The sequence below is a fragment of the Cibotium barometz genome, chromosome 13, assembly GCF_041138505.1.
Source record: "Cibotium barometz isolate CiBa-2024 chromosome 13, ASM4113850v1, whole genome shotgun sequence".
Taxonomy (NCBI): Eukaryota; Viridiplantae; Streptophyta; class Polypodiopsida; order Cyatheales; family Cibotiaceae; genus Cibotium; species Cibotium barometz.
In genome coordinates, this window is record NC_141058.1 from 27,953,062 (window position 1) to 28,017,121 (window position 64,060).

Sequence of the window (64,060 nt, forward strand, 5' to 3'; positions counted from 1 at the left end):
CGGCTGACATGAAATACATTATGTACTTTAAGATGAGGAGGCAGAAGAAGCTCGTAGTCTAAGTCACCTACTTTCTTTCTAATCAGATATGGCCCACAATATCTGGGGGATAACTTCTTGTACTTCCCAAGAGATAGAGAACTTCTTTTGGGGCATACTCGAATGAAGACCATATCTGCTTCTTTGAATTCTCTGTCTGTCCTCTTCTTATCTGCATACTGCTTCTGTCTATCCTGGGCAACTTTTATATCTTTACGAATTACCTGCATCTGCTACTCCATGTCATCAAGCATCTGTCTAGACATCTCGACCCTAATCAATGGGTCGGACCAAGTTAATGGAGTTAAGCAATCTTGTCCATACAAAGCTTTGAAAGGGCTCATCCCAATACTTCTGTGATAAGAAGCATTGTAGGTGAACTCGACTAGGTGCAGATAGCTTAGCCACTTCTTGGATTCCCTGCCACACACACAGCATGACCGAAGTATATCTTCGATTACTCGGTTTACCCTTTCTGTTTGACCATCGGTCTCAGGGTGGTAGGCTGTGCTGAGATCCAAGAAAGTTCCTACTGCTTCAAAAAATGCAGTCCAAAATCTTGACGTGAATTTGGGGTCTCGATCGCTTACTATTCTTCTGGGTAGGCCATGCAATCTGAAGATTTCCTTGTGAGAAACACTCTGGCCACATCCACTGCAGTGTAGGTTTCTTTTACTGGAATCAGATGGGCAACTTTGGTTAACCTATCAACTACCACGAAGATGGAGTTGTAACCTGATTGCACTGAAGGTAATCCAGTAATAAAATCCATACTGATACATTCCCACTTCATCTGGGGGATGTCTAAAGGATGTAACTTCCCAGGCATTTTTACTCTCTCGGCCTTGACTTTCTGACAGGTCAGACATTGACGTACATGATTAAGCACATCCTTTTTTAGACCAGGCCAAAAGAAGCTTTTCTTCACAGACAAAAAGGTTTTGATGAAACCTGGATGTCCTGCAAATAAGGCTGTCATGGGCTTCATTCAGAATTTGTCCCTTGGTTCCTTCATCATTGGAAATGCATAACCTGCGATTATAATACATAATTCCATCATCCAGGCTGTACCCTTGAACTTGGTTCAACTCCTGTGGAGTTTTTCTTTCCTACATAAGTAGGGTAGCAATAGGGCAAAAGAATCTATCCTGCATGACCTTCTCTCTTGCTTCAATAATCAAAGGATTTGACACTACAGTAATTGCAAGCAAGGAGGCTTTTTTGCTGAGGACATCTGCTACCACATTTTCTTTGCCTGGGCGGTACTTGATTTCAAAATCAAATTCCTACAGGGTATGCATCCAGCTTCTTTGGCGCATGTTGAGATCCTTCTGAGTGAAGATCCACTTTAAGCTCTGATGAATCTTTGACCCAGTAGGTAATGTCTCCACAACTTCAGGCCATATACTACTAAAAGTAGTTCTAAGTCATGGTGGACAGCATAATTCCTCTCATGCGTTCTGAGTTTTCAGGATTCATAGGCCACTGCATGACCTTCCTGCATGAGTGCACCTCCTAGGGCAAAACCACTGGCATCAATTACTACTTCAAAGGGTAGAGAGAAATCTGGCAGCTTCAAAACGGGATTTGTTTTACCAAGGTGGTCTTTAGCTTATCAAAAGCACTCTGGCACCTGGCAGACCATTAAAACGGAATATTCTTCTTGAGAAGATTAGTCAGGGGGGAAGCTATGAGAGCATACTTTGGTATAAAAATTCTATACCAACCAGTCAATCCCAAGAATCCTCTGACTTCTTTCACTGTCTTTGGCTCAGGCCAATCTATGACTGCTTGGACTTTTGCGGAGTCTGGAGAAATTCCATCTTTTGATACCAGAAAGCCCAAGTATTCAACATGGTCGGCAGAGAAAGTGCATTTGCTCTTTTTTGCAAAGAGTTGGTGCATCCTTAGAATCTCAAGAACTTTTCTGACATGAGCTTCATGGTCAGCTGCATTCTTTGAGTAAATCAGAATATCATTAAAGAAAACAAGAACAAAATCATCCAAGTATTCTCTGAGAATGTCCTGCATTAAGCGATTGAATGTAGCTGGGGCATTTGTCAATCTAAACGGCATGACAGTGAATTCATAATGCCTATACCGAGTATTGATGGCTGTCTTCGGGATACCTTGCTCATTAATCTTGATCTGATAATACCCTAATTTGAGATCTATCTTTGTGAAGATCTGGGCTCCACTTAGTTTGTCTAGAAGCTCATCAATTCTGGGGATATGATACTTATTCTTAACTGTCAGAGCTGATTTAGACCTCTGTAGTCCACACAGAGTCTTAGCGTTCCATCTTTCTTTTTCTGAAAGAGAACTAGCGCACCCCAAGGTGAAACATTGGGTCTTACAAACCCTTATTCTAACAGCTATCTAAGCTGTTCCTTGAGTTTGATGGCTTCAGGAAGAACTGGTATTTTGTACATGCGCAGGGCTACTGGCTAAGCTCCAGGGGTCAATTCTATCACATGATCTACTTCTCGAATTGGAGGCATCTCTGTTAGCTCTGATGGGAAGAATAAATCATCATAATCACTTAACCATTTAGGTTCATTTAACTTTGAGTCTATCGGATTCATTTTGACAAGATAAATGTGCTGCTTCTTTCTAAGTCCTTTTAGTAACTTAGAAGCCTTTACTAACTGCAAAATTGGGGATCCTGAAATTTTGGTCCCTTGAACTTTGTTTCCGTGAAGGTCACGAAAGGAAATGGTTCCATTATGACAGTGAATATCAACTTGATTTTTGTGGAGCCAATCCATTCCAAGGATCCCTTCAAAAACTCCCAAAGGTATAACTCTAATTAAACTGATAGTCAATTAAATTCCCATCTAGATTGAACTGAACATGATCTGGCCCTTGGTTTTCAATTCAAGGTGAGTGAAAAGAATCTTCCCACTTGCCAAATCAACTTGCATAGGTTTCCCTGATTTCTGATCTAAGACTAGCTTACGCAAGCATCCAAGAGAAATGAAAGAATGAGTACTACCTGAATCAATCAAAAGCTTAAAAGGCTTACCCTGATACTCAGCTGGAGTATTGATGACGGAGAATTGACGATTTGGCCCTTGGTTTTCAATTGCAGCATAAATCTGTCCTCTTTCCTCTTCCACTACTTCTGCAATTGTGACTGCTCTGGCTGCTGCAGTCTGAGGCGAAACTCTTTCTCTTTGGTTGCCCCAGTTCTAGGAAGGAGTTCTGAGGCTACTCTGGACAGAGGCAGATGGCTGAGCTGGAGTTCTCCTGGGATTTCCCTGATTCTGGCGCGGGGGACCCTGATTGGACTAATAAGAAGGAGTCTGTCTCAGAACTCTGGGACCCTAGCTTCCTTGGCCCACAGAAGGAGAGGGGCAATCCTTGAGCTAGTGCCCAAGTCCTTGACATCCGCCGAAGCATCTGTTCTCGCTTCGAAGGTCTTCTCTTTGCATTCTGGAGAGAGCCGGAGTTCCGGAGAATGTACTTCGGGGAAAAGGTCTTCCTTCATTTCTAAAGCTTCCCGTCTCCACATTCTGGTTAGGACCTTGGTGTCTCTTTGGAGGCAGAAAGTTGGAAGAACTTCCCGGTGTCTGAAATCTCTTGAAGGATGAGGGAGCTGGCTTTGGCGGGACTTTTACGACGAAGGCTTTGGCAAAGTCCTTCGCCATTCTGACAGCTTCAGCCATGGACACTGGCTTGGCATTTTTGACCAGTGTGTGCAAGGGTTCGTTCATCCCCCAAATGAACCTGGCCATGAGTTGTTCTTCATCTAGAGGCGGTGAATATTTGAGTAGAAGAGCAAAGGCCTGGTGATATTCCTCGATGGTTTTGCTCCCCTGCTTTAGCTCTAAGAATTCTTTCATTTTGATTTCCAAAAATCCAGGGGGACAAAATCTCTTTCTCAAATAGGTTTTTAGGTCGTTCCAGGACTGAGTATTTCTATCCAGACGGTTAGTGTCACAGTGGTTCCTCCATGCTACCCAGGTTGTTTCCACTATTTTCAGCCTGGCAAGAGCCATTTTGCTCCGCTCGTTGTAGCCTGTGAGACGTCAAAATATTCTTCCATGGCTTCCACCCATTTCTCCACAGCCTCGCCCAGGTTCTCCCCTTCTCCTTTGAAGGGTCCTGGCTGAGTCCTATGAAGAGCCTTACGAACATCAAGGTCAAGCTCATCATCTTCAGAGAGAGGGTCTAGCTGACGGCCACGGTTTCCTCGTCTCATGATTCTGCCAAAAATTTATATATTATTAAATTTTTATTTTGATATCATCCACGAGATCCTAAGACTTAAGAGGTTCAGAAAATAATTTCTTAAACAAGACAATGATCTTATTGGAGATCTATGACATATGTCCGATAACAGATTTTTCTTTATCAGATCGTTCATAAACAATCACTTATACAATAGGGAATTTTTCTCCAGAAAACATTTCTTTATTTATATAAAAGTTGCAATATGTACATAGAGTATCTCGGCTCTAGAATTCAAAATCTCTTAGGGAGATGCATAAGACGACGGTACTGGGCCATAGCCATGCCTTGATACAAACGTTCACTTACTGACAAGGGAGCTATTATCTTCTCCTTAGGAATAAAACAACTAAGGAGTCTGTAGACTTGGTATGAAAGTTTGAAATTTCGAGGCGTCGAATGATATAGAATGACACCACGCACCATTTTCAGCTTTAACACAATGAGAGGTTCTGCCGGTCACAAGAGGCGTGGACATACTGCCCTGCAAACCACTTATGTTGTTGTCTCTCCGCTGGGTCAAGAAAATATAAATCCTCAAAATGGCGTGCGAGTCTTGCTCGCCTTGTTCGAGTTGAAGCGGAAGAGATGAGATACGCGGACTGGGTGAGGTCGGGAATATCGGATAAATATGGAACTTCCATCTATAAATTCCAATTCAATTTATAAGTTTTCAAATTTTTTGAAGTTTATTCAACATAATATTAACAAGCGAAAACATTATTTCCCAGACTTACTTTAAAAATTTTAAGCAATTTCTGTTGTTACGTAAATTTTACAACAGCACTCTGATACCAACTGTGAGGTCCCACTGCCCCCTCTGCACACCGCGGATTCCCGAATGGTAGCAGCGGAAGTACCTTCCTCTTGCACAGGGCAGGGTTTCTCACTCGGGGCCTCGCCCCCTCGAATGTCCGGGCGGCACAAGACTAAGCTGGTGGTCCTTCCAAAAACCGAAACCGAGAAAATTTCCCATGCCCGAAAAGCGGGGACGATTCCACCATTTTTATTTTCTTAACGAATTTTTCTAACGAGGTCAAGATACTGAACTAACCTTCATCTGAATAAACCAGATAGAAGGGAAACTATTACAGACTTAACTTGAAGGAATCAACACTTTTTTCCTGATTGAATCAGGCACAGCCATCTTTAGAGAAGTCTTCAGGATTCTAATTAACTACTCGAGTTCTAAGCGTATTCCTATTAATCAATTTTATTGTTAAAACTCTACTGATTCCAGCCTAACCCCATCCGGTTAGTCACCGCCCAACCACTGGAATAGTAGAACCATGTCAGGTAAAATCTTGAAAGGTGTTTTGGGCTTGTGTACATATGGGATGCATGGCATGTGAAAAATATTACGGGAACCCCGAGAATGTGATGATGGCTGGTCAATCTGGGGCTGATTCTGGATGCAGAGATGGCGCTCCATTTTTAGCAAGCATGTGATGATGATCGGCAGTGCATGGCACCGACTGTAATAGCCATGTTTTGAAAAATTATGGTGCAGCTAATGAAGAGCGGGTAGTAGCTCTAAAGGGTGTGCTGACGATGGCAAAAGAGCAGCTCTTACATTCGTTTTGGAAAGTTGTGGGCGCCGCAATTAAAGGTGAAGCATGAGGGATTACGAAGACTCTCTTGGCATCGTGGGCGTAATGCAGTAAGGCCACCATTTGTAATGCTGTCGTGGCCATCCTCTAGGCTTTTCGAGACACCAACGTGTATGGAAGTGTTGACTTTCAGGTTTTAGGCCGCCTACTATTCGGATGGTAGCTTCACAACGTGAGAAGGAGACCGTCGATGTGTAGGAGGGAGGGTTGCTTTGGTTGCGGAGAGCAGAGGAGTGTGGTGCTGGCTAGAAAAAGGAGCCGCTTCAACTCTACAGGCGTGGACAGCACAAAAGCAGAGGGGCCCTCTTAGCACGCCAACGGTAGCGAAGAGAGAGAGAGAGGCTGGCGGCGCTGTGTAGAGGGGAGCCGCCCGCGACCAGAAGTTCGCTGTGAAGGTGGCCGTCTCTGTGTACAGGCGATGATAGAGAGGGTCTCTGTTTTTGGTAGACAAGGGGAGGTGGTAGCGAAGGAGACCGCCCGCTGGAGACAGTGCAGGAGGAGGCGTTGCCTTGCTTTTGGCCTTGGTCGCCTGCGGTGATTGGTAGCGATGGAGTTAGAGAGAGTATAAGTATAGTGAGCAGTTTTACTGTGTTGGCGTGGCTGCTGGCGACACAGAGAGAACACGTCCAAGGTGGCTGGTAGCGAAAAAAGGAAGGGGTGAGCAAAAAAGTTGTTGCCTTGCTTTTGTTTTCATCGTCGGTGGTGGCGGGATCGCCACAAAGAGAAGAGAGGGTCGCTGTTTTTGTTGCTGGCGGGGGCTGGTAGCACGCAGGCAGAGAAGGAGTTGGTGGGGTAACCGGTGATGGTTGCTGGGAGGCTGGCAGTAAAGGAGAGACAGCAGTTGGTGGGGTAACCGGTGATGGTTGCTGGGAGGCTGGCGACGGCTGGCAGTAAAGGAGAGACGGCAGTTTTGCCAAGAGAAAGAGAGACCGGGAGAGAGGCTTGGTTGTCAGATGCAAGGTTATAGTTCCAAAGGTAGTGAGGCTATGGTTGAATTCCCTTGGCAGTAAATCCAAGCTAGAGTGTTTGTTGTTGGTGTAGTTGTTGAGTTTGTTTGAAGTGTGGTGAAGATGGGATAGGATTTTCCTAAAAATTTTATGGTGTGGATGGTGCTGTGTATGTTTACACGGTGGAAGTGTATGTGTTGCGGGGTAATTATTTTGTCCATGGTGCCCCTGTTTTGTGCTATTGTTCTAGTGTGGGTGGTGTGGTGAATTGTGTGAGAAGTGTTCCAGCCAGTGTGGTGCCGTTGGTGCTAGTATTTCCAAGGCTGTTGGATGGACAGCTATAGAGGCAGGTGATTCCGTGTCCAGAATTTTTGACAGCTTTCTGGTGCCCCCACTGAGGAGAGCTCAGATTTTCTTGAAAGAATGGAGGTTGCGTGCATAAGAAATCACATGAACAAGCCAGCACAGGTATTGCTGAATATATGTTTAAAAGGAGATGCAAGGGCATGGTTTAAAACTTTTGAAGAGTCGTTGAGAGATGTTGAGCCACACATTCCAATGACCGAGGATGGATTGAAGACTGCAATTTTGAACAGGTTCAAGAAGGTTGAGGATCCAGACAGAATGTGGCATGAAGTGCAGGGGTTGACATAGGGCAAATTGGAGCCAATTGATGATTATGTGAAGAAATTCTCTTTGCTGTGTGGGAGACCTTGTGCAGGGCGTTGGGGGAGGATCAAGTGCCTCCGAACATGATAAAGAAGGATCGTTTTGTTGCAGGATTGAAAGGAGGCATTCGCTGGAAGGTTGAACTAAAGAAGCCTAAATCTTATGAGGATGCGGTGCAGATTGCCAAATCAAAGGATTGGAAGTTGCAACGCATGAACCAGCTGGGGATGGTGAGGCCTGAAATTAGAAGGGTAAAAGCGGTACCGATGAGAACCATGCTGGAAAGAGTGCAACCGACAGAAGCTCAAGTAAATAATGCCACACCACAGGGGACAAAGGTGACACCCACAGCTGTTACAGCTTCTGATGGTGAAGGGCTTCAACAGGACATGAGGCAAATAGTGGATTGTATGAAGAATCTGAGTCTGAAAATGATAGGGAAGACATGTGGTGGTGGACGTGGCCGAGGCAGAGGTTATAATCAGGAAGGAGCTGAAGGTCAGACAGGCTATGGAAGTGGCCGTGGTTTTGGCAAGGGTAGACGGTTTATTCCTACATGTTGGAATTGTGGTGAATTGGGGCATATAAGTCCTGACTGTGACAAGCCGCCGCGAATGGGGGGTGATATGTATCCCTTACCCTCTTTGATTCCCAATAGGGAAAATGATTATGGAATTGAAATTAAAGGTGAAGCATGGACTAGTGGATTGACAAATGAGGAGAAAGGTAAAACTAAGGTGGCGAATGTGGTCACCCTTGAGAAGACAAAGGAGACGGAAGCTGATGTAATGCCTTTGGGGAAACGGACGGCACAGGAAAGGGAAGGCAGGGATGCTACAGGGCCTAGCAAGAAGAAAGGTAAAGTGAAGGAAGGAGGGGATGTAAAGGTCAAGCGAAAGCAAAAGACTCGTAGGAAGTTTCAAGTGACTGATTTTCCACTAGGGGTTGGGCAGGAAAGCTACAATTTGCACGAGGACATGGCTGGAAGGAAAGCTAATATTACTTTTGGGCAATTGATAGAATTAGCTCCCAAATTGAAACGTCAGTGGAAAAGACTTGTGAACCCAAGAGAGAAGGAGCCTGCCAGAGGGATAGTGACTATTTTATCTGTTGAGGAATTGCCTGATATATGTCCTGTGGGTGGTGGATGTATGGTACAAAGGGAAGAATCTGGGAGAGGTATATATAGATGGTGGTGCACAAATTTGTGTAATCACACTAGCAGCTGTGGAGAGGCTTGGTCTTGATATTACTAAAGCGTCTCGTTTTCGTATTCGGTTGGCCAATCACCAGAAGGTCAAATGCTTAGGTGTGATCAAGAAGTTAGAACTCCAGGCTTTTGATGTAAAGGTGCTTGTGGACTGTCATGTCATGCCGGCAAGAATGGGTGCATTCCCCATCATTTTGGGAAGACCATGGTTGAGAGCGATGAAAGCTGTTCAAGATTGGAGAAAAGGGGTCATTACTCTATATGACAGACGAGGGGATAAAAAGCAGTTTAATATGGATAATCAGAAGCCTGTTGATGATGAAAGGGAAAGTGAAGCTGATTCCAGTGTTGATGACACGACTAGTAGCACCACTACTAGTGAGGGAATAGAGGACACTTCATCCAGTGAGGAGGATGCAGACATGGCTGCCCTGGTTATTGATGAGGAAGTGCTTAGTGATGAGGTTGCCCAACAAGAAGAGGCCATACAGGAAGAATGCGAGGAAGTAACGAGGATTGATTTTATGACAGAGGATGCTCTTGAAGAGTATATGTTTTTTGAAGCAGATTGCCTTCAAGATCCTGATGTACTTCCTTTGGATGCTATGGTTGAGGTACAAGTGAATCATGAGCAAAGGTATGCATGTGATGTGAAAGAGTATGCTTTTGAGTCTTTGGACGATGAACCTTGAAGAGTATATGTTTTTTGAAGCAGATTGCCTTCAAGATCCTGATGTACTTGCTTTGGATGCTATGGTTGAGGTACAAGTGAATCATGAGCAAAGGTATGCATGTGATGTGAAAGAGTATGCTTTTGAGTCTTTGGACGATGAACCTTTATGGGATGAACCTTTGTGGGATGAGTGGGATATAGAAAGTCTGCAGGATGATGAACCTGAGTCGGAGTTGGATGATCCGATGTGCATTAATGTTAAGAAAGCCACAAGCAAAATTGATGCTATGAAGGAGGAGCAACACCAGAAGACTATGAATGATGTTGATGCTATGGATGAGACTATGGATGCTGTGATAGATGAATTTCTTATTGGCCTTGATAAAGATGAGCATACAGGAACTGAAGTGGATGCTTTGGCAATGGTGCCTGTTGAAGGGGAGTTTGTTTTACCTGTAGTGGTTGGCTTTGATGGTGATGTTTCTTATGTTAATGGACAAGAGAGTGCTTTGGGGCAACAAGTTATAGAGTCTTGTTCTTTAGGATGTGCACAGCAGGTCTTTTTTGATGAAGCTTTCATCAGTTATTACCCTCAGCAGGAATTGCTTCACTGGTTCTCCAATATTAGTGTTGACCATATCAGTGATTTTGGAATTGAGATGAGGCAGGATGCTATGTATATCAAGAGCTTCGTTTCCAAAAGTTCTTATGTTATGTTGTGGGATGTGGGATGGCAAGTTACGTCTTTGGAAGATGATAGTGTTTCTTTGAACACTTGGAATAGAGATGTTTTGGTTACCTTGTATGATGCTCAAAGGATTAACGGAGGGAAGCGTGGTCGTATGCTTTTTGCTGCTGATCATAAAATGATTCAATAGGCTAGGGGTTGGGCAAAGTATGTCAGGTAAAATCTTGAAAGGTGTTTTGGGCTTGTGTACATATGGGATGCATGGCATGTGAAAAAGCTTTGCCCTGAATGCCCTGGCAAGTGTACAGAGTGGGTGGTTTTATGTTTTTTTTACGAGCTCTTGGTGATTTGTCCACGTGAAAATATTACGGGAACCCCGAATGTGATGATGACTGGTCAATCTGGGGCTGATTCTGGATGCAGAGATGGCTCGTCAATCTGGGGCTGATTCTGGATGCAGAGATGGCGCTCCATTTTTAGCAAGCATGTGATGATGATCGGCAGTGCATGGCACCGACTGCAATAGCCATGTTTTGGAAAATTATGGTGCAGCTAATGAAGAGCGGGTGGCAGCTCTAAAGGGTGTGTTGACGATGGCAAAAGGGCAGCTCTTGTATTCGTTTTGGAAAGTCGTGGGCGCCGCAATTAAAGGTGAAGCATGAGGGATTGCGAAGACTCTCTTGGCATCATGGGCGTAATGCATTAAGGCCACCATTTTCAATGCTATCGTGGCCATCCTCCCGGCCTTTGCTCTCCACTATCACCAGCCCGTCACCCTTGACCAAGGCGGCTACCCTTCTCTTGTCTGCCCGTCAGCCCAGTCGACCAGCAGCCCTTCTGTCGTCGCCAGCTTGTCACCTTTATTAACACCAGCAGGTGAGAGCAAGGGGTTCGTCTGGGTTTCGTGGGAGCTGGGTTTCGTGGGAGCTGGTGCCACGAAACCCAGACGAACCCCTTGCTCTCACCTGCAGAGCAGCGCCTTCATCCCTTCATCCGAGAAGCGCCCAGCTCCTAAGGCGGCCACCCTCTCTGGTCTCTCTCTTTAGCTGTGCTCCACGCTCCTCTATCACCAGCCCATAATCAGCCCGCTTCAGTGCTCGCCAGCTTTTACTTGTTCTTTGGCGCCTTCTGCGCTACCCACCTCAAAGCCTTCCCTTCGGCTCTCTCTGTCAACATCTGCGCTGCTCTTCACACACTGTAACGCCAGCTCTCTAGCCTTAGCGCCAGCCTCACACGAACCCACTTCCTCTGCAAAACAGGGGGCTCCAACCACCGCCAACACCACTCCACACCTGGGATTACGACCTCGTTCACGCCGCCAGCCCATCACTTGCTGCAGCTTCTCTTCAGGGTGACCTCCCCTCTTTGTGTATCTCCGGCTACGCCCGAGAGCCCCCCCCCAAAAACAACAAGGCGATCTCTTACCTTTGTCTGCAGAGCTGCGCCGACTCGCACTCGCCAGCTTTGCCTTCGCCAACCTTCTTTCACGTGTATCGCCAACACTGGCGGCTACATAAACAGCCATGTGGCTTTGCTTATATTGGCCATGTTGTAGTGTATTTTATTATTCTTATTTTCCTAAAGCCTCAACGATGGCTACATCACTCTTCATTTCACACTATGCTCAAGGCTACACCGGCCCTTTCAGTCTTTGATTGCTCATGCCTCCATACCTCTTCAAGATGCAGCTTACGAGTGCCCAATTATACTCTTGGACGCGCACACATTAGTGGTTTATGTCATCTCCAGCGGACTACGCTCTGGACAAGCTTGTGCTTCCAGGATTTCATCATTTTCCCTACATATACACTTCCATCAAGGCCCAAAGCCTGATTGCCGCATCCACGATGCCCACATTGAGTCAATGGGTGCCCCCATGACTTTACCACAACACGAACAACACTCATGTACACATGTACAAGTTGAGTTTGAGGTTCTCCAAAAACTTCACACAACGCCAACGGTAGCAAAGAGAGAGAGAGAGGCTGGCGCTGTAGAGGGGAGCCGTCGCGACCAGAAGTTCGTTGTGAAGGTGGCCGCCTCTATGTACAGGCGATGATAGAGAGGGTCTCTGTTTTTGGCAGACAAGGGGAGCTGGTAGCGAAGGAGACCGCCGCTGGAGACAGTGCAGGAGGAGGCATTGCCTTGCTTTTGGCCTTGGTCGCCTGCGCGGTGATTGGTAGCGATGGAATTAGAGAGAGTATAGCTATAGTAAGCAGGTTTGCCGTGCTGGCGTGGCTGCTGGCGACACAGAGAGAACACGTCCAAGGTGGCTGGTAGCGGAAAAAGGAAGGTGCAGAGCCGGTGAGCAAAAAAGTTGTTGCCTTGCTTTTGTTTTCGCCGGTGGTGGCAGGATAGCCACAAAGAGAAGAGGGGGTCGCTGTTTTTGTTGCTGTGGCGGGGAATGGTAGCATGCAGGCAGAGAAGGAGTTGGTGGGGTAATGGGTGATGGTTGCTGGGAGGCTGGCGACGGCTGGTGACTCCGCGACGGCTGGCAGTGAAGTTATGAAGGAGAGACAGCAGTTTCGCCAAGAGAAAGAGAGACCGAGAGAGAGGCTTGGTTGTCAGACGCAAGGTTGTAGTTCCAGAGGCAGTGAGGCTGTGGTTGAATTCCCTTGGTAGCAACAAATCCAAGCTAGAGTGTTTGTTGTTGGTGTAGTTATTGAGTTTGTTTGAAGTGTGGTGAAGATGGGACAGGATTTTCCTAAAAGTTTTATGGTGTGGATGGTGCTGTGTATGTTTACACGATGGAAGTGTATGTGTTGCGGGGTAATTATTTTGTCCATGGTGCCCCTGTTTTGTGCTATTGTTCTAGTGTGGGTGGTGTGATGAATTGTGTGAGAAGTGTTCCAGCCAGTGTGCTGGTGGTGCGGTGGTGCCCCCGTTGTGGTGCTAGTATTTCCAAGGCTGTTGGATGGACAGCTATAGAGGCAGGTGATTCCGTGTCTGAAATTTTCGACAGCTTTCTGGTGCCCCCACTGAGGAGAGCTCAGATTTTCTAGAAAGAATGGAGGTTGCGTGCATAAGCAATCACATGAACGAGCCAGCATAGGTATTGCGGTTCTTGAATATATGTTTAAAAGGAGATGCAAGGGCATGGTTTAAAACTTTTGAAGAGTCGTTGTTGAGAGATGCTGAGCCACGCATTCCAATGATCGAGGATGGATTGAAGACTGCACTTTTGAACAGGTTCAAGAAGGTTGAGGATCCAGATAGAATTTGGCATGAAGTGCAGGGGTTGACATAGGGCGAATTGGAGCCAATTGATGAGTATGTGAAGAAATTCTCTTTGCTGTGGGAGACCTTGTGCAGGGCTTTGGGGAGGATCAGGGGGTCAGGTGCCTTCGGACATGATGAAGAATGATCGTTTTGTTTTGTAGGATTGAAAGGAGGCATTCGCTGGAAGGTTGAACTAAAGAAGCCCAAATCTTATGAGGATGCGGTGGAGATTGCCAAATCAAAGGATTGGAAGTTGCAACGCATGAACTAGCTGGGAGTGGCAATGAGGCCTGAAATTAGAAGGGTAGAAGCGGTACCGATAAGAACCGTGCTGGAAAGAGTGCAACCGACAGAAGCTCAAGTAAATAATGCCACACCACAGGGGACAAAGGTGACACCCACAGCTGTTACAGCTTCTGATGAAGGGCTTCAACAGGACATGAGGCAAATAGTGGATTGTATGAAGAATGTGAGTCTGAAAATGATAGGGAAGACATGTGGTGGTGGACGTGGCCGAGGCAGAGGTTATAATCAGGAAGGAGCTGAAGGTCAGACAGGCTATGGAAGTGGCCGTGGTTTTGGCAGGGGTAGATGGTTTATTCCTACATGTTGGAATTGTGGTGAATTGGGGCATATAAGTCCTGACTGTGACAAGCCGCCCACGAATGGGGGGTGATATGTATCCCTTACCCTCTCAGATTCCCAATAGGGCAAATGATTATGGAATTGAAATTAAAGGTGAAGCAGGGACTAGTGGATTGACAAATTAGGAGAAAGGTAAAACTAAGGTGGCGAATGTGGTCACCCTTGAGAAGACAAAGGAGACGGAAGCTGATGTAATGCCTTTGGGGAAACGGACGCCACAGGAAAGGGAAGGCAGGGATGCTACAGGGCCTAGCAAGAAGAAAGGTAAAGTGAAGGAAGGAGGGGATGTAAAGGTCAAGCGAAAGCAAAAGTCTCGTAGGAAGTTTCAAGTGACTGATTTTCCACTAGGGGTTGGGCAGGAAAGCTACAATTTGCAGGAGGACATGGCTGGAAGGAAAGCTAATATTACTTTTGGGCCATTGATAGAATTAGCTCCCAAATTGAAACATCAGCGGAAAAGACTTGTGAACCCAAGAGAGAAGGAGCCTGCCAGCAGCAGCAGAGCAGAGGGATAGTGACTGTTTTATCTATTGAGCAATTGCCTGATATATGTCCTGTGGTGGATGTATGGTACAAAGGGAAGAATCTGGGAGAGGTATATATAGATGGTGGTGCACAAATTTGTGTAATCACACTAGCAGCTGTGGAGAGGCTTGGTCTTGATATTACTGAAGCGTCTCGTTTCCGTATTCGGTTGGCCAATCACCAGAAGGTCAAATGCTTAGGTGTGATCAAGAAGTTAGAACTGCAGGCTTTTGATGTAAAGGTGCTTGTGGACTGTCATGTCATGCCGGCAGGAATGGGTGCATTCCCCATCATTTTGGGAAGACCATGGTTGAGAGCGGTGAAAGCTGTTCAAGATTGGAGAAAAGGGGTCATTACTCTGTATGACAGACGAGGGGATAAAAAGCAGTTTAATATGGATAATCAGAAGCCTGTTGATGATGAAAGGGAAAGTGAAGCTGATTCGAGTGTTGATGACACGACTAGTAGCACCACTACTAGTGAGGGAACAGAGGACACTTCATCCAGTGAGGAGGATGCAGACATGGCTGCCCTGGTTATTGATGAGGAAGTGCTTAGTGATGAGGTTGCCCAACAAGAAGAGGCCATACAGGAAGAATGCGAGGAAGTAGCGAGGATTGATTTTATGACAGAGGATGCTCTTGAAGAGTATATGTTTTTTGAAGTAGATTGCCTTCAAGATCCTGATGTACTTCCTTTGGATGCTATGGTTGAGGTACAAGTGAATCATGAGCAAAGGTATGCATGTGATGTGAAAGAGTATGCTTTTGAGTCTTTGAACGATGAACCTTTGTGGGATGAACCTTTGTGGGATGAGTGGGATATAGAAAGTCTACAGGATGATGAACCTGAGTCGGGGAGTTGGATGATCCGACGTGCATTAATGTTAAGAAAGCCACAAGCAGAATTGATGCTATGAAGGAGGAGCAACACCAGAAGACTATGAATGATGTTGATGCTATGGATGAGACTATGGATGCTGTGATAGATGAATTTCTTATTGGCCTTGATAAAGATGAGCATACAGGAACTGAAGTGGATGCTTTGGCAATGGTGCCTGTTGAAGGGGAGTTTGTTTTACCTGTAGTGGTTGGCTTTGATGGTGATGTTTCTTATGTTAATGGACAAGAGAGTGCTTTGGGGCAACAGGTTATAGAGTCTTGTTCTTTGGGATGTGCACAGCAGGTCTTTTTTGATGAAGCTTTCATCAGTTATTACCCTCAGCAGGAATTGCTTCACTGGTTCTCCAATATTAGTGTTGACCATATCAGTGATTTTGGAATTGAGATGAGGCAGGATGCTATGTATGTCAAGAGCTTCGTTTCCAAAAGTTCTTATGTTATGCTATGGGATGTGGGATGGCAAGTTACGTCTTTGGAAGATGACAGTGTTTCTTTGAACACTTGGAATAGAGATGTTTTGGTTACCTTGTATGATGCTCAAAGGATTGACGGAGGGAAGCGTGGTCGTATGCTTTTTGCTGCTGATCATAAATGATTCAGCAGGCTAGGGGTTGGGCAAAGTACGTCAGGTAAAATCTTGAAAGGTGTTTTGGGCTTGTGTACATATGGGATGCATGGCATGTGAAAAAGCTTTGCCCTGAATGCCTTGGCAGGTGTACAAAGTGGGTGGTTTTATGTTTTTTTTACGAGCTCTTGGTGATGCGTCCACGTGAAAATATCACGGGAACCCCGAATGTGATGATGGCTGGTCAATCTGGGGCTGATTCTGGATGCAGAGATGGCGCTCCATTTTTAGCAAGCATGTGATGATGATCGACAGTGCATGGCACCGACTGCAATAACCATGTTTTGGAAAATTATGGTGCAGCTAGAGGCGGGTGGCAGCTCTAAAGGGTGTGCTGACGATGGCAAAAGGGCAGCTCTTGCGTTCGTTTTGGAAAGTCGTGGTGGGCACCGCAATTAAAGGTGAAGCATGAGGGATTGCGAAGACTCTCTTGGCATCGTGGGCGTAATGCATTAAGGCCACCATTTGTAATGCTGTCGTGGCCATCCTCTAGGCTTTTCGAGACACCAACGTGTATGGAAGTGTTGACTTTCAGGTTTTAGGCCGCCTACTATTCGGATGGCGCTTCGCAACGTGAGAAGGAGACCCCGCTGACAGCACAAAAGCAGAGGGGCCCTCTTAGCATGCCAACGGTAGCGAGAGAGAGAGAGAGAGAGAGAGAGAGAGAGAGAGAGAGAGAGAGAGAGAGAGAGAGAGAGAGAGAGAGAGAGAGAGAGAGAGAGAGAGAGAGAGAGAGAGAGAGAGGCTGGCGCTGTGTAGAGGGGAGCCGCCGCGACCAAAAGTTCGCTGTGAAGGTGGCCGCCTCTGTGTTTGTACAGGCAATGATAGAGAGGGTCTCTATTTTTGGCAGACAAGGGGAGGTGGTAGCGAAGGAGACCGCCGCTGGAGACAGTGCAGGAGGAGGCGTTGCCTTGATTTTGGCCTTGGCCGCCTGCGGTAGCGAAGAGAGAGAGAGAGGCTAGCGCTGTGTAGAGGGGAGCCGCCGCGACCAGAAGTTCGCCGCCTCTGTGTTTGTACAGGCAATGATAGAGAGGGTCTCTATTTTTGGCAGACAAGGGGAGGTGGTAGCGAAGGAGACCGCCGCTGGAGACAGTGCAGGAGGAGGCGTTGCCTTGCTTTTGGCCTTGGCCACCTGCGGTGGCTGGTAGCGATGGAGTTAGAGAGAGTATAGCTATAGTGAGCAGGTTTGCCATGTTGGCGTGGCTGTTGGGGACAAAGAGAACACGTCCAAGGTGGCTGGTAGCGGAAAAAGGAAGGTGCATAGCCGACAAGCAAAAAAGTTGTTGCCTTGCTTTTGTTTTCGTCGTCGGTGGTGGCAGGATCGCCACAAAGAGAAGAGGGGGTCGCTATTTTTGTTGCTGTGGGGCGGGGGCTGGTAGCACGCAGGCAGAGAAGGAGTTCGTGGGATAACAGGTGATGGTTGCTGGGAGGCTGGCGACGGCTGGTGACTCCGCGATGGCTGGCAGTGAAGTCGTGAAGGAGAGACAGCAGTTTCGCCAAGAGAAAGAGAGACCGAGAGAGAGGCTTGGTTGTTAGACGCAAGGTTGTAGTTCCAGAGGCAGTGAGGCTGTGGTTAAATTCCCTTGGCAGTAAATCCAGGCTAGAGTGTTTGTTGTTGGTGTAGTTGTTGAGTTTGTTTGAAGTGTGGTGAAGATGGGACAGGATTTTCCTAAAAGTTTTATGGTGTGGATGGTGCTGTGTATGTTTACACGGTGGAAGTGTATATGTTGCGGGGTAATTATTTTGTCCATGGTGCCCCTGTTTTGTGCTATTGTTCTGGTGTGGGTGGTGTGGTGAATTGTGTGAGAAGTGTTCCAGCGAGTGTGTTGGTGGTGCCCCCGTTGGTGCTAGTATTTCCAAGGCTGCTGGATGATGGACAGCTATAGAGGCAGGTGATTCCGTGTTCGGAATTTTCGACACCAGACAAGTACTCACCTACCCATGATTGAATGCCTTTCTTAACTTTTGCTTTAGAATACAGATACGCACACACTCTTCTTTAAACTTTAACTTATAAAACAATCCATTGACAAACAATTACTAGTTACACATGTTATAACTCAAAATTCCCATTGAGTCTTTGTTTCTTACAAAACAGTATCACTCTGGACTCTCCGTTGAAACCAGCGGGTCAACAATGAGATCCAGTAATAGATTATAATAAACATTGGTCCATCATACAATATCTTCCTCGACATACGCATGGGTGTCCTTGGCACCACGAGCCCATGCATCACCTCTGGTGAGAACCCTCCCCAGGATCCTCCTTAGGTGTCCAGGCACTTCACTTAGGGACCACTTCGTCGGCCCTCATCCATCGTACTGGAAGCGCACCATTTTAACCATACCGAGGCTGGTCAAGACCTGGGCAGGCTTTGCCGCGTGAGCTGTCCTTTGAACACTCCCCGGCCAGCTGTTGCAACCGAACTTTCCTTAGAAAACACATATACCAAATGCTCCCTCCCCCCAGCATTCTGGCGTAAGACAGTCTTTTAAGAAAATATGGTTTCTATTCAAGTTTTCAGTTTTGATTTTCTTTTGCATACAATGAGTATATCTTAATTCCGTAGATCACAGTCTGGATTCCCAAGCAGAATTCCTCAAATTCTCAATTATTAATCCTCGGATCAAAATCAAAGGTCTCAACTTAGTTTCAGATTCGATGGGTGATTTGAGTGTAGATTATGGAACTGGTCACATCGTCATTTCTTGAAACTGATGAAGGAGTTATGTCTTGGTTATAGTCAGGTTTTGAGTCTGGAAAGGTTCTTCTTGAACTATCTTTATCAAAGGGAAATATTTCAATTACTACTTTACTGAATTTAAAACTAATCACGAATTCCTATGAGGAATCATTTATCTAAAATTTCGATTTCGATAGTTTCACTGAATTTTCTCATTGTCATCTTAGAGAATATTAAACGGTAGGATTTTCTTTCACAGAGTATTTACTTAATCATTTATCAATTTTCAGGGGAATTAGACATAGGATTAAAGAGAACTCTTATTTTGATATAAAAATAAAATTCTTTTATGCATAAAAATCGATATTAGTGAAAGTAACACTTTTACAATTAAAAAAATTCTTTTATGCATTATTTTATGCATAAAAATCAATAATGATGAAAGTAACACTTTTATAATAAAAAATATTCTTTCATGCATAAAAATCAATAATGATAAAAGTAACACTTTTATATTTAAAAAATTTTCTTTTATGCATCCCTTTATGCATAAAAATCAATAATGATGAAAGTAACACTTTTATAATTAAAAAAATATTATTTCATGCATAAAAATCAATTATGATGAAAGTAACACTTTTATAATTGAAAAAAATTATTCTTTTATGCATAAAAAGAAGGGCTGATTTTAAGAATGAGAGAAAAGAAAAATATAAGATTTCTAACTTACATAAGTTATGGGAGCTTTCCTTTGGCTTGATGGTTTGAGGGTTCTACTCTTGTTTGTAACAAGAGTGGCCACCAATCTTTAGAAGAGGGAAAGGTCAAAAACTAGTGAATTATTAAGAAATTCACAGTTCTTGGCTCTTGGGAGGAGTAGAGTAACAGTGCATAAACACTATTATTTTTCAACAAAGGGGGAGGCTTCTATTTATAGGAAAAAGTGAGCTCCTAACCAAGCAAACTAATTCTAAAATTTTCCAAATCAGTTTGGTCAAATTTTGACCATTTTTAGGTCAGTTTAGCTTACTTTTTGGAACTAGACTTGAATTAGGAGAGAGGAGAGATGAAATATCTCAATTTTTGAAGATTTAGAACTCCATTACACATGTGAAGTAGGCGCCTCATTCACGAGGGGGGAATCCCCATTGTGAGGTGTCAAAAATCCATTTTTTAAAGCTTTTCCTTTGGTCCTTAGTCCCACTCTTCATCTTATGTGAGTATTTACTCATTTTTGGGGGGGATTTTCTTTATGTCTTATATTTATCTTCTCCACACATTTGGATGAATTTGATTGGCCCCTCAAAACCTTAATTTGAAATTTTTTGAAAATCTGGACGCCTAGGACAAGGCCTCTAGATTATACTTAATTTCTAATGCACCTTCTGAAAATCTTTTTGAGCTTCAGTTTCGGGGAACTTATTTTAATAAGAAGAGATATTTTTCCATCCAAAAATATTCAAAATCTAAATATTCTCTCTCTAGAATATTTTCTCTCTCTAGGTCAAAATAGGTAGAAACAAGATCTTTTATATTTTTGAAGAGGGATTTGATTACAGGGGAAGATGCTGGACATCTTGAGAGGATGGGAAGGAATCTTACAAGGTTAGTCAAGGGGGATGCTACTGAGCATAAAGATTCGATACCACCCGGTTAATCCTAAGAATCCTCTGACTTCTTTCACTGTTTTGGGCTCTGGCTAATCTACGACTGCTTGGATTTTAGCGGGGTCAGGAGAAATCTCATCCTTAGATACTATAAATCCCAAGTATTCGACATGGTCAGCAGAGAAAGTACACTTGCTCTTTTTTACAAAGAGTTGGTGCTTCCTTAGGATCTCCACGCACATGATCTTCATGATCAGCTGCATTCTTAGAGGATACTAGGATGTCATCAAAGAAGACAATAACAAATTCATCCAAGTATTCTCTGAGAATATCCTGCATGAGGCGATTAAATGTTACTGGGGCATTTTTTAATCCGAACGGCATCCCCATAGCGAGTATTGACGGCTATCTTGGGGATATCTTGATCCTTAATTTTGATATGGTAATATCCAGATTGAGATCTATCTTTGTGAACATTTGGGTTCCACTTAAACGATCCAAAACTTCATCAATCCTAGGGATAGGATACTTATTTTTTATTGTCAATTGATTTAATCCTCTGTAATTTATACAAAGTCTTAACATTCCATCTTTCTTTTTCTAAAAGAGAACGCGCGCACCCCAAGGTGAAACACTGGGTCTTACGAATCCTTGCTCTAACAATTGTCTTAACTTCTCCTTATGTTCTATGGCTTTTGGGACTTGCATCTTGTATGCACGCTAGGCACGCTAGGCTATTGGCTAGGCTCCGGGGGTTAGCTCTACCTCATGATCTATTTCACGAGTTGGAGGCATCTCAATTAGCTCTTCTGGGAATACATCAGCACTCACTTAACCACTCTTGTTCCTTAGCTTTGGATTTTCTATCTACTGGATTCATTTTAACGACATAGACAGCTTGCTTCTTTCTGAGTCCCTTTACAAACAGTCCCTTCAGCAACTTAGAAGCTTTGACTAATTGCAGAACTGGGGATCCAGCAAATTCCAGTTACTTGAACAACTTGATTCCCATGAAGGTCGAGGAAAGAGATGGTTCCATTGTGACAGTGAATGTCAGTCTAATTCTTATGGAGCCAATCCATTCCAAGGATTCCGTCATAGATTCCCAAAGGTAAGACTCTGAACTAGCAGTCTATTACATTCCCATCTAGATTAAACTGAATACGGTCTGTCTCATGGTGTGTGAAAAGAATCTTCCCACTGGCCAATTCTACTTGCATAGGTTCATAGGTAAACCTCTACACAGGATTCTTCACTCTCCCAGATCTTTGCAGCTTTGCATTCATGGCTTCCATAGCCTTCTTTACACCAGGTGTTCTCATATAGCTGGTATCCCAAGATCCTCATCAAGGCTCATCTCTGGGCCACTAGACTCTCCATCAACATGAGAATGCCCTGCAGAAATGTCAGGCATACTAAGGGGCTCAACCACTTTCTCTTTGCCTTTATGTGAAGTACTAATCACATTTGCAGGACTGGTATTATGACGCAGCCTACCACTTCATGGTCTATCAATTGAACCACTAGATGAGGACTCTCCTGGTCCACTCAAAGACTATGATTGCTAACTTGCATTCTGTGCAACCACATTTCCACTCACATCAGCCCCAACAGCTTCTTTTTCGGCAGCATACCAACTGATCATCTCATAAAAAACAACATCCCTGCTTACCCTCAACTCACGTGTAGCAGGGTTATAATAGCAGGGTTATAACACTTGTATCCCTTTTACTCAAGGGAATACCTAATAAACACACATTTTTTAGCTTTTGGATCCAGCTTAGTTCTCAGCTCATCTGGCACATGCACATATGCAATGCATCCAAAGACTTTCAGATGAGACAAATTAGGTTTTCTACCAGTAAACCTCTCCTCTGGAGTTACATGGCTGCAGTTGGAGTCCTTTTCCTAATGTAAACTACTGTAAAAACAGCCTCAGCCCAATAGCTATGCGGCATATTCTTCTCTCCCAATCAATGCTCGCGCAATCTCAGCAATGTGCCTGTTTTTCCGCTCAGCAACTCCATTTTGTTGCAGAGTGTATCTGCATGTAAACTGTCTCTGAATATTCTTCTTCAAAAATTCAGAGAACTCATTGGAGAAGTACTCTCCCTCTCCATCTGCTGACCTTATCCCACTTTACATGTCATCATCCATGTGGCACTCCCTTTTCCACTCTTTTGGTCAACTCTCACACACCATGCAATATTACATGTGGCATTCTTATCTTGCCACAATATCTTGCACCTTTAGGGTGCTTTCCCACATACACACAACACCGTGATTACATCTCTCAACACCCCCTCTTAATCGAGGTGTTCCACAACTCACCCATCATCCATCACCCATATCAATGTAGCATTGCACAAAGGCAATCGCCTACCTCTCAACACTCCCCCTCAATGATACATTGGAGTGTCCATCAACCAAACATGTGTGCACGTGTCTACCATCTTAGACACATAGTCCATTTTGAGCCGCACTCGCTTACAGTGGAACCACTGAGTCTGATTTGAACATGGAAGTTTGGGTGGGAACCAACCCATGCGCATGCACCTCACATGTACATCGCTCATGCACCTCACATGTACATCGCTCATGCACACATCACGACAACCATTTTGAGCTTCTTGGTGAGCTCGGGCAGGGAAACCCTTATACCAATGGGTGATTACAAAATTTTTCATTTTGAGCACGCATGCTCGGATACGGTTACCCATCATTTTGAGCACACATGCTCGGATACGGTTACCCATCATTGATTGTGGTGAGTGAAAAATAAAAAATTATACAAATCATTTTGGTCGCAACTGGGCAAGGGACCCACATGTGAATGCATCCTCACAATATCATTCCATTTTGACGGCATGTGATCAACCTCCTAACAATATGTGTGTGAATCAACCCTTGGTTCTAAGGATTAAAGAGCCTTAGATTTTTAAAAGAAATTTAAAGTTTTTTTTTTCTCTCTGAAATGCCCTGCACGCTGCACGCATTGAATGCAGTGCAGCTAACGCTCTCCAATTTTGTCTGTCTTCTACATCATTGGCGCTCTTGTTCCATTCTTCAGCAGCTTTTGCTAAGCACCAGACATTGCATTTACAAGTTTGGTAGTTTGGGACCCGCGTCACCTGCAAGTCTTCTTCATCTTCACTACTCTCTTTTGCTGAGTAGTGAGCACCGCCTAGCCGAACCTCTAATTCTTGCAGGTTTAATGGTGATATCTTTGTTGTTTTAGCTGCTCTTGTGACTTCTTTTACACTGAATACATAGCTTCTCTTTTTGCGGCAATGTTCTTACCTTGGCTTATTGACCTATAAATGTTGCCACCTCTCATCTACTATACCTTGCTTGGCTTATTGACCTATAAATGTTGCCACCTCTCATCTACTATACCTTGCTTGGCTGACCTTAGCACCGCTGCTTCACCATTTCTTCCCAAGATTTAATGGCATCTTCATCATGAGAAGCTCTTCCTGCTTTGTGTACTTTCCCATGACGAGCTTCTCTATCTTCTCCACTCTGCACCAACTACTAGCCTTCATAAAGATCTTTCAGCTTCTCCATGCTACAATCATGTCTTTAATTTGCCTAAACAAACCTCCCATTTGAGGTTTACACATAACCATCATTACGGCTATAGTAAGCTTCTCATTGAGCTCAAAAAATTGCATGCTTCTCCCTTGCATGCACCACTCAAGGATGCTTCTCCATTTTGGTTTCTCTCAAGACACCAAGGTGCAAACCAATGTGAAAACTCCAAAAGCTTCCACCAAACATTGCCCATCTTCCATGAGCATCACTCTTTCCAATGTGCTCAACCATGGACTTCTTCCAAGCCCATAACCGCTTGTCCCTTCTTAGACAAGCATTGCACCTCTTACACTCTTTTGCCCAAATGCAAAGAACCATGGGATTCACCATCCCATCACATAGCAACCCTTCCAACTTGAGCAAATCCATGCTCAACCAAAATTGAAATGAGGCAAAACAAATCACAAAATACCTTCACAAATCTCCTTGGCAGCTTCTTGATGACAGAAATCTCCATCTCCAACTCCATTTGCATCTTCCCTTGATGCAAATCTTCTCTTTGTTGCAAAACTCCATTTGCAACTCTCTTGGGAAACTTCTTTGATGTTTGATGAAGACTCCATAGTCTTCATAATGCTGAAATCTTGATTTTCAGCTTCATAGGCAACTTTGAACTCCTCTCTCAAATGCAAATAGAGAACAATAATAGAGTGTGCATATTTTTTTTAAAATGAACCATAATAACATGCTTAATCAAACAAACACACAAACAAGCTAATATACATAATAATCACCATGATTAAGAGCCCAAGTTGGCTCTGATACCATGTTAAGAATGCTAAACTTAGGATTAATCATGGTGGTGTACACAAGATTCAGCATAAGATTAAGGTGGGTTATACCACACTAAGAACTCCATGAGAGAGAGAGATTGCACACTCAACAATAGCTCTATTGCATATCACAACTGAACCATACAATGATATAGGCTTTCTAGCCTTATCCCACTTTACATGTCATCATCCATGTGGCACTCCCTTTTCCACTCTTTTGGTCAACTCTCACACACCATGCAATATTACATGTGGCATTCTTATCTTGCCACAATATCTTGCACCTTTAGGGTGCTTTCCCACATACACACAACACCGCGATTACATCTCTCAACACCTATTATATAGGAGGGCCCTCAAGTGACTCTTGACTCTCCATTTCCCATGTGTGACCCTTGGGGATGCCTGTCCCTAACCTTAACCCTTAAGGTTAGTCCTAACCCATGCTCCACTAGAGCTTGTTCCCATGCTCCCATGCTCACAAGACTAATGTGGGTTAGCCTCCTAGTATATGCACACATAATGTGCATATAACAGAAACTGGCTTAGCATTCTTCACTAGGGTATCCAAAGGTTCGTTCATTCCGTGAATGAACCTGGCCATCAGCTGTTCTTCATCCAGTGGGGGTGGCGAGTATTTGAGGAGAAGAGCGAATGCCTGGTGTGATATTCCTGCATGGTTCAGCTTCCCTGGGTTATCTCCAAAAACTCGTTCATCTTTGTTTCTAAGAAGCTTGGAGGACAGAATCTCTTTTTGAGGTATGCTTTGAGATCATCCCATGTTTGGGTGTTCCGATCCAAGCGGTTTGTCTCGCAGTGGTTCCTCCATGCTACTCTAGCTGTTTCTACAATCTTCAGCCTAGCAAGAGCCACCTTACTTTTTTTGTTGTACCCTGTGACATCGAAGTACTCCTCCATAGCTTCGATCCACTTTTCTATGGCCTCACCTAAGTGTTCCCCTTCGCCCTTGAAGGGACCTGGCTGAGATCTGTGTAGAGCTTTACAAATGTCAGGGTCAAGCTCATCCTCATCCGTGTGTGAGGATCTGGCTATCTACCACGATTCGCACGTCTCATGGTTCTGCCAAAATGATACATCGTTAAATTTTCTATTTGACTTTGTTTCGAGATTCTAAGACTTAAGAAGTTCAAAAATAATTCCTTCAAATAAGGTGATCGTTCTACTATAGATCCACGACATACATCCTGAGAAAACAGAACTTATTCCTTTGAACTCAATATCTGGTGCTCACAATCACTTAGACAACTAGAATTTTTACAAAACATTCTTTATTTACATAAGGTTTATAATATATACATAGAGCAACATGTCTCCAAAAAGTCAATGCCTCAATTGCATACGCATGAAATGGCGATACTGCGATGTGGACATGCCGTGGTGCCCTCACCACCATTAGTGCAATCCTACTCCTCGAATAAAACGGCTGAGAAGCTTGAAAATATAACAAGTGTAGGAAGAGCCTAGTGGGGATGATTGAATTAAATCTGTCCATAAGAAGTATCCTAATCCTCACAACCAAAGCTTTAACAGTAGATGGGCACAACACAAAATCAAAGACATACTTAAGAATATGAGGTCTCTAGTAAGGAGACATGCAAAGGAGGAGAAAGCTCGAATAGATGCCGGTCAAAATGGACACAGCAAGCCATCTACTGCTCATAAGGGGGGGCGAGTGGAAGAAAGCCAAGAAGGAGGTCCTAGAAGGAGTAGTGAACCAGCAACAAAGAGAAGTGCGGCGAATACAAATGGAGCGATATGGATCATCGCACTTCGGATCTGGAGGTCGCGCATCATGAGAGGCCAAGTTTGTATGTATAGTGCAACTTTATGTCTTTTCTTTGTATTGTCTCTACTTGAGTTGTGTTATAATGCTTGTCTTGTGATGTAGTGTGACATTGTGGGTAGAGATCTTACCCCAGCAGAGACTGGCTACCATCGTCGCCATAGTAGAGGAGATACATGGGATTACCTTCATGATGAAGGGATCATCTCTGTGAGTGACGAACAATATAACCGAGCAAGGAGAACACCAATGCAGGTAAGACTTTTTATTTTTCTTTAACATCTTCTTTATGTATCTATGATTTATGCAACTATATTTCTTTTTCAAGCCTCATGTGGCTACCATCATGTAGTATGGACAATTTCTTGGATATAAGATGAAATTTTTCATCTTCTTTATGTATCTATGTTTTTATTCAAGCCTTATGTGGCTACGATCATGTATGGAGAAAGTTTTTCCATAGCTTAAGAGACATTATGTCTCAGCCTCTGTTTCGCTGATTGCAACAGGAGTGGATATATTGCACTAAGAACCACATATGATGTTGTCTCTCCACTGGGTCCGAAAAATATAGCTCCTGGAAATGATTAGCAAGACTCTCCCTATTCGATCGAGTCTTGGCGGAGAAGAGGATATGCTCAAAAGCAAAGGCAGTCATATCCTGATTTTGGGTAAGGTCGGGGATACCAGATAAGTACGGGGCATCCATCTATAAAATCTAATTTATTAATTATAAGTCTTCATCATCAATGAAGCTTAATCTGAATGAAATTATAACATATGAATGCACCTTTCTATGATTTTATTATAAAATTCTTGACAAAATTCATCTTTGATTCTTAAGCTTTTAACAACGCTCTAATACCAGCTGTGAGACCCCTGCCCTCTCTCCGCGTCGAACTCCGGAGTGCTAGCAACGAAAGTAGCAACCTCTTGCGCAGGGCAGAGCTTCCCACTCAGGGCCTCGCCCACGAATAATCCGACGGTTCTTTGAAATCGAGACCGGAAAAACTTTCCTCGCCCAGAAAGCACGGGCGATTCCTCTAGGAAAATCTTCTAACGAGGTCAAGAGCCTTAACTATACTTTGTAATCCAATCGAACCCCCGCGGCTCACATGGCCGAATCAAGGAGGGACTTGCACTTGGTTCATAGAGATCATCGATTTTTTTCCCTAAAGTGAGGCACAGCCGTTGATTCTTTCCCATAGAACAAGAATTACTCTGTGACCTACTTCAACTATCGTGACTTGAACATAACTGAACTTTATTATAGGAATCCACTGATCCAAAGCGGCGGCCCATGGGTAACCACTATATTGGTGGGATCCCTCTTTATAAAAATTAGTTGTGTTTTGTCCCTGGTACCAGGGAAAAGAGTTCCCAGGCCCCCTAGCCGGCACTCATGCAAAAATATAAAATAGACACACCACTTTACGCACCCAATATGAAATTGCCTTTTCTTAAAATTCTTTATGCATAAAACTAAGCATAAATATAAGCATAATTGCATCTAAGAATCTTGTTTATTTAAAAAAATATCCAAATATAACTTCCATATGAAAATAAATACATGAATGTTATCCTAAGCTCTCTTCATCATAAAATGAATAAATATGAATTTTCTTATCATAAAAACAAGCTTAAATGAATTAACCTCATTATAAGTAGGTTAATAATCATAAAAATGTTTAATCTCCATCTCTAGCTTGTTAGGCTTAGAGTTTGGGGTAAGAAAATGAGATTAGAATTAAGGACTATCCTTCCAAGAAGGATTTAACCATAAAAGTGAGTATTCTTTCAAAATGAGAGATTACAAATAAAAAAACAATACATTTAAGCATAAGAGATTAACATTAATTCATTTAAACAACATAAATCAATAAGGACATGGTTTTAAGAAGAAACCATGAATTAGAATGCTTCCCAAGTATGTAGAGATGTTGGGAAGAAGATTACCATCCAAAGAAGAGAGTAAAACATCATTGTTTTAGGCTTACCCTTGGTTTTTGGCTTGATTCTTTAGGGAAATGTGTAGCCCTCAAAGAAGAGGCTTGGCCACCAAGTAGAAGAGGGTAATCTCCAAGAGAAGAAGAGGATTAGTGAAGCACCAAGCTTCACAGTGGAGAGACAAGGTAGAGGGATAATGAAATTACACTAAAATAAAAATACACTAGCATGTAAATATACTAAGATGATAATACAAAGGAATGGGGTTTTATTTATAGGTGAGGGAGGCCACCAACCAAATCCAACTGAGATCTAGAGGCTTCCAACTGAGATCTAGAGGCTTCCAACTTCAGTTTGATCCAATTTGAACAAGGTTTAGACTAGTTAGGCTCACTTTTTTGATCTAGTTTGAAAGAGGAGAGAGGAGAGATAAAATATCTCTTTTTTTTTAAATTAAAAATTGAGAAAATGATGAGGATTCTAGGTGCCTCCTTCATGAGCTCCACTCACTCTCCTGAGGTGTCAAAATTTCCATTTTTTATACTATTAAGTGCCAGTACTAGTAGTTAACTCTTCATCTTATGTAAGAATTTACTCATTTTTGGTGCATTGTCTTTTATTCTTGCATTTTTCTTATTCAAACACATGGATTAACCCCGTTGGCCCATTAGAACACTCTTTAAACCTTAATCCATAATTTTCTAAAAATAGGTATCCCTAAGCTAAGGTGTCCCAATGCACATATTCAATTAATTTCTAATGCATATTGGAAAACTCTTTTTAAACTTCTGTTTCAGGGAAATTCATCTTAAATTTAAAGGATAACTTTGTATCCAAAAATATCTCAAAACTGTATTATCTCTCTCTACCTATAATATTTTATTTCTCTAGGCCAAAAACAAAGGAAAACAATATTTTCTTGTATTCTGAAAAAGGAGATGATCACAAGGGACTGAGAGGAGAACTTATACATCTTTAGGGGCTGAGGAGGAACCTTACAGTAAGCCTTTCTATCTTGTGCATAACCAATGAATATGCACTTCTCAACCTTTGCGTCCAATTTCCTTTTCTCATCCGGCACATATACATAAGCAATATATCCAAAAACCTTGAGATACCCAATGTCTGGCCTAAAACCTCTCATCCATCTGAGGAGTACTCTCATGTATGGTAAATGTAAGTGTCTTATTCAAGATGTACACCATTGTAGCACATGCTTCTACCCAATAATACAAAGGGATACTCTTCTTCTCATCAATGCTCTTGCCACTTCACCAATCACTCGATTCTTTCTCTCAGCAACCCCATTTTGTTGAGAAGTATACCTACATGTAAGCTGTCGTCTAATACCAATCAATGCTCTTGCCACTTCACCAATCACTCGATTCTTTCTCTTAGCAACCCCATTTTGTTGAGGAGTATATCTACCTGTAAGCTGCCGTCTAATACCATGGTCTCTCAAGAATGCATCAAATGCATGTGAGATGTACTCACCACCACCATCTGTCCTTAAACATTTAATCCAATGAATATATTGCTTTTCCACAAGTTCTTTGAATTCTTTGAACTTGCCCAATGATTCACTCTTCTCTTTTAGAAAATAAATTCATATCATCCTGCTAAAATCATCAATAAATGAGATGTAATACCTGATCCCATTATTGATTGGGTTTGAGTGGGACACCAAATATCACTATGCATAACCTCAAGTGGTATTCTACTCATTCGACTATCCCTCAAAAATGGCAACCTTGCTTGTTTCCCAAATTGATATGCATCACAAACATGTGTACTCCCATCATATTTGAATCTTGGTGGACCACCAAGAAAAATGCCCTTTGTTTGCATAGATTTCAGCTTTTGTATGTTTACATGACCAATACTTTTGTGCCAAATATCAATGTCTGGCACTATCCCACAACTATTACCAACATGTGTAATAGGATGCTGAGCTATAGCAACATAACCCTGATTTTGTGTAGGCATCATGTTATCAAACCACTCACCATGACATGTCATGTGGTTTGATGCACTTGAATCCATATACCATGTTTCATCACTCTCTTTGTGAGACATCATAGTACCTATCACATGCTTCATGGCAAACAAATGATATGTATGTCCTTAATGCTATATGATGCATAATTTCCATGTTGCACTATACCACCATGAACATCATTTTGCTTTTTGTAGCAATCTCTAGACATATGTCCAAGTTTACCACAATAATGACACTCAATGTCATGCATATTATGTTGTTGTGGTTTCCAACGACCTCTATGAGATCTAGACCTCCTCTAGCATGAGGGTAAAAATCTCTGCCACCACATGCACCAAATGATGGATGTGAATCTTGTTATTGTTGTGGTGGCCTATCATGCCAACCAATGTATCCCATGCACCTCGTGTCCTGAATATGGCATAACATCCCATCTATCACACAAATCGAGAAGTAATGCAGCACTTTGAATGCCCTCTCTGTCCAGTTCCTATGTGCTATAAGTTGGGCGAGGTGTTACATTCACTGGTGGAACCCTTGGCTCTATCTCCTCACTTGTTTAAAAGTCTAAAGTTATTTCCCTTTCAGAAAGTTCATCATGTGGTACTTCCAAATCCGGAAGTTGTTTCTATCAAGCTTTTCCCCAACAATCTTGTCTAGACTGTCACTCATCTTACTATGCACAATGTTTACTGAGTATTGCAAACAATCAACTCAAACACTCATAAGTACATGTGCTTGATCACTAATGATGTCCACACATTCCACAATTTTTATGGCGATAGAATCCGAGACTCAAAACCACTATTTGCATAAGCTGAAAATCACTTGGTGTGCCGCTCACAAATTCTGAGAAACACATCCAAAACAGTCCTCCACTTTCCAGAACATTCCAATGTACTCACACGAGCTTAATCTTGATGCTTTGCATCCATTTGTTCACATACATCCACTATCCGGTCCAATATAGCTTGCAATGCCACACAATACCGAGCTCTTTAATGTACCAAATCACCAAGAAATGATCCAATCAGGTGTATACCATGTGACTTTACATCCATTCATGCTCCATGTCACAAATAAGCATCACATCTTAGGTCACCAAGTGTCAAATACATGCCAAAATATAGCTCTCTCTTTTGGTCAGAAACCTGTAAAGAGTCAAATACCAACACTAATCCATTTCCAATTCATTCAAATCACATCCAAATCTGAGGCTTATGCATTCATTGGCTTTGTATCAAGTTGCTCTAGCTATGTATAGGCTCAATTGCACTAATTTTGACTAAATGAGTGAGTAATTAGATAATTAAGTGCCTTTGTTTTCTTAATTAAAGTTAACAACATTGTTAATATCGACCTTGTTTTTTCTTAATGTGCATTCGAGGAGCTCCAAAATCATCATTTGCATGTAGTAAGCTTGGGGTAGTCACTTATGAGTTATTGTGACCATGTATGGCTTTATTTGATATAATTATGCTCTAGGTAAGCCTCGTTGATTTCTACACTGTTTTTCAGGCTGTCCACCAAATGCTATAACTCCTTCAATGATGTTTGGTTGAGCTTAGGTAGTGATTAAGGTGTGATATATGTGCCTTAGCTACACTAATCACCTCAACGATGCAAAGAATCAACCTTTGTAAGTTCCATACATAAGGGCTTCCATAGCCTCAATGTTGCCTGCAAATCTATCTCACTTGCTCAAGAGTTGTCTCAATAGATTGCCAATGCATCTCTTCTATTGTGCAATCAAAAATAAATTAAATACATCAATCCCATAAGGCTCCACAATGCTATACATTCACATAAGCCTTCTCACACAACTTCCATGGAAAGCTTGAAAAAACATGTTTTTCACTTGCTTTGGAGGACAGCCCACTCCTTTCTCAAACTTTCTCAAATTACCTGCAATCCGCTCAAGGGTGTTTAGCTATTCTTACCTGATAGGCCAAGATCTTAGATCTATTGGTTTGGTGTACTTCATAGCTTCTCTTTTCTCCATAGCTTCAATGGAAAGTTCCATAAACCAGAAATTTTCCTCTTACTTACTCACTCAAGAAACCTTAATAAGAGCTATCCAGGCTCTCATACCATGAAAAGAGAATAGAGGGGAACATAGGAGACACACCTAAACCATACTTGTTGCTCTCATTTTGTCAACACTCACCAAGTAGATAAGAACCATATCTTTCCTCCATTGCACTCCACAAAACATAGCACATTTTCCCAATGATAAGTTCACATTGAAATAACCTAAAGCTAATGTCCATACACTTTGCCAGTTGGATACGGGCATTATTGTCCACACACACATTGCTAGATTGGTGTCCACACGTTACCGCTAACCATCAAATCCCGATGAGCTTTCATTCTTAACATCTCTCTCTCTCTCTCTCTCTCTCTCTCTCTCTCTCTCTCTCTCTCTCTCTCATGGTTCATAATTTTACATAGCCCTTGTTGTAACCCCCTATCACATGCCTATCAACATCAACCAATTATTAAAATCTCCTTATAAGTTACTCTTATCAAATGAAAAGCCATGAGGTTGCTTATCAACCTACTCCCACATAGGGAAACAAAGAAGAATAAGGAAAGTAATGTTATGGCAGATTGGCCATCACAACCTCCTACCCATTCTAAATGCCATCTTAAATGCCCCTTCTATAAGAGTTGTGATATTGCAACAACAAAATAAATGGTCCTTTCTAAATAATAATAATATTTACTACAAAAGGCACCGGCCTTTCCATCAGTAATAAAGGCCTTACCACTCCAAATTACTAGAGCCTTGAATGTATACCCATAGAGTTTCCTCCTAAAAACAAAGGAAAAAGTGACAGGCTTTCTCCTAACTCAAAAACATGAGCACCACATTGCAATTTTCCACCCTTTGTAATGTCCAAAAGATATATACCTATATATGTTGAAATGCATGCCATTCTATGTCTACCAAAAAATCATTGACCTTTATGCTCTTGACAAGGTGATATATATCTCTTATAGCGATGTCTTATGAATGCCGAAGCTCCCTTGTTTACTCATGCCCACACTACCTAAAGATGCTCGCATGATCTCTAAACTTTGCCCATGCTTTCTTGAATCTCATGCAATCATCAACACGTATGGATGGTTCTCTCTCAGGTGATGGTTATTTTTTCACATTATAAGGTACCTATTATCCAGAATTGATCTCATCTTTTTTGTTTTTGTTTTTTTATTTTTTTTGTGCATGCTATGGGATTTATCTTAATTGTGTGACTAAAAGTGTATACTCTTGATAGAACAATTGAGCAACAACCAAGGAAGCCAATGACATATGGCATCTTTTAAGTGTCTTAAACATGAAGAGAGCTCAAACAATGCTATCAAGACATATACTAACTTTGTTGAGGCATTGCTAAATTTTAACACATTGTTTCATGTGAGCTACTTTTAGCTACATTCATGACTTGGGTAATCTCTTGGGTATCCTAATCTCATCAAGCTACTTACTATCTTGCTACATTCATGACTTGATAATGTCTTGGGTATCCTAATCTCATCAAGCTACTTACTATCTTGCTACATTCATGTCTTGATAATGTCTTGGGTATCCTAATCTCATCAAGCTACTTACTATCTTGCTACATTCATGTCTTGATAATGTCTTGGGTATCCTAATCTCATCAAGCTACTTACTATCTTGCTACATTCATGTCTTGATAATGTCTTAGGTATCCTAATCTCATTAAGCTACTTACTATCTTGCTACATCAATAGACATTAGCAAGCTATTTACTATCTTGTTACATTTATGACTTGAAAATGTCTTGTCTTAGGTATCCTAATCTCATTAAGCTACTTACTATCTTGCTACATCAATAGACATTAGCAAGCTATTTACTATCTTGCTACATTTATGACTTGAAAATGTCTTGTCTTTCTTAATTTTATCAAGCTACTTAGTACCTTGCTATATCTAAGAGAGGTCCCACCATGTTCACCTCAACAAGCTACTTACTATCTTACTACATTTATGACTTGAAAATGTCTTAGCTAGCTTGAACTCATCAGGCTACTTAGTATCTTGCTATAGTCAAGAGAGGTCCAACCATGTTCACCAGCCAACAAGCAACACCTCATCAAGCTATCCTGACCTCTCTTAGCTATAGCAAGAGAGGTCCCACCATGTTCACTAGCAAACAAGCAACACCTTATCAAGCTATCCTGACCTCTCTTGGCTATAGCAAGAGAGGTCCCACCATGTTCACGAGCCCCAACAAGTAATACCTCATCAAGCTACTTACTATCTTGCTATAGCCAAGAGAGCTCCCACCATGTTCATCAGCCAAGTAACACCTTGCTTATCTATTGCAACGTGACACATTGATAGCATGTTCAATAGCCAAGTAACACCTTGCTTTATCTATTGCAAAGTGACACATTGATAGCAACCATGATGGAAATTTAAAGCCTAAAACAAAATTAAATTGTAACTATTTTTTCTTTCACATGTAGTAATCGTTATATTATAACATTCTTGATTGTAACTATTTTTTCTTTCACATGTAGTAATCGTTATATTATAACATTCTTGATTGTGCAATTATATAAATATCATTGCCACAATAGTCTTTTCCTATGGAATTAAGCAAATATAAGTGACACGGATAAATGGTCATTGTACCATCCAATTAAATGGCCAATTAAATAATGTATAATATGCTATCATCATAAAGGAAATATTTGAACAAATTTTACCTTGCCATGTATAACAATTGAGTAGTAGTGCTTATAAAGCTTGTATACCCCAAGAATTAAGTTCTAGTTGAGCTCTATGTTGGTTGGTTGGATGGATGGATGGATGCAGGTGACGTGTACTATAACAATTGGGTAGTTCTTATAAAGCCTGCATACTCCCCTAATGGAAGTATTAAGTTCTAGAGTTGAGCTCTCTGTTGGAAGGATGCAAGTGAGGTGCTACACGTAAGGTGATATTTGCTTGAATCTCTTAGAAATTTATTAAGCTTATAAAGGCACATGCCAAAGTATAGTGAGAGCTTGATTGGGAAATCCCATTGTAAATGGGAAGGTGATATTTGCTTGAATCTTTTAGAAATTTACTGAGATATAAAGGCACACACCAAAGTATAGTGAGAGCTTGATTGGGAAATCCCATTGTAAATGGGTTATTTACCTCTCAGTCCATATGTTTACATGTGGCTACAAAATTCTATTTATCTCAACAATAATTGTGTATGATGTAGTTTGATAATTGTACTTATCTCATGTAACAAGTTGTGGAATTCCCTTTGCTCATCTTAACACACATAGATTGACCTACTCACATTTACACCTCCCCCTCTTCTCGCACACTTGGTCTTATGATTCAATGCAAGCTCCACACATGGTCCTAATGTTCTTTCTAAGTTCATCGTTCAATACAAGTTCCTCATAAGGTTCTCGTGTTTTCTCAAGGTTGATTATTTTTCTCATAATGTATCAAGAGGTCAACATGTTGATGTTCCAATATACTTCTGATAATCCTTTTTTGTGGTTAGATCCTAAAACTCCAAAATTTCTAAACTTTTGTGACATCTATAACACGTGGAGTCTTGCTAACACTTGCCTTCCCTATACTAATACAATTGTTTTGTGCTGTTTTGGATGGTGACACGTATAGAGACTCCTAAAGTTCATTCATGACCATCAGCAAAATGAACACATCTATCTCGTGTAGAGTCTTGGTAACACTTGCCTTCCCTATACTAATATAATTGTATTGTGTTCTTTTGGATGGTGGCATGTATAGAGACTCTACTTCTAAAGTTGCTTCATGACCATCGGTGTTGCTTTAGTGAACACATCTATCTTATCTCAACATTTTTTTTTGAAATAATATATATTTACTCATGATTTAGTGTATTCCTATCTTGACACAATGTTCTCCCTTTTCTTGTCTCTCATTTTTTTCCTTGGCTACTAGTACGTTGTAATTGTGTTTTTGCTTCCACACACACACACACACACACACACACACAGAAAAGGAGGAGAGGCCGAGCTCCATAGGTGTTGAGGGCACAACCCGCTTGGTTGACATTGTGGAGGAGTAACAAAAGGAGTTAGTGGTGCCAAAAGGGGATTTGGGGGGTGGGGGGCTACATGTATAAGACCCACTTTTCTAAGGTGCATCTCGCATGGCATAAATTAGTGCACACATGCAAAATTGTTTTTTTTTTTGGGGATCTTTGTGCTCGTGTGCTTTTCTAAGGTGCATCTCGCATGGCATAAATTTATGCATAAACTGGCATATATTAGTGCACACACTCATTTTTTTTGGGATCTTTGTGCTCGTGTGCGTGTGTGCTTTTTCATGCCGCAGTCAAGAGGCAACAAAGTATCTTATGCATGGGACTTCAACACCTTACCGCTAGGCTTACCGCTAGGCTATGTCTCCATTAGCTCAAAATTAATTAATTCAATTTCTACATGGTGAAAAGGGTTAGGAGCTTGGGAACTAAACATTATAATTATTATCTGCATTATGGTTAAGTCAACGGGTTAGTTCAGGAGATGCTATCGTACAATTTGCTCTCTCTTATCGTGTCGTGCTGCACAGGAATTGCTTGGATGCTTCAGACTGTTATAGAAGGTTTGATTTGATTCGATCTATACATCGTGCTGCATCAGGAATCGCTTGGATGCCTCAGGCTGTAGAAGCCTTGATTTGATTCGATCTATACAGCGCGGTAAGTTGCCCTCCTCTCTCTCTTTCGATTCTATAGAGCATAAAGAGTAACGGAATTTTGCTGATGTTTTGGGACTACAGGGACTTGATGAAGAGGACAAGGTCAGTCATGGAAGGGCAAGATAGCGCAGGGGCAGGACCAGTGGCGGTGGCGGTGGCGGCAGCGGCAGCGGCAGCGGCAGCAGCAGTGTCAACAGGAGACCTGCCATCATATCAACAATCAGGTGGAGGTGGTGGCGCTTCCATGGATTTGATGTGCCTGCCACAACTATCTAAATCCGATCCACAAAGAGGGACCATTGCACTAGAGCAAGTGAAGGAGTCACCTGACACCGCCACTGCCAGCTCAAGGGGAACTTGGCCCACTGAGCAAACAGGAGAGCACGAAGGAAAAAAGAGTCGCCATGCTTGCAACATGAATACAGGTGGGAACATTGTCAAAGATGAGAGTGGGGGTGTGCCCGAGCAGACCGTGGTGCATCGAGTGGGCGGTTCGGATCAACTCACATTGAAGGACATTGCCTGTGGACCCATTGAAGCAGTTGCTGAGCGCATGCATGGGCAGCCGGATGAAGTGTCTGAAGACCTCAAGGGAGAGCTTCGAGAAATTTTGAATGGTGCTGGAGGTATCCCGCAAAGGGAAGAGTTTGCATTGTTGCAGAATTGGGTTCTTAACAGGAGGGACCTTTATCCCGAGTCCTTGGTGCGGGCAAACAGGAATCAGCTACAGATACTTGTGGCCTTGAAGACGGGTATACAAGCGTTTCTGCACCCAGACTTATCCCTCACACAGAGCATTTTGATTGAAGTCTTCTTTCACAAAAGATGTAGAAATATGGCATGCCAGAGTCAGCTCCCAGGCGATGAATGCGAGTGTGACGTGTGCAGCACAAAGAGCGGTTTTTGCAATGTATGCATGTGCACCATATGCAGCAAATTTGACTTTGACGTTAATACGTGTCGGTGGATCGGATGTGATGTATGTTCTCATTGGACCCATACAGATTGTGCAATACGGGTGGGTCAAATAGCTATGGGTGTGTCGTTGAGGGGAGCGGGTGGTTCATCAGAGATGCTTTTCAATTGCAGAGCTTGTAAACACACATCGGAGTTACTAGGATGGGTTAAAGATGTGTTTCGTGCTTGTGCTGGTGACTGGGAGACAGAGGAGCTCATGAAGGAGTTTGACTCTGTGCGTCGCATATTCCATGGGAGTGAAGATTTGAAGGGCAGAAGACTGTTTTGGAAATCAGGAGAGCTTCTGGAGAGGCTGAAGAATGGAGCAGATGGTGGCACTGTGTGCAGTGAAATGCAGCGCTTCTTCCAAGGTGCAATCTCTCTTAGTTTTGTCTGTTTTCACTATGTGCTTTCTTCCCTTTTGCATTTCAGCTTGTTATGCATTGCTTGAGTGGTTTGCTTCACATCTATCTTACGAAACTGTGCATACTACCCTGAGATCCATTGGCTCCCTCGGCTCCCTCGTGAGATACACATCTTGGCTTGTCTCTACATGGGTCATAGTCACAGGAAATGACCGTTTCAGTCCCTAGAAATGCGTTTCTCCATTTCAGGACCCCATCCGTTTCCATGGCCGTTTTTCGTTTCCCAAGTGAGATTGTTACAGGAAACGGCCATTTCCACCCCCATCCATAGGACATGGGACCCATGTCATAGTCACCAGAAACAAGAAACAGGAACGGAAACGTTCAAGGAATGGAAACGGGGAAACGAGTTTTTATACAGCTGCCAAAGGTCATCTTTGATATCTTTGTTTTTCTCTTGTTTGATCAATCTTGCTGTCTGGAGTCCCCTGTACTAGGGAAGTGGGGTAATGCATCTGAAAGTATTCCATCCAATGATGTGGCCGGGGCAAACCAACAGTCATTGTCACCTTGAGCAGCTATCCGTGTTAAGGAAGATAAAATAAGCCAAGGTAGTTTGTGCCTATCTCTCTCATGTGATTTATCATCTGAATATATATGTAATTAACTAAAATGATGCATCAATGGCATTGGGCGAGCTTGGAATATGGACGAGGCTTGAGAACATAATGTCTTTCCATATAGAACACTTGTGCTTTATGTGCTAGGGTTTAGAGAGGGAAATAGCAGCGAAATAAATACACACAGCACACACAAGAGTCAGTACACAGTCACTGTCTGTACTTTAAGTCCTAAACTACTATCTATATTATGTACAAGAAAGAAGTGCTACAACTGTACTTCAAGTCCTAAACTACTGTCTGTATTATGTACAAGAAAGAAGTGTTACAACTTTACTTCAAGAACAAGTGACGACTATGAATGAAGATGTTAGTACCTAGTTATGCTGTACTGTAAAACCACCTTGGCTAGCCTATACGCTAGAGAAATGTTATGTAGGCCTCAATTGCTGGAGAGATGCAGATGATATTGACGATTTTCCACTATGCGTATATATATGCACCCTAGGTGCTGGTTGGCCAACAATGCTGTCGGATAATCCTCCAACAATGCGGAATCTTTAAAGAGGAACATCTTGGGTCAGCTTCTTAAGGGTCTTGTGTACCGAATGTTGATGCCGGACTATGGTACGTCTTTGGGTACCATGGCCTTGTGCTTTGGTATCCATCGGAGTGTGGCTTTCGGCTGCACAGTTGGGTGATGAAGTTGGGGTGAGTGTGTGTCGGAGTGTCCCAAGCCTCTTTTGTTAGTGGTTCTTCTTCTCTGTTCCGTAGGGGTAGTAGTGGGTTGGCAAAAGCCCAATTTGATTTGTAACCGTAGTGGGTTGGACACATGGAGAGCTGGCCGACTGCTGGTCAGCCAGCCGACTAGCTTATTTTACTCATAAATGTAGCGCATGCAGCCGCCTTGCCTTCTGGTATAGCCGACAGCTCTTTGTCCCACAGCCGACAACACCCTGGTCCTCCTCCAAGTCCAAACTTGCCACTTTAGCACCTTATGCTCCATCTTCTGGTTCTACTGCTCTTTTTCTGGCTGCCCCTTCTGGACTAGCTCCAGAGAATGTCCATGGCATTTCATGCACATGACACAATTGTTGGCATGCCAACTACCGTGGGACCGGTTGCAGTTGCCCTTCTAGAACCCTTGAGGCTTTTGTGGGTGAGACGAAGGAGCAAATCCAAGAGGTTGTAGATCCTTGGTGCAACGGTTGGAACATTCATTGCGAGTTCCATTTTTTCAGATTGAAACCGATCCTGTCAAGTGGGAAAGACTCCGTTGGACACCCACACGCGTAATAGCACAACTTAATACCACAATTTGAAATGGACAACTTAATTACAACTTGAAATTGAAATGAAATGAAATAAATGGACACCAGCACTGGGGCTGGAACGGGCCGACCCCCCCCCTCAATATATGATATATTTATTGGGAGTATTTAACAAATACAATGCTCCATGGGTTCCAAGAACCAGATGATGTCCATGTACAAATGAATACAGTACCAAACAAAAGGCTCGAAGTAGATATTCGAAGCAGAACGACCAGTAGCGTGGTCCAGTCTCTACGGTCCTGTGCTTTCACTGGACTCCGCGGAGAGCGCCCCACTGGTGTTCCAAGACCACGCACAAACAAGCGCTCTTGTACTACCGCCTGGCTCTCCCGATCTCAGCACCTTTGGACCGAGGTTCTCCAATAGCTTGGACTACCCGGCACCGAACGGGTGTTGCCGTGGAGAGAGTCCCTTATCAGATTTATCACAAAATACTTTACTTAAATATGAAAATTCACTTACTTGAAGATGGCAGATGGAAGTCCAATACCCAAGGTATCTGTGTGTAGTTACTTGAGTGGGACACCAAGATGTAGCCACTTGAAGAAGGAAGATGCCGCCTATGGAAAGGAGATGGAACCAATATATAGTCACCTGGCTGCTGCAGATGAACACCTTGACTGCAAAGAGGAGATGGAGGCACTGTAGGCGCCTGCTGGTGATGGACTTACAGCCGGCTGCTGGTGATGGACTTAAAGCCGGTTGTTGTGGTAGGCTGCGCAGCAAGCTGTAGTATAGCCGCTTGAGGGCAGAGCTCTGATGGCTGGAGAACAGGCACAGCCGCCTGCTGTGGTGGTGGGAAATAGCTGTCAGATGGCTAAGAGGCGCTTGGCTGCAGCCTGTGGAGCCTGTAGTGCAGAGGATAGGGCAACCTGCTGGAAAACAGGCGCAGCCACCAGTCAGCAGAGTCGCCTGGGAGCAGTAGCGTAACCAGTCAGTAGCCTGAGATGGAGTAGAAAGGCAGCCTGAAATGATGCAGCCGCCTAAGGGATGGAGATGGCGACGCTTGAGAACATGCACAGAGATGGTCGCCGGCTGATTGTTCTCTCTTACGAAGATGGTGGAAACGTTCGCCGGTTGTGTCCACGATGGAGGTGGTGGCTTCCTTTTGTAAGGTTTGGAGAGGGAGTTGCACTATTGTGATTTGGCTGGCTACCCACGTTTGCATGTGGGCGGCCAGTTCCATGGTGGGTTGGGTAGGTGACCATGCACCCACCCCCACACACACACAAGTCGAGTGTGGCTCCCCACCTTGGCCCCTAAGTGGGTGCCCAAAATGGGTGCCCATTTTTAAGTGTATGTGAACATACAACCTTATAAATCAAAAGGTTAGAGATTAAAGTATTCAACTAACATGTGCAATATACTTACCACCTGTTCACATGCACCAAAACTCGTCAGAAGACAGAGCAAACTTCACGACTCACTGGCAGGCGTCCCCGCTTAGTAAGTAACACGTCAAGCAGGCAAACACAAAAATACAAGTCATGCGAAAACAGTTTCAAACATGCAGAACATGAGTGCATGTGCAAATAGTATCATGCACATATCTCCCGTTCATGGAACAAGTACAAAATATCTGTCGGGCACAAAAATGGCACGACGTAAAACATAAATCCTGGTCTTCCTATGGAGTGACAGTCCCATAGGTAAGACACAGTTCCAGGCACGAGCCTCCCTATGGAGTGACAGTCCCATAGGCAAAACACGGCACGAATACTGGCTCTTCCATGGCGTGACAATCCCATGGGTCGAACACAGTCTAGGTCATACACGGGTGGCACCAGTCAGGCTCCCGTCCATACGACACCATCCTGCTAACACACGGGTGGCACCAGTCTAGCTCCCGTCCATGTCAGCAAAATATTGGCCTCTTCACATGAGACACTGGCCTGGCCTCAAGTGAACGAGACACAAAAACTGGAGATGGACCAAATGGTCGGCCAATTGGTGATATCCCCCCGGGCTTCTAAAGAGTTGTCCTCAACTGAAAAGCCTCAAGATATGCTTGCAACAACTGTGGGTAGTCAACAAAATAGTCCTCATTTACCCACTTGGCATCAATAGGCAAATAATTCTTAAACTTCACAAGGTATCTCCTGGAAAGCTTTCCTGCAGGTAGCTTTCGCTCCTTGTGAAAAACAATCTGTTCTGGCTGGAGGTTCTCCTCAAGCTCATCAATCTCTGGCGGATCTTCTGTGACAGGCTCATCAGGATCTCCTGGGCCTGAAGTAGATCCCCTCGTGTCCCGATCTCCTCCCCAAACCGAGTCACTCCAACCGTAGAGTCGGACTCCATCCAACAATCCCCCTCCTGTGTACAAGCGTCCCTGATCCTTCGCATGCCGCAGAAACCACAGGAAACGCAATCATGCCTCCCAAAGAGTCATCCGCAACCATGAGCTCAACTGCCTCATCAGGAAGCTCCCGTCCAATCTGGTGTCCATCAACCAAATCAATGAACCATACAGCTTCTGAGTCAAAAAGGCATCACACTGCTCACAAGGATCAACACCTGTTACGGTGCACAAACAAGTCCTGGAAACCTGATGAAACCTGTCAACCACCCCCTCTGAATCCGGAACCACAAAGCCTGGAGAAACCACCTCCTTCTGCAAGTAATCACCTGCCACCTGCCTGGCTTTCCGAAAGGTCCCCGTGGAAAGAACATCCTCATCTACTGGAGGTTCTATGTCCCGATTGCTACGAGACATCAGAGCATAAGTGACCTGTTCAGCTTCCTCTGACTGTCGAACACAAGGACTACCAACATCAGTACTGGAAAGTTCCTGCCAACTGTTGCCATCTACTGGCAAGCTATCCACCATTTGGTCCTGGAAAGCCCGCACCTGCAGCGTATCCACACTTGAGTAGCCATTACCAGACTGCCACTCATCACAATCCTGAGGACCTGGGAGAGAGAGTGCTGAAAGCCTGTAAACTCCATTCTCCACTCCGCCTTCCCAAACCACTTGGCCTGTTGCTTTGTCCCGGAGAGCAACAAAATGCTCATCAAACTCCACCCGTACGCCAGTCTTGCAAACCTGATGCACTGACAACAGATGAAAACCAAGTGCCGGAACATACAACACTTGGGAGGAATGCTTCCCCCCTCTGCCATCGGGAACTATCTCCATCCTGCCCTCACTGTGAACTGGGATAGTGGACGTATCCCCAGTAAGAATATGACCAGAACACCTGCAGAGATCCTGTAAACCGGAACGGGAAGGAGTCATGTGCCTGGAAGCACCACTATCGAGAATCCACTCCCGAGTATCGAGAGTCCTCCAATCTCCTCCCTGCCTGAAGAAAATGAAGCATCGGTGTCCATCACCTCCAGGTGCACAAAAGCCGGAGTCTTCATGATTGCTGCTGAGGAGTCTTCACCCTTCTCGGTCTTCCGCTTGGGACACTGCCTCCAGTAGTGGCCTTTCTCGCCACAATCATTACAGGTCCTCTCTGCTTTCAGTTTCTCGCGGTCAGCGTCGGACTTCTTCTCAGAAGACTTCTCCGATGAAGCCTTTCCTTTGCTTGAGTTACGGCCTTTCGACCGTTGGCCAGTAAAGGCCTCCGAACCTCCACCCTGAGGATGGTTCGTGAATCGTTCCTCCTGGTCCAGGACCATGGGCACAAGCTCCTCCCACGTGATGGTGCTGAGCCTGCCACTGGTAATCAAAGACGAGTAAAATGCTGAGTACGAAGAGGGCAAATGTGACAGCAACGAGATGGCCGTGTCCTCTGATGATATCTCGTTCCCAGCCTGAAGAACTTCCTGCTGAAGAGCCTGCAGCTTGTTAATATGCTCCCGCATCGTCAACGACTTTGCAGGGCTCATAACCCGCATCTGTACTTCCAAGGAAATCCTCTTCATGGGCGATACCCTGTTGTAAAGAGAAACCAAATGCTGCCATATACCTCTGGCCAGCGTCATATGCTTTACATAATTGATTACCTGTGGTGTGCAGTTGAGGAAAATAAACGAACGGACCCTGGCGTTGACACGATCCCACATCTGTGTCTGGGCCTCCCGGTCCTTTCGGATCGACGGTAACTCCCCTTCCTCTACTTCCGGCCGTGGAACACCAGCAACGACGAAATCGGCGAGGTCGCAGGACTCCAGAACAGATTCCATCATCACCTTCCATATGCCGTAGTTGCTTCCGTCCAACTGACGGTCCACCGGGAACGTGGGGAGTGTCGGGATCTTCACATGTCTCTCAGCCATCTCAACAGATCTGCCATAGCGGGGATGTACTCTGAAAAGGGTGGGTGGGTGGGAACAAAGAAGAACTAAAACCTGCAAGTGGCTGTCCAGCAAATCAGCCCGCCTTCCTCTTGCACCTTCTCTTCCCGACGAAACAGTCCCACCAATCAGCCACAAAACAGTCCCCCTCTTGCTCACACAAATCCCAAGACCTATCTAGAGCCTAGGGCTCTGATACCATGTCAGAATACGCAGCGGAGATGATGACCAGATCTGGGAACACGAGCAAAAATGCAGGCAAAAAAAACAGCACAAGAGAGAGAGAGAGATGTAGGCGTGTAACTCTGCTCTGATATACACAAGAAGATCCCGAATATGATACAAATAGTGGTATGGGGCTGGGGGCCTATATATATGCCCCTGGGAGAGCAGTCGGCCAGCATAGGAAGTGCCCACGACTGTTGAAAAATGTCCACGACTGCATAAATGCAGTCGGCCAGCAGAAAAGTGCCCACGACTGAGTAACCGCAGTCGGCCAGCAGTCCAGTAGCCCACAACTCATGTGTATGCAGTCGGCCAGCACTGGAGTGCTCCTGGCATCCTCTGGCAACCCTCCCAAGCCATAGAAAAAATGGGAAAAATAGGGATAAATGCGGGGAGTGAGGAAAAATGATAAAACACCTGATAAGGGCGGGCACACCCACAACAAAGGCCCTGGTGTATAAATCTAGACAGGAAATGACTTCTAACACTGGCCCCACATATTTCTAAAATAGACTCACAGGAAAAGCATTGTGAATCTTCCAGTGACTAGGTAAAGCAAGCCTGTAGGACACTTCATTGATCTTCTGAATCACCTTGAAGGGTCCATAATAGCGAGGAGAAAGCTTAGGATATGATCCTTCTCGTCCTGGCCTCTTCCGAAGCCTGGCCTTCTCAAATTTCAGCAAAACCCAATCACCTTCTTTGACTTCCATGTCCCTTCTATGCTTGTCAGCAGCCATTTTATGCTTATCTTGTGACCTTGCAATGGCTGTCCGCACCTGACCAAAGGCTACATCCAAGTCACGAACATATTCATCAGCTGTAAAAATTTCATCCTTTGTACGAAGGATGGGTGGCAATACCACTCTGCCATAAATAATCTCAAACGGAGCCTTTCCCGTGGAGGCATGGATCGTATTGTTGTAGGCAAACTCAACAAGTGGAAGATACTTCTCCCATGCAGTCTTTTGTTCTGCCACATAACATTTCAACAAATCCAACACGGCTGAATTTGCAGCTTCACTTTGGCCATCCGTTTGGGGATGATAAGCTGATGAAAACTCAAGTTTAGTACCCATATTATCAAATAAAGCCCTCCAAAAGAGGCTCGTAGTCCTGGGATCTCTATCCCCAACAATGGATTTAGGCATACGATGATGCTTGAAAATATTAGCAAGAAAAAGCTTTACCATACGATCAGCTTTAATGGTTTTCTTGACGGGCAAGAAATGAGCTTGCTTGCTAAACCTGTCCACAATGGTCCAAATGGCATCATTCCCATGCTGGGATCTAGGCAAGTCCATAATAAAATCCATAGTAATACTTTCCTAAGGTTGCGAGGGAATAGGCAATGGCTGAAGCAAACCTAGAGGTTTTTGCCTATCAAATTTCACCTTTTGGCAAGTAATACATGCACGTACATAAGCCTCAATGTCTTTACGCATGCTTGGCCAAAAGAAATATCTCTGAATCATGCGAGTAGTGGGCATAATACCTCTATGACCAGCGTAAGGTGGAGCATGACATTCGTCCATAACCTTTGGACGCAAATCCTTCACCACACATAGGCAATTATCCTTCATAAGATAACCCTCGTTGATAACATAAGAGGCATGTGAATGACCAGCCATCAAATCAGTCCATATATGGCAAAAATCAGCATCCAAATGATACAAATCTCGCATAGTAGATAAGTTGCCATGAGAGGCCATTGAGATTGGAGCTATATAAGGCCTCCTGGATAATGCATCAGCCACGACATTTTTCTTTCCTGGAGTATGCACAATCTGAAAATGAAACATGGAAAGAAAGTTTGCCATTCTCATCTGCTTCTCTGAAAGCTTTGTTTGAGATAGAAAATATCTCAAGCTTTGATGATCTGTCTTGACTACAAATTCTTGACTACAAATTCAGCCCCAAGAAGATAATGTTTCCATATCTTTAAAGCATGAATACAGCCAAGAGCTCTTTCTCATAGATATCCATATAAAGCTCAGCATCATGCAAACGACGGCTCTTGTATGCAACTGCATGTCCTTCTTGATTTAGGACAGCTCCTATACAATCACCACAAGCATCACATTCAACTACGAATGACTTGTGCAAGTCAGGAACAATCAATACTGGACCACATATAATAGCATGCTTGAGCTGCAAGAAAGCATCCTGTTCTTTTGAAGTCCATTTGAAAGTGATTTTCTTCTTTGTGAGATCATGTAGAGGAGTGGCTATCATGGCGAAGTGCCTTATGAAATGCCTATAATACGAACATAATCCCAGAAAACTACGTACTTGATGTACGTTTTGCAATTCGGGCCAATTCCGAATGGTCTCTATCTTTGCAGGATCCATTGTAACTCCATCCTTGGATACAATGTGTCCCAAATAACGAATCTCTGAAAGGAAGAACTCACTTTTCTTGGCATTAATGAAAAGTTTATGCTTCCGCAACTCTTCGAACACTGTGACCAAATGAGTTATGTGTTCCTGCTCATTCTTAGAGAAAACCAAGATATCATCAAAGAATACTCCTGTGAATTTGCGATGGGGTCGGAATATCCTATCCATCATACGATTAAACGTAGCAGGAGCATTGGTGAGACCAAAAGGCATTACCAAAAATTCATATAATCCAAAGGCTGTCCTGAATGCAGTCTTATGGACATCTTGTGGAACCACTCGTATTTGGTGATAACCACTCTTCAAGTCAAGTCGACTGAAGCAAGCCGAACCATCAAGCTTATCCAAGATGTCATCAATACGCGGAATTGGGAATCTGTCCTTGATGGTAAGCTTGTTTAAAGCTCTATAGTCCACACACATACGGAATGATCCGTCCTTTTGAACAAGAAGCACAGGGGAGCAATAAGGTGAGGAACTGGGCTGAACCAAACCTTTATCTAAAAGCTCATTTACCTGCTTCATGATCTCTTCTTGTTGTGTAGCACTCACTCGGTATGCGGGTTTGTTGGGTGGAGAACTACCTAGCACAAGATCTATGCGATGATCTTCGCGCCTTTGGGGAGGTAATTCACCTGGCAACGAGTCAGCAAAACAGTCGTTGAATGCATAAAGAAAATTCAGTCTATCATTAGTCATAGCATCCACATTTTGATGATTTGGCACATGGCTATCACAAACAAAAACCAAGTACGCAGAAAGACTCTTTTTGATTGCTTTATTAATTTGGATGTGTGATACAAGTGGGATGGAATCCCCTTCTTTGCCAACATCAATAAAATGCATGCGGCCTTTATGCATAAAAGAAATCATATTGGTCTTGTATTCTTTGCGGGACTCAAGCCTATGATGCCATGGCTTTGCCCAACAATACATCACATCGATTTAGTGGAGCAACGAGGAAATGTTCATTATCAAGGTAGCCCTGGATATGGATGCACAACTTCCCTATCAACGGGATAACCTGCACCTCTTTACCAATAAATGCAGCTTCGGCTTCAATCTGAGGTCCCATGTTCTCAACCTCAATACCCAATGCAGCTGCCGTTTGTATGGAGATGAAGTTATCAGTTGCACAGTCATCAAACATGAATAAGGCGGGTTGATCCTTGATTTTTCCCCAAGCCTTGCATACCATACGCTCTTTTGCATCATGACTTGTATTTCCTTGCACATCAGGAAGTGCATGTACATTAGCCTTGGTCTGCTTGTCCTCGTGCTTAGGTTTTGTTGGGGTAAAGGCGTTATGCCCACCCTTATAGTGTGTACAAGCCCATAAGTTATAGTACATAGTACACTTAGTACTTTTAATGTACTAAGTGCACACTGTGTACTAGTGCAATATACATGTGTGATAGGGGAGTCACACACTCATGCCTCATGAGTTGACTTATCCCCACAACTCTCTCTCTCTCTCTCTCCCTTGTTCTTCTCTGTGTATGTCTCCCATGAATGAACTCTAACCCTAATTCTTCCTTCTCCCACACAACTGGTATCAGAGCAAGAAGCGCCTCCCTCCCCTTTTCTATAAGGCGTGGAGTGAGTGAGTGAGGCCGATCCTGTGAGAAACGGAGACAGCACTTACTGCTGAGGCAGAATGAGGTAGTGGGCGCCCAATTTGCTTGCACAGATGCTGTAGTGCTGCTACTCGGTGAAGAGGCCAGAAGCGAATGCAAGGCAGCAATCAGGCGAGAGGTGGCAGCTCGTGCACGTACAAGGGCAGGCGTGTCAGGCGCCTACTGCAACTAGGCGGATACGTAAGCCGAGGCGTGCAAAAACGCTGGCCACCTAGGCGAGTGGCGCTAGGCTTGAGCGAAGGCGAATACAAAAGCGCTGGCGACTAGGCGTAGTCGGTGGCGGGCGTCCATCGAATACTAGGCAGCTGAGCGTGGAGCGAAGTGGCGTCGGCAGCAGCAGCACTTCCTCGTGTGGAAACGAAGAAAGCCCTAACATCGTCCTGCGGGCAGCCTGGTATGGAGCTGAGGCTCTAGGCAACATCGTGGCGGCATTCTACCCCAAGCCGTCCGTCTCTCTTTCCGACAGCGTCGATGCCATCCAAGGGCCTCTCAGCCGGGATTATGTCGTACAAGCAGTGGTGGACGATTATGACAAAGGGTATTTTGTTACAGAGCATGTAGTCGGCCAGCCCAAGCCCAACTACAAAATTAGCAGCAGCTTCGTACAACTGCAGCAGCAACTCCATCAACACAAGCAGCATCAGACGTGCCCCCCCCCTTTCTCCTGCAACAACTGAAATTCAGCCTGCAGATCAGAGAAATTCAAAAATTACGAGGTATTTGCCTTCAATTTTGAGAATTTCTTATCAATTCAACAATTGAGCAGGTATAGGTGCCCAATTGCTCAATTTTTGAGCAAAATTGGCAAAATTGGGTGACATTGGTCACAATCAGGATCAATTTGCAGGAAATTGGTCACAATCAGGATCAATTTGTAGGAAATTGGATGTCGAAATTTGGGGCTTTTGATGTAATTGTGCAATTAAGCACTCATACATGCTGTATGACGTGAAAATTCGCACATTTGGGCAAAATTGCAGTGCAAATCAAGGGGCTTTTGTGCCGATTTGGTTGATTTGCATGCAGGCAATTGCATTTGATGCTGTGGATAATGTGTTGATGCCTTACAAGCACTCAATGTGCCTGTAAATCAAGGGGCTTTCATGTATTTGATGTATATGTGGCCAGGGGAAAGCATCGTGAACACTCAGGATGCCTTCATGTGCGTCAATGTACCATGTATGATCAAAAATTGATCTTAAATCAAGGGGCTTTTCAAGTTTGTATGCTTGTTGAGCTTGGCAAAGCAGCAGGCAAGACATTTATGCCTTGAATCCTCAGAAATCAGCTTGCAGTCAAGGGGCTTTTGCCCAATTTCTGTTCGGAACTGTTGTATGCAGTGTTCGTGACTGTAAAAGTCTGATTTTCACTCATTTGGACAGCCAGGAGAGCATTTATTGCTACTGTACCTGCTGGTACAGATTTGGCACAGCTTTGTGCAAGTTTTGGCATGGCTGTACACTGTTTTGAGTGACCAAAAGGTTCAATTTCAGCTGCTGTACTTGCTAGTACAGGTTTGGTACATCATTGGTGAGCACTTGGTACTGCTGTACAGTACTTTGGAAGGGCAACAGAGCACATTTAAGGTGCTGTCCAAAATCTGCAGCAACCAGATTTTGGTGTTTTCATCACATAAAGTGGGAGAAAAGTTGCATTTGTGCTTCCGCAGTGGGAGATAAAGCTTGGGAGAAAAACTGTAAGCACTTTGTGTGCTTTTGGTGCAGTATTTGCACATTTTGCAGGGAGTCAGGCATTGACAGGTTGCATATTGCTATGGCAACCACAGGTGAGAGCTCTTCATTGCTTCACATCAAGAAGCTTGAAGGCTCGCATAACTATGATATTTGGCAAACCCAGTGCTACAATGTGTTGCTCCAGAAAAAGCAGCACAAGCCTATCAAAGAAAGGGGTGTAATGCCCGCTTCTCTTACTGCTGAAGAGTGGGAAGATATGGATGAGCTGGCAAGATCTACTATCATGTTGTCTGTGTCAGACTCATTACTTTTCAGCATTCGTGAAGAGAAGACAGCTTGGGGAATGTGGCAGAGATTGCAGGACTTGTATGCCCAGCAAAGTGCCTCAAGCAAAGTGTATTGGTTGAAGAAACTCATAGGTCTTCAGATGAAGGAAGGGGCGTCTATGACAGCCCATCTAAATGAGTTTAATGGTATTGTCAGCCAGGTCATTAATCAAAAGTTGGCAATGGACGATGAGTTCAAAGCCACTTTTCTGTTATGCACTTTGCCAGAGAGTTGGGACACATTCAGGACAGCCACTAGCAATTCGCATGCTATGCTGTCATATGCAGATGTTGAGGGCGCTCTTCTTCAAGAAGAGATGAACAGGAAAAACAACTCTGTTGGAAAGTCCAATGCAATGAATGCACGTGGGAGATCCCAACAAAGGGGTAAAAGCCAAGAACGGGGAAGGAGCAAGTCTCGCTCCAAAAAGGATTTGGAATGCCATTATTGTGGCAAGAAGGGACACATTAAAAAGCAATGCTACAAATGGAAAAATGATCAAAAGGAAAAGGGAAAAGGCAAAGACAAAGAGAAAGATGAAGCCAAAGATGTAAAGCCAAAGGGCAAAAGTGGAGTCAAGATTGAAGAAATCAATGTGTCACATGCAGGTGGCAGTGAGGATGAGGTCCTATTTACGTCTTCACTTGATGCCCATTCACTTCTTACAAGTGGTCATGGTATGCACTCATGGATCATTGATTCAGGTGCCTCCTTTCACGTCACAGGTTGCAGAGACTTGTTTGTCAGGTATACTGCTGGCAATGAAGGAGTGGTTTATTTGGGTGATAACCATGCATGCAAGATTCTTGGCAGAGGTGATGTGAGGCTTGTGTTTTCAGATGGCTCACAGTTTATGCTCCATGATGTCAGGCATGTGCCTGAGATCAAGAAGAACTTGCTTTCTACTGGACAGCTTGATGATGCTGATTATGTTACCACATTTGGTCGTGGAAAGTGGAAGATTAGTAAGGGCTCACTGGTTGTTGCCAGAGGCTCTAAGGTAGACACTCTTTACTTTATGCATGTAGGTGTTTGTCACCATGCTAATGTAAATGCAACCGAGCTGCCGGAAATTTCTATGTGGCATAGCCGGTTGGGACACATGAGTGTCAAGGGAATGGAGCAATTGTCTCGTTTGGGTTACTTGCCTTCTCTAAAGTTTTCAAGTTTTCAGTTTTGTGAGCATTGTATATATGGTAGGCAACTACAGTGCCCCCACAAGAAAGCTCTTGGACAGAAAGATGCTCAGTTAGAGCTTGTGCATACAGATGTATGTGAGATGCCTCAGCTTTCTTTGGGAGGGGCAAAATACTTTGTGTCTTTTATTGATGATGCCACACGCAAGGTGTGGGTCTATCCTCTTCGTTTGAAGAGTGATACATTCTCAGTGTTTCAGAAGTTTGTTGCTCATGTTGAGAATCAAACTGGCAAAACACTGAAGGCTTTGCGTTCCGACAATGGTGGAGAGTATATGTCCAAACAGTTTCAGGACTTTTGTGATGCTAAAGGCATCAAGAGGGAGCTCTCTACTCCTTATGATCCTCCACAAAACGGGACAGCAGAGAGGATGAATAGGACCATACAGGAGAAGGTCCGTTCTATGTTGTCACATGCTGCATTACCTCATGGTTTTTGGGCTGAGGCTGTTATGACAGCCGTTCACCTTATAAACAGGTCACCTAACACGAGGCTTGGTGGGAAAGTGCCAGAAGAAGTATGGACAGGGAAGCCTCCGTCATACAAGCACTTGAGAGTGTTTGGTTGCGTTGCGTACGTGCACATACGCAGGGAAATGCGCACCAAACTTGATCCTAAGTCTCACAAATGCATATTCCTAGGATATGGTGACAGAGGTGAAATGGGGTATAGACTTTGGGATCCCGTGAATAGAAAGATTATACGCGCAATGATGTCATTTTTGATGAAACATGCATGTATAAGGAGCCTGCAAGGCAACAGGAGCCTAGCAGAGTCATCTTTGATGATGATGGACATCATGGACAACAACCAAGGGCTGTAAATCAGCCATTACAGCAAGAAAACCAGCCCTTAAATGGTGCTGAAAATGGTCCAAATGGACAGCCAGAGATGGCAGAAGATATCCCTATGGATATACCACAGTTAGAGGAGATACCGGGCATGATATTTCAGCCTTATGGCATGGAACAGGAGCCACCAATGGGTGATATGCAGGCTGGACAGCAACCTGCAAATGATGGTCATTGGGTACGGAGGTCCACAAGACCCTCCAGAGCCCCTGACAGGTTTGTTCCAGGGGTTGACTACTTGATGCTCACTGACTGTGGGGAGCCCTCATGTTATAAGGAGGCTTTACAGAGGGCAAACAAGACTTTACAGAGGGCAGACAAGGCTCTTTGGGAGCGTGCCATGAAGTCAGAGATGGATTCTCTGCACAAAAATGGAACATGGAAATTGGTGCATTTACCTGCAGGCAAGAAGGTTTTGCCATGCAAGTGGGTATACAGGCTCAAAGTTGCACCAGATGCAAAGCCAAGATACAAAGCCAGGTTAGTGGCTAAGGGCTTCAAGCAGGAATATGGTGTGGACTTTGATGAGATATTCTCTCCAGTGGTCAAAATGACCACACTTAGAGCTGTGTTGGCTTTGGTTGCGCATGATGATCTGGACTTGATTCAGATGGATGTGAAGACTGCTTTTCTTCACGGTGATCTCCATGAGGAGATATATATGCAGCAGCCAGAGGGTTATGCAGTGAGTGGAAAGGAGAAGCTTGTATGCAAGCTGAAAAAGAGTCTTTATGGGCTCAAACAGGCACCAAGGGAATGGTATCATAAATTTGATACATTCATGAAATCACAGAAATTCAGGAGAAGTGACATAGATCACTGCTTGTACACCAAGAAAGCTTTGGATGGCAGTCTATTGATCCTCATCTTGTATGTTGATGATATGTTGATTGCCGGGAAATCTCGTAAGGAGATGGATGCGTTGAAGCAGAGGCTGCATCAAACCTTTGATATGAAGGATTTGGGTGATGCAAATCACATCTTGGGTATGCGGATACTTCGGGACAGAAATCAGCATGTGTTGTATTTGTCTAAGAAGGAATACATTGGCAAAGTTTTGCAGAGGTTCAATATGGACGGGGGGAAGAAGACTAGTACTCCTTTGCCTCCATATGTGAAACTCAGTGCTATGGACAGCCCACAGTCAGATAGAGACAGGGTTGATATGGCCAAGATTCCGTATGCTTCAGCTTGTGGCAGTCTCATGTATGCCATGGTTGCTACTAGGCCGGACATTGCATTTGCAGTGGGAGTGGTTTCTAGATACATGGCCAACCCTGGCAAGAAGCATTGGGAAGCAGTGAAAGGTGTCATGAGATACCTGAAAGGCACACAGGATATGTGCATTTGCTTTGGCAAACAGGATGCATTAGTGCATGGTTACACGGATTCGGATTATGCCGGTCATCCAGATAACCGGAAGTCTACTACCGGTTATGTATTTACATTCACAGGAGGTGCTGTGTCATGGATATCCAGGATGCAGAAGTGCACTGCCTTATCTACTACAGAGGCCGAGTATATTGCAGCCACAGAGGCTTGCAAGGAGGCATTATGGCTATCTCGGTTAGTGGTTGATTTGGGTGATACAGGGGATATTCCATTGTTGCATTGTGACAGTCAGAGTGCCATCCAGTTGGCAAAGAATCCTGTCTTTCATGCAAAGACGAAGCATGTGGATGTGAAGTATCACTTCATCAGAGAGGTGATAGAGAACAAGCAAATTCAGCTTGTTAAGATTCATACGGATGACAACCCGGCTGATCTGTTGACAAAGAGTTTGCCTCCGGAGCGGTTTGCTCATTGCAGACACTTGATGGGCATTGGATGAGGCCAGTTTCAGCCTTGATATGGCCTTGTATATTATCATGTACATGCTGATTTTTCTTTTCCTTCATTTAAGGGCACTTTGCCTTTAAGTGGGAGGTTGTTGGGGTAAAGGCGTTATGCCCACCCTTATAGTGTGTACAAGCCCATAAGTTATAGTACATAGTACACTTAGTACTTTTAATGTACTAAGTGCACTATGTGTACTAGTGCAATATACATGTGTGATAGGGGAGTCACACACTCATGCCTCATGAGTTGACTTATCCCCACAACTCTCTCTCTCTCTCTCTCCCTTGTTCTTCTCTGTGTATGTCTCCCATGAATGAACTCTAACCCTAATTCTTCCTTCTCCCACACAGGTTTGCGGTCAGGGCACTGTCTAAACATGTGCTCTTTACTACCACAAGAAAAACATTTTCCCTCCTTGGCATATTGCTCTCTTTGCTCCGGGGTTAAGCCGAATTTGTTCTTCTTTGGGCCCTAATCTTTAGATGTGGTATTTTCAGCTTTACCACCCTTGTGGGTCTCTCGGAAGTTCTTTTTAGGTGGCTGTCCACCCTTTTGCAGATTTGGGACAGCCTTGTCTTTCCCCTTTGAACCGCCTTGATCCTGCTTAATTTTGAGCACAAACTTCCTCTTTCTTTCATCCTCAGTGATTTGCATAAAGGGAGTTACTTCCAGCAACACTTTCCAAAACTTGTTGACATATTGTTGCACGCTGTCATTATCTCTTTGCTCCAGCTTGTCCCACTTTTGGGTGAGAGTTTGCTCCGCATTTGGTGGCAAAAACTGAGCATAGAATCTATCCTTAAATTCCTTCCAGGTGCAAATGGGATCCTTGGTGATCTTTTCAGTGATCCACCAATGAGCAGCGGTTCCTTTCAAAAACATGCTAGCATGGCGTACTTTTGACTTCTCAGTGAAGTCCTCATCGCTAAAGGCAATGACTCAGAATGAGGATATCACTCAGAATTGTCCATGGATGCAATCAATAATGCATCATAGCTTTAAACTTTGTTTGGTTATTTACTATTGGATTTTGGTACTTTTGTTTTCTTGATTGTAAGTATTAAAGTAAATCTATAAATAAGTTTGAAGGCCCAAATTTGAAATTTCAGATTTGGGTCCCTAAATTGGAGGGGGAAATTGCACTTCCACTCTCCAATTGAAGGCCCAAATCTGAAATTTCACACTTTGCCAGGCCCAAATTTGAAACTTCATATTTGAGCCCCCAAATTGGAGGGGGAAATTGCACTTTCCCTCTACAATCGAAGGCTCAAATCTGAAATTTCACATTTAGGCCCGTAAATTGGAGGGAAAATTGCACTTTTCCTCTCCAATTGAAGGCTCAAATGTGAAATTTTAGATTTGGATTCCCAACCTTTAGATTTTATGTATATAATCGTTTCAGTCTATCATTTCATTGTCCAACTGCCAACGTTGAAACATTTCATTTCAAAATAAATCGTTTCAGCAGTGAAACGTTTTGTGGTGACCTTGGTCTTAATCATGTTAAATCAGCATCTTGTTCTTAATCAGGCTTAGGACTGCGGATTAAGCAATAAAGCTTTCACGCATGCAACATTGGTATCAGAGCATTCAGACTCAACCCTTAAGCATAGTCCCAAGGAGGTGCACATATCCACCAAAAGAATGCAACAGGATAGTAGATGGAGTGGTCTACCAATAGGTGAAGCTAGAGGAAACCTTCGTTGAGGGTATGTACTCAGAACTAGTACATCATTAATCTGAAAAATTAGTTCCAAAGGCCTAGCAACAGGCATGATCAATTTGGGTAGGTGACCCACCGCTGTGTTAAGGGTAAGAAATAGTAGACATGGGGACAACAGTGGAACAAATGTTCAGTTCTTCAGCAAGATTTAGAAGTGGAGATCATAAGTGGAAGGTGCTTAGACAGAAAATATCAAAGTTAGTGTCAAAGTTAGGAGTAGAAGTTCAAGGTTAGAAGTCCAAGGAGGAAGGATAACAAAGTGTTCACCCCATCATCAAGTTTAGCAGAAGGGGATGTCACGTGCACGCCCGTGCCATGGCTAATCTCTAGCACAAACAACATTAATCCCTGATTCTTTCTATTTGCGACTTCCCTTAGTGCTAGGCTTCATTATGGCTGAGTCGGCCCTGCATCTTCGGAGGTTTGACAGAAACTCAGTACGAAGGCCTTTGTGTGAATATATGCTCTTATGTGTGTGTGTGTGTGTGCGTGGAGTGAGTGTGTGAGAGCATATCTTGATACAGAGTACTACACCCACTATTGGATGACATTAGTGGGGATGTCGTAGTATCTAGTCCATACTATGCATAATGGAGTTGATAGTTATATAGTCTTGTGGGTTGACTACCATGAGTATATAACATGAACATTCCTAAAAGGTGAATTTGGGCATGTTCCTGGATTCATCTAGGTATATATATTAATCCCTGATCAATCCATTATTAGAAACGCGGAGAGCGCCCAGGAGCACCACCAGCAAAGCGGAAGAGAATGAACGGAAGGCCTAGCCTGGCCGAAGGGTCTCCCCACCCCCAAATCCTAGTTATCCACTATAAGTGGGAGATGAGGGAGACCATGGGACAGAATGCCCCTTATAGAAGGGCCATGAAGATTGGAACCCACAATGTGGGATAATGGCTGCCACGTGGCAGCGTACAACAAAATCCAATGCCAACACCCAACCAGAATGAGACTGGGACGCCTGAACGATGGCGAGCAGCAGTGCCCGAACGATGCCGAGTAGGAGCCCAAGAGCCGAACAGGCCCTGATACCATATTTGAAACACGGAGGGCCGGCCAGGAGCACCACCAACAGTGCGGAAGAGGACGGACGGAAGGCCCAGCCTGGCCGAAGGGTCTCCCCACCCCCCAAATCCTGGTTATCCACTATAAGTGGTGGATGAGTACCATGTCGGAATGCACAGCGGAAATGGGACAAACTGCTGTGAGAGAGAAAACGCAGAAGTGTAGGAGAGAGAGAAGCTGTATAAACTCTACTATATACAGAAGATCCGATACAAAATGGTGTGGGGGGCAAGGGTGGTATTTATACCACCTTGGGCTGCTGGTCGGCCACAACAAAACAGGCCGACAGCAGCAATAAGACATCTCCACGACTGGAAAATACCAATCGGCCAGCACAAAACCAGTCGGCCGGTACCTGAAACAAGTCGGCCAGTGCAAACTCAGTCAGCCACTATCAAACCATGATGCAAAGTTCACCGGTCATTTTTGGCATGCATTGTTTCAACAATTTTGATACTAACCTTGATTTTTCCAGTGCTTTTCACCCACAGACCAATGGCTATACCAAGATCTATGATCAGTTGGCCTTTGGTGTTTTGAAGTGCTACTCCAACAACAAGAAGATAAGTGGAAACCATATTTTCCTTTCGATTGAAGCTGTGCTTAACGATTCTTTTTCATCTTCCATTGGCAAGACTTCGTATGAGACGGCATTTGGACAACTATTCGAGTCACTTCTGACTAGTACCACGTGTTTGCCCGAAGCCAATGGAGTCACCGAGTCTTACCAAGAGGTTTTGGAGGTAGTTAAAGATCACGTGGCCAAAGCGCAAGAGGGCAGGCTAATATGCACTGACGAAACATCATATTTTTGGAAGGGGATTGGGTTTATCCTCGGATAATGAAGTAGAGGCAAGTGAAGTTGCTTTATTGTAGCTTGGTGGAGTTTTTGTTTTCACGGGGGTGGGATTGGGATATGGTGAAAGCTTGGTAAGTGTGATCATCCTCAAAATGCAGAGGAGGGTGCTAAAGTTTTGGATATGTTGCATAAAGGCAGGAGAACCTATCAAGTAGTCTAGCATAGTCGAACCACCACTGTGCGGAAAACAGGTGAGTTTGCCAGATCAGGGCCATCATGATAGGCCATTGTATTGGATCAGTTCACGCAAATTACCCATCTTTAGAAGGAACCTGCCATAGCTAGTCATGGGTGCAATGTCATCCAACACCCGCTGCATCCCCAGCTCTTGTGGATCTATCTTAGACAGGACCACTGGGTTTAAGCAAAAGTCATACATCTGCAGGTGCATTGGTTGTTGATCCGTTGAAGTCACCCACAAGGAGGATGTCTCCTTGTTGGGCAAACTCCACAGTGTCTCAAAAAAGGGAAGTGTATGGTGATTGACCATCATGCAATAGAACCCGTGCAAAAGCTGATGTCTCCAGTGGGAAATAACCCATTGCAATGTGCACGGTTCATGCTCTTGGCAAGGTGGGCAAGTCCACATGAACCAGGCATCTGCATCTCGATGAGACCTTAAAAGTGCTTGCACTCCTTCGGACCAGCATTGTCATTTAGGGTGGAGTTCTATGATGATGACTCTTCATCACGGTAGACAGCCCATTTTCCTGCTTTGAATGCTTCATGGACCTAAGTCATCCCAATCTTCCTTTGTTCCACCTGCAGGGATGTGAGATTCTCTCTCACGTAAATCTTTGTCCCTTTGAGTGTACCTCTCTTCTTCATGAATCCCCGGCGCATTTCGGCATCCCAGGAGGGGCCTCTCCTTGGTCACATCCTTTCCTGCTCATAAAGGGTGTGCCCTCCACCCACGAGAGAGAGAGAGAGAGAGAGAGAGAGAGAGAGAGAGAGAGAGATTTTTCTATGTTATGTAGAAAACTGTTGCTAATATTCATGGACTTCCTACAGAATTGGAAGCGGAGGACATGGAGGAGTACAAAAGTGAGGATGCCAAGATGATAGAACCTCAGGAAGCCTGCAACCGTATTGCAGAAGTTGTGAAAGAAGCTGTTGCCAAAATGGAGACTGTTGCCCAAGAGAAAGCCCGTGCTCTAAAGAGAGCCCAGCTTGCCTTGGAAACATGTGACAAAGAACTGGAGGAAAAGAAAAGAGAACTGCAAGGTTTGCAGGTTGAAAGGCAGAGGAAGAAACAAGAGATTGAGGAGCTAGAGACAATAGTAAAGCTGAAGCTAGCTGAATCTGAGATGTTTCAGATGCGTGCGGATGATGCGCGGCGCGAAGTGGAAAATTTGCAGCGGATTGTGGTGGACAAGTCTGAGAAGGCCGAGGAGGAGTACACTGCCCGATATCTCCAACTGCGGCTGAATGAAGTAGAGGCTGAGCGGCGGGCACTTTTTGAAAAGATTCAACTGCAGGAGCATTCTCGGGCACATCCAAATGCTTCCCAGATGGCAATGATTGGGAAGATACAAGATCTGCTTAAGCAAGTGTATAGCCAGAAAGAACTTTCGGATCTTAAAGAGACATCGGGATCAGGGATGTAGCATGGAGTCTGCACTCTTTATGAAGATTCCTGCAACAGAAATTATTTACTTGTTTGTGGTGTTGGTTTGTGACTTGCCTTTCTTGGATGCATTAGCAACTGTGCTAAGCTTAAGAAGAGGATTAGCTATGAAACCATAGTTTTTTCTTTTTCTTTTATGCTTCAACCTTCTTGTGCTTTTTGGCTTCACTCATGTGTACCTTTTTGATCAGTAGCCTACTCTTTTGGTATATTTGGCCTTGCCCTTGATGATTTAGTTGATTCGAGTATGTTCCACATGCCCATCATAGCAATCAGCCCCACTTCCGCTTATAATAGATAGTACTGACAATGTGATTGTTTGTTCTTGCAATGCTTTGAATTAGTTAATCAAAGCTTAATTCTGGTGGGCAAGCAAACAGCTTACATAAGTTGCGTGTCAGAGTGAACTCCTTGTGTAGTACTAAATTTGCTATCTTTGAGTTGCAGAAGTAACACCATAATATCTACCACAATTATATGTCAGTGCAAATCGGTAGCTATTATTAGATCACTGGTAGGCTTTGTAAGTTTCTGTGTCTCCTACATAGAAGTGCATATGCTCATTAATGATGACAGTTTAAAGCGATTCCTTACCAATTATATGACTTGATAACCTCTTGATCATTAGTTGATTAAACATCATCATCATTGTTGTAGGTTGAGAAACAGTTGTGCCTCTTGGGACAAGTTTATAATACACGGGTCAAAGCAGAGAAAGTAGAAAGTGGGCATATAGCACGTGTTTGGACTAAACAAACATTGATTTTCCAAAAGTGGACATAATTATCTTTCTTAGATGGTGGATAAGTATGACTTACAGAATTTGTGCACCAATTTAGGCAGTGGTGGACAAGCAGTAGGAGGATCTACACAGGTGAGCCACTCAATTTATTGGAGTGAACCTCCATAGTTGTTACTAGGTCCAGACATTGGAAGCAGGGGTCACAATTATTGACGTGGCTAATATCCTTGTGCCATAGATAATGAATTTTTTGAGTAGCTAGATTTCACATTCTTATCACTACACAAATACAACCAATGGAGGTGGAGTAACGTGTTGATGATCCATCAATGATGTCAAGGTCCCTCACCCATTATACTATTGGCATGTAGTGTTTAATCCTTGAGGACATACATTGTCATCCCTTATGTCAAGGTCCCTCACCCATGATACTATGGAGCCGATCCCAATGTAGTGTTTAATCCTTGAGGACCTACATTGTCATCCCTTTTACCTTCTTATACATACAAGCACTTGATTATACACATTAGCACCTTTTCCCTTGATTATACACATGAGCACCTGCATGTAAGTATACCTAGTAGGTTTCTCTATATCATTACTATGTGCAATAATCCGTGGTATGGATTTTGTCCATGGTATGGAAATTGAGTGTTCTCTGTGGTCGGGTAGTAGGCTACTCACACAAGTGGTGGTCAACTCACACATGCAACCTACTCCACACACACACATTTGAACTTGGAATTGTCTTGTTGATTACGTGTAAAAATAATAGACACCCAATCATTGTGACATTGATAATTTAAGGATTAATATTTTATTCCTAAACATTTCACTATTACACTTTATATGCTTGAATGTGTAGTGCCTTTCATGTATTATTTGATATCATACGTTGGTGGCATGCCATATATTGATTGCATGTGTTTGCAACCCTCGAGTTTCTGGCTCTCATTTCCATCTACCTTGACTAAATACTTGTGGCTGTGGATGGCTAGGCTCTTAATGCATGCATTTACAAGGCTTGTAGTGGACTTTTTTTGGAGATTTTTGGACATTTACAGATTAATGCTTTTTTGGAAATTTCATTATCAAAAGTTCTCATAGCTCGCTCAATGGGGGTTATTGATGCCCATAATAAACTTCAAATTAGCTCCCACATTGTGTGATAATTTCCTCTCCCTTGATGACCTCCTTTACCAAGGTGGTTGTGGAAGATTTTACCTTGTACAATGGTCTTAGCAAGAGCTATAGTGGTCTTAATTGTGGTCACTCCAATGACCATACTACCTTACAATTGTTGCTTGACCTTACAATGTAGTGTGGTCAATCCAATGACCATACTACCTTACAAAGTGTTGCATGATTGGGTTTGAGACTCCTTGTGACTAGGATGCAAAGTAAAAACTTTTGATAATGAAATTACAATATAAATCCTTAAGAAGGATTAAAATACATATTAATGTTTTATACACCAAACCACTCCTTACACTAGGCAAATCCATTACACTTGCATTTGTAAATTAATTACCACTCATAGTATGTATGATGTTCAAAAAAAGGTAAAGTAAACACCAACTCAAATAAATATGTCTGTGATTTCAAGGAAATTAAGTTCATGATGTATTTTGTTTATAATTACCACTAGGCAAATCCATTACACTCGCATCTGTAAATTAATTACCACTCATAGTATATAATGTATGACGTTCAAAAAAAGGTGAAGTAATCCCTAAATCATAGGCTCATAAGAGGCCTGATGCTATTACAATGACTACTCTCATAATATATCCATGAAGTATATCACTTGGGATTTCATCCTAACTTGCTACCATACGCTCTTGAAGCGGGAATCGCCATAAGTATTCCATAGGACCATTAACGGGCACCGATCCAAGTTGTAGATTTGGACACCATTGCTTCATATCTTGAATGTATGACCTTTTGGTTATCTACCTTGACTTCTTAATGTAAGATAATGGTGGTAGCTCTTGTTAACCCTAGGAATGGGTTAACGTTGTGAAACACTAAATCGTGAAACGTTGTTTCACGGTTTTTTTTTTGGAGTCTAGTGGGAAATTCGAGTTTCCTTGTGTGGAGGGAATATTTTTTGAATTTTAAATTGGGGAGATATGGGCATTTTCCCAAAAAGGCAAGTGGGAATAAAAAAAGTCAACACTTATGATACTCTTACACCCTTCATAAATGACCCCCAAAATGGATAATTTGACAACTCATTGGCATCTTTTCATTCAATGCTCACAAGCCTTAATGCGTTATAGAAAAAGGTGCTTAATAATTAATCAAATATTAAATTTTTCACTAATCTTTCTTCTCTTTTAAACTAAGTAATAGCTCCAATGCGTTATAGAAAAAGGTACTTAATGCGTTATGCTCACAAGCCTTAATGCATTATGCTCACAAGCCTTAATGCATTATAGAAAAAGGTGCTTAATGCATTATAGAAAAAGGTGCTTAATAATTAATCAAATATTAATTTTTTTCACTAATCTTTCTTCTCTTTTAAACTAAGTAATAGCTCTAATTAACCACTAATCACTAATTAATTCACACCATTGAGCACATCATTGGATAGAGCATGAAGTTTCTAACCTATGTGCATCAACTAATGTGTAAATTAATTGATAATTAGAGATTAATTAAACTCTTAATTTTAGTCTCTTGTCTTTATGTAAAATTAAGCAAAAGAAGAAAATTCCTCCAATTGATGAAGAAATTGATGTAATTAAGTGTTTGGATACATCTAGATGCTCTTAAAACACTCAAAAATGCAAATTTTGACCTCTTACATGATCAATTTTGACCCCAAAAAATACATTTTCTAGTTTTTTTTGCCTCTTGAACTGGATTAATCACCCCTTAATGACAAAAACCGGTCAATTAAGATTAGGCTACTCCTAATACTTGTTAACACTCTAATGCATACAACTAAAATAGAAAATACACAAATAAAATAAAAATTAATGATTTTAGCTCTATGTTTAACTCTAAAGAGAGCTAAAAATCACTAAAATTACATTCTATTGCATTTTTTTGATGCAATGGAAGCAAACAAAGCCTAATATATTAAAAACTAAACTAACAACAACAAAAACAACGATTTAAGCAAAAATGTATTCTAGAGAGCTATTTCTCACCAAAACACACAAATCTCCATTAAAACCACATCTTTTTCATGGTAAACCACTAATCAA

At 43.3% G+C, this 64,060-nt stretch overlaps 1 protein-coding gene across 1 annotated transcript; it reads left to right on the top strand.

The window, feature by feature from the left end:
- Window positions 1-36,895: 36,895 nt before the first annotated feature.
- Window positions 36,896-60,271, top strand: LOC147632558 (OBERON-like protein). The gene is made up of 3 exons (XM_086807335.1): window positions 36,896-37,121; window positions 37,202-38,448; window positions 59,488-60,271. The coding sequence occupies exons 2-3, from the start codon at window positions 37,209-37,211 to the stop codon at window positions 60,081-60,083; spliced, it is 1,836 nt and encodes a 611-aa protein (XP_086663461.1). The 5' UTR covers window positions 36,896-37,121; window positions 37,202-37,208; the 3' UTR covers window positions 60,084-60,271.
- Window positions 60,272-64,060: the final 3,789 nt, after the last annotated feature.

Bases quoted from the DNA above. Each gene is read 5' to 3' on its own strand.
- LOC147632558 (XM_086807335.1), top strand. From the start codon at position 37,209: ATGAAGAGGACAAGGTCAGTCATGGAAGGGCAAGATAGCGCAGGGGCA. The intron at 38,449-59,487 runs GTGCAATCTCTC...GACTTCCTACAG, and splicing joins AATGCAGCGCTTCTTCCAAG to AATTGGAAGCGGAGGACATG.